The 72089-nt window shown below is 43.6% G+C and overlaps 3 protein-coding genes and 1 pseudogene across 4 annotated transcripts; 3 read left to right on the forward strand and 1 right to left on the reverse strand.

Annotated features, from left to right (window-relative positions):
• Nucleotides 1–16417: 16417 nt before the first annotated feature.
• LOC121844744 lies at nt 16418–33194 on the forward strand (annotated as a pseudogene).
• A 4818-nt stretch (nt 33195–38012) lies between these two features.
• On the forward strand, nt 38013–42984 carry LOC112232054 (mitochondrial uncoupling protein 2). Its single transcript, XM_024398864.2, has 7 exons — nt 38013–38176; nt 39170–39306; nt 39440–39647; nt 39793–39990; nt 40888–40989; nt 41632–41812; nt 42231–42984. Exons 2-7 carry the CDS (start codon nt 39181–39183, stop codon nt 42343–42345), a joined length of 930 nt encoding a protein of 309 aa, XP_024254632.1. The 5' UTR covers nt 38013–38176; nt 39170–39180; the 3' UTR covers nt 42346–42984.
• Nucleotides 42985–43070: 86 nt separating this feature from the next.
• Nucleotides 43071–48279, reverse strand: LOC112232055 (ELMO domain-containing protein 2). Of its 2 annotated transcripts, none has more exons than XM_024398865.2 (9): nt 48088–48279; nt 46733–46880; nt 46468–46496; nt 45424–45521; nt 45198–45327; nt 44904–45037; nt 44691–44759; nt 44262–44395; nt 43071–44111 (listed from the first exon to the last, which is right to left on the reverse strand). In XM_024398865.2, the coding sequence occupies exons 2-9, from the start codon at nt 46875–46877 to the stop codon at nt 43951–43953; spliced, it is 900 nt and encodes a 299-aa protein (XP_024254633.2). In that variant the 5' UTR covers nt 46878–46880; nt 48088–48279; the 3' UTR covers nt 43071–43950. The 2 variants fall into 2 exon arrangements, with proteins under 2 accessions (XP_024254633.2, XP_024254634.2); XM_024398866.2 differs by lacking the exon at nt 48088–48279 and adding an exon at nt 46969–47528.
• A 7391-nt stretch (nt 48280–55670) lies between these two features.
• Nucleotides 55671–66835, forward strand: LOC112232056 (G protein-regulated inducer of neurite outgrowth 3-like). Its single transcript, XM_024398867.2, has 2 exons — nt 55671–56203; nt 63324–66835. The coding sequence occupies exon 2, from the start codon at nt 63420–63422 to the stop codon at nt 66195–66197; it is 2778 nt and encodes a 925-aa protein (XP_024254635.2). The 5' UTR covers nt 55671–56203; nt 63324–63419; the 3' UTR covers nt 66198–66835.
• The last annotated feature ends 5254 nt before the right edge of the window (nt 66836–72089 follow it).

Genomic DNA, 72089 nt, shown 5'->3' on the forward strand with positions numbered 1-72089 from the left:
TAGTGGTCCATCAAGGCCCTGTCGTTCCACCCCGCCCGGTGGCCAAGGTCCGGAACTCTAGTGCAAAGTCCCTGCACGCTCCTCGTCTCCTGTCGCAGGTGAAACAGCTGTTCACCCTCCGCTCGGCCCTCTGGTGGTTGGTCGAACACGGCCCGGAACCGGCGGGTGAACTCTGGGTAGTGATCCCTCTCCGAGTCTGGGCTATTCCACACTGCGTTGGCCCACTCCAGGGTTCGACCTATCAGACAGGAGACAAGGACGCTCACACTCTCCTCCCCGAGGAGTCGGATGAACAGTAGCCAGGTACAGCTCCAGCTGCAGTAAGAACCCCTGGCACCAGCCGCCGTTCCATCGTACTCCCTGGGGAGCACCAGACGAGGGCACGGATCCGGACGCTGGAGGAGGGGTAGGTGGTCATGGCGGAAGCGGAGCTGGGGGTGAGGTAGGGAGGCCACTCCTCTCCCATCGGTCCATCCTCTCCATCATCTGGTCCATTGCCGCCCGATCCGGTGGAGAATGGACGTATGATGGAGTACTCGCTCCTCCATCGATGGGAGAGGAGGTGCAGCTGCTCCTGCTGACTCCATTTAAACGGTGCGTGATTCTGTCAGAGTCCTTTAAGAACAGTGGGTTTGGAGTCAGGCGCAGAGAGCAGAGGGTTCGAATACACAGGACCCAAAATGTCCAGAAAAATAAAATACAATCGAACATCCACAACTAACAGTAAAACAATCCCGCACAAACCTAGGCGGGCCTAACTGGCTCAAATAGACAAAAATCAAGAAACACAATAAGGAACAGGTGCAACTAATAAGACCAAACGAACAGAAAAGGAAAAAGGGATCAGTGGCGGCTGGTAGACTGGCGACGATGACCACTGAGCACCGCCCGAACAGGCAGGGGAGCCACCGGTAGGAGTCGTGACACTGACATTCATTATGTTGGTATCAGAGACATGGGGAACTTTAAGAAATGACTCAGAACACAGAATGACACAGAACACATCAACAACAGCACAGTTTCTGTTTGAGCCATCCCATGATACTTTGTGGTTGTTACAGCACCTACACAAAAATAACCCCATAATGTCAAAGGGGAATTATATTTGTCTTTTTCTACAAATCAATTAAATATGAAAAGCTGAAATGTCTTGAGTCAATAAGTATTCAACCCTTTGTTATGGTAAGCCTAAATAAGTTCAGGAATAAGAATGTGCTTAAAGTCACAGAAACAGTAGGTTGCATGGACTCACTATGTGAATAATAGTGTTTTAATACTGTAGTGGGCTAAATCAGGGTCACCGTGATTATTGGTAGTCTTAAACAAATCTACATTGACACAAGTATATACCTCACACACATGGTTATGAGTTTAAAAAAAGACACCTATACCATGTCAGATATAGAGTTGATGTATTACATTTTGATTTTGCATCCCAATATTACACTTTATATACATCACAGAATACTTTTTTTATTTTTTTATTTTAATTTTACCCCTTTTTCTCCCCAATTTCGTGGTATCCAATTGTTAGTAGCTACTATCTTGTCTCATTGCTTCAACTCCCATGGGCTTGGGAGAGATGAAGGTCGAAAGTCATGCGTCCTCCGATACACAACCCAACCAAGCCCGCACTGCTTCTTAACACAGCGCGTGTCGGAGGAAACACCTTGCACCTGGCAAGCTTGGTTAGCGTGCACTGCGCTCGGCCCGCCACAGAGTCGCTGGTGTGCGATAAGACAAGGATATCCCTGGGTGGGAGGCCCCGGTGCACAACTGAGCAAGAGAACAAGTACATTAGAGTGTCTAGTTAGAGAAACAGACAAGTCCTCAACTGGCAACTTCATTAAATAGTACCCGCAAAACACCAGTCTCAATCAACAGTGAAGAGGTGACCCGGGATGCTGGCCTCTAGGCAGAGTTCCTCTGTCCGGGGTCTGTGTTCTTTTGCCTATCTTAATCTTTTATTTTTATTGGCCAGTCTGCTTTTTCTTTGCAACTCTGCCAGGAATTTTAATTAGGAATTTTCTATTACTGTATCTTTACTTTTACAGAATTATGACAATTGGATACCTTTTCCACCACTGGTTATAGCTAATAATACAGAAAACAACTATAACACATCATCTTCAAACAGCCCGACTGTTCTCCTCTTCTTCAAGGCTTCACTATTCCACCCGTTTGATCTGCATATGGTCTTTTCCATTTCTCAAAAGCCCCCTTCATTCCTTGAATGTGGAACGAATCTGTCAATGACTAAAAATAAACTGCCCTTTTTGATGTAGGTTCCATACACCAGTGGTGGAAAAAGTAGCACTTGTCAGACTTAAGTAAAAGTTTAGATACCTTAATAGAAAGTTCCTCAATTCCTTGAAAGTCACCCAGTAAAAAACTACTTGAGTAAAAGTCTAAAACTATTTGGTTCTGAATATACTTAAGTATCAAAAGTAAATGTAATTGCTCAAATATACTTAAACATCAAAAGTCAAAGTATAAGTATAAATAGTTTCAAATTCATTGTATTACGCAAAACAGGTGGCACCATTTTCTTGTTTTGAAAATGTAATGATAGCCAGAGGCGGATGACCATGTGTTCTCTTGATAAGTGCGTGAATTGGACAATTTTTCTGTTCTGCTAAGCGGTCAAAATGTAAAGAGTACTTTTGGGTGTCAGGGAAAATTAATAGAGAAAAAAAGTACATTATTTTCTGTAGGAATGTAGTGAAGTAAAAGTGAAAGTTGTCAAAAATATAAATAGTTAAGTAAAGTACAGATACCCCAAAAACCTACTTAAGTAGTACTTTAAAGAATTTGTACTTAAGTACTTTACACCACTGCCTACACCCTAGAAATAGCCTAAATATGACATACCCTAACTATGCTATTCTGGGGTGCCCAGGTAGCCCAGCAGTTAAGAGTGTGGGGCCAGTAACTGAATGGTCTCTGGTTTGAATCCCGAGTCGGCAAGATGGAAAAAAATCTGGTCTTCTGCCCTTGAGCAAGGCAGTTAAACAACAACTGCGTCGATGACATGGGATAAGGCAGCTCCTTGCACCTCTCTGATTCAGAGGGGTTGGGTAAAATGCAGAAGACACATTTGGGTTGAATGCATTCAGTTGTGCAGCTGACTAGGTATCCTCCTTTCCTTATTCAGTTATATACTGAGGAAATCCTTACTTTAGGTGTTTTCTCCTTCAAGGAGTGTTTACCGTAGCACCACTGTCTTGATTTCGGGGTTTTGGCAGCTCACAACAGAACAAGGAGAGGAAAGGAACATTTCCTTAGAATGGGAACCCTTGTTTCAGTTCTGCTTCTGTTTTTTAAAGGGAAGGACTGCTTCTAAAATGGGGATATGAGGATGTGTTAGATGCAAAGCTATGGAACAGATAGTTCTGTTTTGGTTCTGTGATGGTAAGAGAAGGCAGGGAGGAAGGCCCTACTGCCAAGCAGAAAGCAGCTCTCCATGATCAACTCAACCATGAAGGTTTAACTCGACTGGGACTGAGAGTGAAGCTCAACAAGCTTGAAAGCCTCAATCCCTGATGTCTGCCTGACAGTAAAAAAACATTGAAGAAATCCCCATCTCTGTCAGGAGAGCTTGTCTCAGTAGGAGATGGAAGTCTAAGCCATTTAAACTGACAACTATTTCAGTAATGGGATGAAAAATCTAACTAACTGGTTGGATTAGTTTAGAAAAATGTGTTATTTATTTTTGTGCAGCATAACATTTAATCAACTCTACACATAAACCTAATCCAGTTCTGAATGAATTTGCCCCTCTGCCCACTAAATGGCAGAAAGGTAAGCCTCACTTGAATCCTGCCTAAATTTAAGGTGCTTTTGAGTGACATCAGAATAAAAGTTGAGGCTAGAAACACAAAAGTTTTGTAGATGAAACAGGGTCTTTAAGAGGGACTTTTCGATCTAGTGGAAGAGTATCTTTAGGAAAGAAAAGAGAACAGAGTAAACTTCAGTTGGAAATTGGATCTTGTGAACTCAATTACACGTATTTAGGGGGTCCCTTTGAGTCGGCATTATGTCAGTGGGTTTGTTTGTTAGTCCTAAATGTCAAGTTTCCATCCCCCAATTCTGTGGATGAAACTGTTCCTCCAGACTATGTACACAAACACTGACTGAACGGAGCCCCTGACATAGCCCCACTGTGGTTACTGGTGAATAGGTGGAGGGTAAAAACAAATAGTGCACTATGCACATCTGCTTGCCCCTACCTTCAGCCTCAGTCTAAACCGACAACAACAGAAAGTGTAGTGACATCGGTCTCGTCTCTGCAGCTCCGAATCCCTTTTACTTAATGTGGTCTGTCGAGAGAAAGTCGAGCAACCTCAGACAAGGTCTCCCACGCGTCGATGGAAGCTGTGAAACCTTAAAGTGCAGTCAGTTCAGCAAAGCTAAACCCACACACACACACACACACACACACACACACCCACACATATATATATATATATATATATATATATATATATATATATATATATATATATATATATATATATATATACATAAACAAGCACAGTTAAGTACAGGCCTTTAGCAGACCGTGGACCACATACTGTAGACAGAGAGACGTTGTGGAATATAAACCATTTCTATCTCCATCAACTCCCACATATTTACCACAACATGTTGAAACACAAGCATTTGTTGACTCATGTCTGACAGGTTTGTGGGTGTGTGGTGTTGAAGGAACTGATGTTTGAAACTGGATATTATTTTCGTGTACCTTTTCATGACTAACTGGGAATTTACAAATTGTAAAACTCCAAGTTTTTAAGAAACCCACTGGACATAGGTGTAAATTATGGCAATTGTATTTGTTTATAAAATTGCTTTGATGATATTTGCATTAAAGAAAAAAGTACAGATGAAAGAAACCATATAAACCATTACAATTGATTCACTAATTGGTAACAGGTGGCAAAAACAACAAATGCAAGAGAGAGAGAGAGCCGGCAGTGACAGCTTTGCTCCTGAAGACAGCTTCGACACCTGGTATTTGTAAACAGTAGCCAAGTCATATCGATGAACAACTTTAGTCATTTGAATTCATACTTTATTACCACGTAGGGCCTAGGCTATAATTATGCAACCACCTTTTATGCAACCACCTCCCACAAAGTTGACGTAACGATGTGGCCACTCTATGACGCGTGTTGTTGATACGGAGCTGTGCGGTAGCGGCGGTAGAGAGTGGGTTGCATTAAATGACATTGTTGTTCGATGAGGAGGCAGGCAGCATACATATATGTTGGATAGTATGTTGTAAATAGCCTATTGGATATAACGTGCTTGTGGGTACATTATTTAGCGTCCAACCATCGCTTATTCTGAAATATCTGGCGACCGATGAACGAGGACTCGTCGGCGGCATCCATATCTACCTGACAGCGGTTACAACACAGACAATAAACAACAAAGACCGAACCGAAGTGTCGCTCAGATCCATCCCTACAGAAATCTGTAAGATTCGGTTGTTTTAATGCGATACCCGCTTTATTGTGCCACCTAGTAATTGAGATCCACTGAGTGTATTGCACACAATTTTTGCATGATGTTTGGAGAGCGTATTTGATTTTTGCGTGTTTTTAGCGAATAAATAGGGTCTTTATGCTGTCATAGTTCTATACCTACACTGCAACCAAGTTGTCGTTGTCCAATTGTACGCGTTATTCGGTGGACCTGCATCGAGTCTCAGCCACTGGACAGACCGAATCAGCATTCCAGTTCATTTGACAGGCACCGCCTGAATCAACTGGATTTGATGTGCTTTTAGAATCAACTGGACGAGGATGTGGGTGCACCCTGAAGAGGTGTTGCAGGCGGGTGCTTTGTGGATAACCGAGCGAGCAAATCCCTATTTCATCCTCCAGAAACGCAAGGGCCACGGGGACGGCAGAGGAGGACTAGCGGGTGAGATACATATAACTGTCTCTGGTCTGCGTCTCTCTCCCAGTCTCCAAATCATAGATTATTGTAGCCAAGCATAGCTCAACTCCACGAATGTTCCATCGTCGAGTTCAGATATACGTGGCTAGGATTATTTAACGCTATTACAGCTGGTGTGCAAGCAGTGCCAAGACAAATTATTGTCCCCTGGCCGGGAGTCTCGCTTGGTTTGGGAGATTATTCATGCCTCACAGATGTTTAGTGATGGAGAGAAGATTGCATGCCGTAGTGAGGGATTGGGGTCGGGTCACTCGGGTATCAAAGGGGTGACAATGGCATGAGGGATGTAGACCTGTATGAATGAATAGACACGTGACCCTAATAGCCCTACTACTATATTTTATTTATTTAACTAGGCATGTCAGTTAATAACAAATTCTTATTTTTACAATGATGGCCAAACCCTCCCATAACCCGGATGACGCCCAATTGCTCGCCGCCCTATGGGGACTCCCGATCACAGACGATTGTGATACAGCCCGGGATCGAACCAGAGTCTGTAGTGACAGCGCTAGCATTGAGATGCAGTGCCTTAGGCCGCTGTGTCACTCGGGAGCTACTATAACTAGACACATGCCGGTGTGATTTTATCTGAATGAGGTTTTAGGCTCAGAATAGTCATAGGGCCATTGTTGTACGTTAATGGACCTCCTCCTATAGAACAACATACAATGGAGCTAGTGGGCATTCAGCAGCTAATGTACCCTATTGATCAGCATCCCAAGATCTGGGCTATTTATGTAGGCCTTGTACTTTAGGTGATCCTGGAAAATTGTAACTGATATTGTTTCAAAGAGTAAGCCTTCTATATACCCATTAAACCATTAATAAAACAAGGAAATAAATGCATAGATTTGTTAAATAGATAATCATTGACTGTGCTTAGTTCACTCCAATTGTAATCTTATTAGGCTACTAGCTAGCTAACATAAGGCTGGACACATCTCCCCTGACAGGGAAGACAAATTCCAGCACTTGGGACCGTTAAAAGGCTCCAATAAATGGAAATGAACCTGTGATTGATTAGAGCCCAGCACGCCCAGAGAATGTTAAAATGGCTGGTGATGTGTCATTCCCCGTACTGAATTTTGAATGCCACCGAGACAACCCATACACAAGGAGACATGCAGAGCAAAGGCACACTCTTTCTTCCCGGCAGGAGTAGTACATGCTGAATCATCTCTCCCTCTCCTTTCTCTACTCATCTCCTCCTCTTCTACTTCACTCACTCCATCCAAATTAGTCCACAGTCACTAGGAGGACTGCTACATCAGGGAGGAGCAATAATTTTAGGACCATAGGTGGTGGCGACTGTGTCTACATCTGAAATGGTGCACTATTTCCTATGTAGTGCACTACTTTTGACCGGGGATCTGGTCAAAGGTAGTGCATTATGTAGGGAATAGGGTGCCATCCCAATCAGGCTGACCTGGATTCAGTCTGTCTGTTGAATTCATCGCAACTGAGAATCCACAAAATATGAAAATGGGTTACGAATGATGCTACCTTGTTAAAAAAAAAGTTTAGAACATGATCAGTTGAATTTCAGTCAGGTTCACTATAGGTACAGTAGATTCAGTCCAAGTCTTTGACTCTGAGCCATAGATATGACTCTGTATGAATATATCTATAGCCCTCTCTATACAGTATCTATGTAGCCCTGCTTTGACTAGACTGGCCGTCGCAGTCATGGTGGGTCAAAGAGAGTTGAACTGTGTGCTGCTGTCCTCAGTGCCAGTCAGTCACTCCCTCTTCAGTGTCAGCCAGCCAGTAATGAATATGACAAGGGGAGCCAAAATGGCCTGCAAGTATCTCACTTCATTGGTCAGCAACAAGACATTTCTCTGACATTGTACTGAAGGACGGAGATATTATTTTTTCCCGCATGCCAGCGACTGAAAGTTAGCCCCCGAACCAACACTCTGCCTCTCTCTATTGTCTCGGGATAGCGACACAAAGCGTGCGGTGGTGATATGTGATGATGTCATTGTTATGTGAATACTGAGCGGACTGTGTGGTGTGCCAGTTGGCCTGCTGAGGAGAAGAGAGAGCCTGGGCACAATGACTGGCACTGCCCAGTAAACACCCCTTTTCAGCGGGCAGAGAAAGCCAAGCGAGCACCTGGGGCATATGGAAGGGCCCCAGGGCCAACGCTTTTTGATTTATAGCCATATTTATGAGGCTACTTGATATGAGGAAAAGTCAACTTTATTTTTATTTAATTGATTTATAGAGACTGAGAAACAGAAAATATTGTACAGTTTCATTATAGATGACTAGTTCACCTAAAATCAATCTTAAGTCCTAAGATTTGAAAAATGTCAAGCTTCAATTGTGAAGTGTTGACGATGGTAATTTGGTAGATGCTTATTATTGTTCTATTTCCCACTTGTACAATTGTGTATTAATTGGTGAATTGGAAATGTTGGTGAATTGGTGATGTTTGTTTTTGCATATCCCCACTCTCCTTGAGACCCCCTCGGAGAGTGGTGTCTCTGCCAGTGCCAGGGTCTGCCATTATCTACGGCGACACTGAAGCAATTTGGGCTAAATGCTTTGCTCAAGGGCACATGGGCAGATTGTTCACCTTGTCGGTTCGGGAGTTAGAACTAGCGACCTTTCGGGTGCTGGTCCAATGCTCTAACCGCTAGGCTACCTTCCACCACAAATGTTGGATTGGAGCTTATTCAGCATATGATACTTTCAATGCAGAAATAACACTATCCAAGGGACAATAAGCTAACCTATATTATCTAACATTTCACAATAGTGTGACATTTTGGAGTCGTTATGACCTGAAACTCTACTAGGCCTACATGTGTTGGGTGACTAACATCACGTATACATGATGACATCGCCCTCAATAGACATGGACTAGACTTCTAACCATCGACCTCTTTGACCATCGAACATAACCCACACAATCATCTGCTGCTTTACGTCACCTATCTATCTTATCTGGTGACCTCTGACCTGGAGGTACACATTGAGGCTTGGGAAAGAAGAAAAGGAATAACACTACAGCTGTGTTACAGGGGGTTAGGTTAGAGAAACATGACTTCAAATATCATGTATGGTGTTACTTCGCATCAGGTTCTTGTTATTTGAAACAATATTGATTCTCAGCCAGTGGGGTGATTAGGTGCTGTGTCAGTACTTGGGAGAATATAGACCAGTGTTTCCGCTGTAGTCATTTTGCTGTGGTGCTGCTCCACAGCAAAATCATTACTGCCACGTCCCAAAAAATATGGAACATGAGAAATATTTCTGCCAATGCTAGAACTGTCCACATTTACTTTTCCTCTGCAAACAAGTAATGAATATAAAAATTGGGTAACCCCATAATAGAATTGTTTCTTTTATAGTCGGCTTGTTTTTGTGTGTTCTATGCAAGATACATATTATTCTTGTGGCACATTCAAGTTACAAGTGCCATGAGGAGGGAAACATGCATTCTGACAAGCAGTCGATGCATGTGTATTTCTCAACTCCTAAATATGCATGAACTGCACCAGGCAGTTTTTAGTGCGTGGAGGATATTTGGGATATATGTAACACTGGTCAATTGTAGGATAGCTTTGAGGTAAAACACCACCCTACCTCAAGTACAGGCAGGGGGTGTGTTACCCTAACAGCCTACCAGGTAGCTATTACACTGTGTTTATGCATAATAACTAGTTAAACTCATTGGTTAATGATTAGCCCAATAGGGTAACTGCAGACAGGTAGTCCCATGCTTCAGCCTATTTATTTGCTCTTCTCTGCATCAGTTGGGCTACAAGTGATAATGCTTATTGCTAATAGCATACCTGATAATATGGACCATGCATAGACTATATGCATTGTCCAATATGTTAATCATTTTTTTCAAATAATTTTACAAATGTGTTATTGCGCTCATTTCTGGAGGTGGAAATAATATTTGAAATGGTGTCAGCATAATTGTATTTTTGTTCATTTTTGCAGTAGAAAGTCATTTTTTAATAAGTCACCAGTACTGAGCTTCTCAGTCTTTCTCCATAAAAAATTATCTGGCAGAGAACCCAGACCCCCAAAGCAAGGGTGGGACCCTTCCTTCAATCCCCATCGGAACTTCCCCTCCACTGCTATATATTTTTCCAGATGAAACACTGAAATAGACCCAACAGAAAGCAGGATGGAGACCGATGAAAAGGAGAGAGGAAAACCGATTGTTTTGCTCAAGATGGTGTTTTCCCACTCTTGGGTGGAAAGTAGGAACTAGCCGTCTCAACTGAACAAAGAATGGAGCTTTGCTAAGTAACAATAGGCAGCCCAGCTTCTGACCTTGTTTCCTGGCTTCTCAATCTATAAAAGTCCAAAACATCACATGATGCTGGTCTGTTCTCCAGTCTACTGTATGTACACACGGGCTCGTTTCTTTCCATCCTCACCCACAACAAAGGAAGCATTTCTCATCATTGGAGCTTAGTTTCTCTACATCTTGTTTTTCTTTGGTCGTGTGTGTTAGTTACGCGTGGGGTGTTGAAAGTACATTCAAATGTATAGGAACATATAGTCACAGACAATTGTGTGGTTTCCCAAAGTTCATGTTATGGATTAAAGGGTCAACACTAGGCTATAGGTCTGGGGTCCGCCTTCTCTTCACCATTACAAAACACCACAGTACAGTAGCTCATGTTAACTCTTGTTATTATAGCGTGGTGGAGGATCATGTGTTCTGAGGGGGAAAGCAGGGACAGTAGCCCTCTGATCAAAACAAGTAATATTGTCACGATGTAGGGTGCACTAATTCCTTCTTCATAAAATACTGTGCATACTAGCCCTCTGCACAAAACATATAATATTGTCACGATGATGTAGGGTGCACTAATTCCTTCTTCATAAAATACCGTGCATACTAATCCTCTCCATTGCTGTTGATATCTTAACTGTGCAACTTATTTGGAGTGAGAGGTTTGAGCTGTAGGTTGCATGCAGTCTCAGAAGTCACAGGATGTTGTGGGTCTCACTCGTCAGTGGTCTCTTTTGTTGTGCTTGACACCTGTGCTTCCTGTGTTAACCCCTAACACACATCCCTGCAACACCGCTGGGTTCAGGTCATGCCCTGCCTATCCAACAGAGGTGCTTCACAGATATTTGTTCAGTGTTCTGCAACTCCATGTCTTGAGGTAACCCCCATGGTTGCACATTTTGTTCCAGCCCAACTAATCAACTCATCATGTTCTTAGCTGAATGTGGTGCCAGTGCTGGGCTAGACCAAAGATATGCAACCCTGGGGGTGCAGAACTGGACTTAACACTGTTCAACAGAAACAACCGGTTGACGTTTGAAACTGAAAATGTCCTTTTATGCCCACAACATGTTTGTCAGAAAGGCCCAGATCCTGTATCCTTGCATTAGCCAGCCCCAAGTAACAACAACAGCTTCGGTGTCTGTGCTAACCCTTTGAAATGGAGGCTAACACACAAACCTTTTGCATATCGGCCAAGCTGTTCTGTTCTCTCCCATCTAGTTTATTTTCTGTTTCCGTGATTTCGTACTGTACCTCTGTTTTTGTTCTGCGTTGTCATTGCAGTTAACACTTAACAAATACATATAACTGTACAGTAACCTAATCAATGGTGACTAATGTGAAGATACAGTTGAAAGTGTGTCTGTTGGGTTTTGTTCACGGTGAGTGCAACTACAGGTATAGGCCTAGTTTAGATGGGAAATCTCAAGCCCTTACACCTGTCAGAACCGACGGCCATATTGTTTACGACCATCCAGTGTGAAACCTGAATTGTCCTTACTGCCTCTTAAAGGCCACACTGTGATATTACAGCCATTTTTGATCATATTCAATTAACATGTTAATGATATATTAATTATCTATTTGCCTTTAATCATTATTTAAGCACTTCTCATTGAATTCATCCTAACCTTTTGGTTGCGCCTGCATAGGATTAAAGAGAGAGAACAGGAGGGAAATGGAGCCCCATAGATGTAATTGTGTTCAGATGTCTTCATTAGAGCAGCTAGTGGAGATGAGTGGTGTCCCAGAAGTCCTCCAGCAGACATCATGTATGGAGGGAAGAATATGATCCAGAAGTCCTCCAGCAGACATTACTCAGAGTGCTCCCTTTCTGCACTGGCTGTTTAGTTTCTCTTGCTCCCCATGCATGTGCTCTTTCATCTATCTCTGTCTCTGTCCCCATAGAATTCTTTCGTCTATCTCGGTCTGTGTGACTGGCAAAAAGCTGTCATGGTAAAATTCCCAACCGGGAATAGTTTCAGGGCGACTGTGGAATATGACAGCAAAAAGCTTCTTTCTATCAAAGGTTGAGTTTGTTGGAGGAGTGTCATTTCCACTCAAACTTTGATGATAAACATGTTAGACCCCAAGACATAAAAAAAAAAACTAGACTTATCACTAACAACAAAAGCCTTTTAGCAAGACTAGCGTATTCATCACTTCAGATGTTTTTCCTCCACTTAAAAAAAATATTTTTTTTTTGGGGGAATCTGTGGTACCAGTTTCTTTTTGATTCTATGATCTTGTGGTTTACAATAGACAGTAGCTAGACACTAGTCATGTATTATTAGTGTATCGTATTAGAGTAATAAAACAACTCTTTAAAAGAGACGGAGTTATTGGCTTCTTTCAGCTGTCATGAGTCCATAATCTGTCCATCTTATCTCTCCACTTCCTCATTCATTAGATTATAGGGGATTCGTCCTTTTATTCCAGGTGACTTTACTCTCACCTTCTTCTCTCCGCATCGATCTGTCACATGGGAAATCTGAGCTCTGTGCCATCTGCCCATCCACCCCACTTCTCCATACAAGAACATTGATACCAGATTCACACATTAGTGCCAACCTGAACCGTACTGTGCTGGCTGGGATATTTCTTCATTGTGTCTTTTCCAGCACAGTTCCAGCAACTATGGTGGATGTGTAACCAGGCCAGCCCAGACCCCATCCACTAAATGTCTCAGAGTAGGAGTGCTGATTTAAGATCAGGTCCCCACCTGTCCATATAAACATATCTAATTATGATCTAAAAGGCTAAACTGATCTGAGTTCAGCACTCCTACTCTGAGATGCTTTGTAGATACGGGCACAGCCCTGGTTTGTGTGGCTCGGTTTGGTCCTATAATATAAATTGGGCATGAAGCAGTCAGGACAGGAAAGCCACAGCTGCCCGTCAGCCCTAAATACCCCTTCCTCTTCCCCTCTATTTCATAAGTGGTGATCTCATAGCCGGAGGGCTCCATCAAGGGCCTTTTGAGGAGAGCATAAGTGTTCTAACAAGGGTTAATGTCCCAGAACGGTCTGCTGTCTCACATGGTGGAGGGCTGCTTTGTTACATTTCCGAAAAGGGCTAAAACAGAAACTCTTTTGTTGGGTTTTTGCTTTGAAGTCATTTTTTAGGCGGAGGATTCATGACTTGTTTGTATTTGCTTTTAAGTTCTTGGATCACTTACAGGTTTTATTTTCCATCCTCAAGACAATCAATGCATTATCTATTCAACGTCCAAACAATGTTGTATAGACGATCATGATATTCCCACAGTGTCTCCTCCCTAACCCACTGTATTCCCTGCTCCTCCCACCGCAGGTCTGTTGGTGGGAACACTGGACGTGGTGCTGGACTCCAGTGCTCAGTGGCCCCTACAGAATCCTTTACCAGACACCTGACTCCTAATCTACTGGATCATTGCTCATGGTGTGTACTGTGTGTCTAGTTCTCTCTCGCTCTTTCTTTCTCCCCCTCCCCTTTGCACACAAGGCCCTCTCTTCCTGCACCATGTTCTCACTTCCTGCTAATGCCAAAGCATCACGTCATGGCCCACTGCTCTTAAAGGGCTAGACTGGGGAAACGGATACCAGGAATGGGAATCGATGTGGTGATTCGCTCAAAATACGAGGGGCTGTCATGCTTTTTTTTTTTAGTTAATTAGCTAACATGGTAAATCTTACATTACATCTGCTGACTTCATCTGTTAACACTGTCTCTTTGCATGTTAAAGGGTTAACCACCCTAATGTCCTATATGGAAAAGCTAAAAGGTTAACTCAGGGCTGTAAATGTAAGATACTGACACGATCTCAATCAAATGGGCTATCTCATCACACCTATTTTGGCTAGTTACAATGGTTTGTGACATCACAGAAACCCCAATCTTCACCTTCCTCTTTCCTTGAGCAGTTATGTCACAAATAATTTATTACTCTGGAGGAGCCATAATGCAATCCCACAGACCCATGACAAGCGGACAGGAAAGGAAGGATTTATTTTTAAAGAGGGATCATTGTGTAAAGGAGAGGCTTCAGAACTATACTCCCCAGACGTAATGAACAATGGCTCTTGTTTTTAAATGAACCGAGAGACGGAGGACAAACGGTTTTGACTATGACTCAGGTTTTTGACTTGACTCGTTTTAGTTAACCAGGTAGGTCAACCGGTAATGTTTTTGATTTCTCCTTTTTGTTTGTGAGTCAGTCTCATCTGTCAGACATATAGTCTAGACCAATACAAAGGACTGATGACAAAGTCGGTAAGAATATAAACTTTTCCTAAGTCCTATAACATTGATAGAAATAACTTTGTTATTTTACATTGTATGACCCAAAATGAAATGAACGGAAATAATAAGATCAAAACACAAAATTGCATCACAACAAGACGTAATGATACAAATAGGAAAGTCCTGCACACACACAGCTCATGATTAGAAAGGCCTTAGCTCAAATGGGGGGACTGAGATGGTGGATCGAAAAGGTCTGGGAGGACTTTGAATATGACTACGCGCGTGTGTATTTGCCTTAGTGAGTGCTCCCATATGGAAAAAAGGAGTAGGGGGAAAGAAACAGGAGAGAAGTTCTGAAATGGAAGCCCAGAGAAGAAGACTCCTGAGGGCTGGCCTTTGAAATGGCAAATCTTCACCTTCTCTCCCTATCCGCCCATCCTCCAGCACAGAAGGAGCGTGGAGCAGTCTGTCTGCCAGACATCATCACTAATGTAGCAGATGAGCAGCAGTGGGCTACTTATAGGGAGATGGATGACGGATGAGGCTCTAACGATAGTGGACACTGATGCAGGCTCTGCCTGACTGGCTCTCAGATTTCACTAGCACTAAGTAGCTGCTAACAAGTAGCCACAGATTTGGCCAATACTATTCAAAATTCTCCATGAGTTTAAGGTGCTGTATTGCAGGGCATTATTATTTCACCTTTTTAAGTAGGATCGTAACATATCCGAAGCTAATTAGCCAATAGCGCTCTAGCCATGAGCTTAGCATATGTGTGGCAGTAAATGTAGGCCGAGCAGAGGGGATGGCCAAGTAATGTCAGTGGCTGGGCTGTCTAGATTGAATCAAACTTTATTTATATAGCACATATCTTACATATGTGTTTCAAAGTGATTAACAAATAAAAAGGTGAGAAAGTTTTTGTATTTATCTAAGACAAAACATTTAAGAACTTAAAATAACAGTACACATGAGACTAATGCATTAAAATAAATGTGATTATATATGGGAATAAGATTAAAAGAACCCTAAGTAAAAGCATGTCTGAGGCTGTTCTAAATGCCAGGACCATAGTGGCTGAAGGCAGCCTCACCAAACGCTAGGTTCTGACCTTGGAACAGCTGAAAGGCCAGTGACAGATGATCTGAGGGACAACCCGGCACATATGCTTTAAGATATCAGACATGTATTTGGGTGCAAACCCACGAGTGCTTTAAAATCAATAAAGCAATTTTAAAAATCCACTCTAAAACTAACTGGCTTACCAATGCAGTGACTTTAAAATAGGTGTGTGTGCTCTCCTCCTGGCCTTTTGTAAGCACACGTGCTGCTGCATTCTGAATTCATTAAAGCTGGCCAATGTTTTTTTTGTTGAGGGGGAGACCAGACAGGAGTGCATTGCAAGAATCAAGCCTGTCAGTAATAAAAACATGCATTAGTCAGTGTGGGCTTGACAGAGGAATGGTCACACTTTGACAATATTTCTAAGGTAATTTAAAAAAGCTGGATTTGGGCACATTTAGAGTGTGGGCCAGTAAACGAAAGGTTGCTAGATTGAATCCCCGAGCTGACAGTTTAAAAATCTGTTCTGCCCCTGAACAAGGCAGTTAATCCACTGTTGTAGGCCGGCATTTTAAATAAGAATTTGTACTTAACTGACTTGCCTTGTTAAAAAATTTTTTTAGGTCAGTCTAAAATAACCCTTAGGTTTATAGCCTGGTGGGTTGTGTCTAGTAGTCTTGATTAGCCGTCTGAACAGCTTGTTACTGCTGTCCGTACTGTCTTTCTCCTCGTCTGTCACTGGTCCTGAATCATGTACCTCCATACTACTTAGTATCCAGAAGAGTAGGTTTGGATTCCAAGTATGCTAAACATGTTACATTTGCATACAATTGTAAGAATGATGAAGAGCGTCTCAGTCGACATGCTGTAATGTCTCAAAGAAAATGAATAATGGGTGAAACTCCATGCCTCCACATTCTCCTGGGAGCCTCTTGTAATCAAGTTCCCTGGTGCACCCCTGTCTCTTCTCCCCCTCCCTCGTTCCATAGGGTGTTCCCGTAAGGAGATCACAGAGCACTGGGAGTGGCTGGAGCAGAACCTCCTGCAGACACTGTCCATCTTTGAGAACGAGAATGACATCACTACCTTTGTCAAGGGCAAAGTTCAGGTACTGTTTAGTGTATATATGAGTCACTTAGCAGATGCTTGTCTCTAAAGAAACAGTATGGACTTCTCTGGGATTTGGAAGGTTGGTTGTGTTTTGTGTTTAAAGGGATTGCATGGTGGGGTTTGTGGAATTTCACAAATCTTTTGTAATGGTGTTTGTGACAATAGTAATGGTGGTTGTCAGCAATTCATTTTGACAGTTTGGATATTGAAACATATGACGTTTGCCTGTGAAATGTTCATCATGCCAGGTGTAATATTAGCCTAGCATGTAGTCAAACTAGTATTATCAAAATAACCTGCCAGGGGCAAAATAACGAAGCCCGGCTGTATTTACTATTATAACCTAAGAACAGGTCCAGCTCCTGACACAGCCTCTAAATCAGGTTCTGTATTTATCTGTATGGTGATGAAGTAGTTCTTACTCAATGAATAGATTACAAAAGCAAGCCAGATAAGATTTATTTAGTTCTCTCACTTTGTCTGCCACTCACTCTCTCACTTTCTAGCTATCTCTATTTGAAAATGAATTGTTTAACTTTTATTGATTGTCTCTCTCAAAGTCCTTCACTCCCTCTATTGGTCTCTTGCCCCAGGGTATTATCGCCGAGTACAACAAGAACCACGGCGTGAAGGAGGACGATGACACTGACAAATTCAAGGAGGCCATCTGTACGTTCCGTAAGCTGTTTGGCATGCCTGAAGAGGAGAAGCTGGTCAACTACTACTCCTGTAGCTACTGGAAGGGCCGTGTGCCCCGGCAGGGCTGGCTCTACCTCAGCATCAACCACATCTGCTTCTACTCTTACCTGCTGGGGAAAGAAGGTAGGGACCACTGGCATGCTGGCACAGGTACACACACCACTGCATACCTGGTTAGTTCTACATACTGATTATGCATAGCTTTTGAAGAGCCTTCATAAGTCCCAAAAATAAAGCCCCCTTGATATTTTCTGTGTGGATACAATGTATTTTTTTTAAGATGAGGTGATGTATATTTCAAACGATCAGCTTTTATGCAACCCAAAAATGTATAAATGCAACCATCTTCAATTTCTCTTTCTCAATCTCTCTCCGTCACCCTCTTCTCTCTCCGTCCTCTCTCCGTCTCTCTCTCCGTCTCTCTCCGTCTCTCTTTCTTCCCACCTCAGCCAAGCTGGTGATCCGCTGGGCCGACATCACCCAGCTGGAGAAAAGTGCACACTCCTCCTCCCTGATGCAGTCAAGGTGAGCCTTGTAAATCATATCAACTATACTGCATGTTACCATCACTTTAATGTCTCTTTATCCATCCATACACCCTCTAACCTTCATTCATGCTTCCATTCCTCGGGTCAAGGTGAGCACGCGGGTGGCTGAGCACGTCTTCTCGGTCTTCCTCAACATCAACGAGACCTTCAAGCTGATGGAGCAACTGGCCAACATCGCCATGAGACAGCCCTTGACAACAAGGGCTTTGAGCAGGACCGCTCTCTGCCCAAACTCAAGAGGAAGACACCCAAAAGGTGTCTGCCCTCAAGAGGTGAGGTTTGGAGGGGATTCTGGGAGGTTCTGGGAAGGTTTGGTGAGGCTGGATGTTGTAGTTGATAGATTTTTGTTGGTCTCCTCAATAGGTTCGGTTGATAGTTGAGGAGGATTGGTTTTTCTGGGGAGATGTAGTCATTTATAATGCTGCACTAAATTCTTTGCTGCGGGTGACCTATAACCATTCACAACCATTCCATGTGGTTGCATGACATTGTAAGTTTTACACAGTTCAATAAACAATATACCACGACTTAACTAAATGACTACATAAGACCACCAACAAACAACAAAAATGACTTCAGAGGAAAGGTATGTATAGTCTTGTTCCAACGTGCCTGGAGGAAAACCAGCTGAGGAGACATTAGTAGTATATTTAAACTGGGTTCCTTTCTAGTAGTTTGGCTCACAGACACTTGCATTCTTTAAATCTACAGCACGACTTTGTCATAATCCTTTCAGGTACAGCTGAACTTTTACTGGCGCTATTAACTTTGAACACCCAAGTTTGCTTCATTAGCCCAAGACTTTCAAATGTATTTCCCTCAAGTCAGATTCCAACTCTCTAACCACTACTCATACTGTTGCCCTTTTTATAGATGTCTATTGCAGTAGTAACTGTGCCCCATCCAGTTGGCTATTGCAGTAGCAACTGTTGCCCCATCCAGATGCTATTGTAGTAGTAACTGTTGCCCCATCCAGATGGCTATTTTATAGACTGTTGCCCCATCCAGATGGCTATTGCAGTAGTAGCTGTTGCCCCATCCAGATGGCTATTGCAGTACTGTTGCCCCATCCAGATGGCTATTGCAGTAGTAGCTGTTGCCCCATCCAGATGGCTATTGTAGTAGTAACTGTTGCCCCATCCAGATGGCTAATGTAGTAGTAACTGTTGCCCTATCCAGATGGCTATTGTAGTAGCAACTGTTGCCCCATCCAGATGTCTATTGTAGTAGCAACTGTTGCCCCATCCAGATGGCTATTGTAGTAGTAACTGCTGCCCCATCCAGATGGCTATTGTAGCAACTGTTGCCCCATCCAGATGGCTATTGCAGTAGCAACTGTTGCCCCATCCAGATGTAGCAACTGCCCCATCCAGATAGCTATTGCAGTAGCAACTGTTGCCCCATCCAGATGGCTATTGCAGTAGCAACTGTTGCCCCATCCAGATGGCTATTGCAGTAGCAACTGTTGCCCCATCCAGATGTCTGTTGTAGTAGTAACTGTTGCCCCATCCAGATGGCTATTGTAGTAGCAACTGTTGCCCCATCCAGATGGCTATTGTAGCAACTGTCATACTTGGTTGCAAATTGCTCTTTCACTCCATTGACCTGATTTTATTTTATTTTTCATCCAAAGAAAAAAAAACATTTGAAATTGTTTTGGGATGCATTTTTAGGATACATGGGAAATATAAAACATTTGCCAAATGTATTTTAATGTGTGACATATACAGTTTGTAAAGTATTTGGAATAATACTTTGTAGCGCAAATACACTGCGATTACAGCTGTAAGTCATTAAGTATGCTCTTATCAGTTTTGCACCGAGAGACTGAAATTTTATTCCTCCTTGCAAACAGCTCGAGCTCACTGAGGTTGGATGGAGGCAGAACAGCAGTTTTCAAAGAAGGATTGGATTCAGGTCTGGACTTTGACTTGTGTCATTCTAACAGATATGTTTATTTTTGAACCATTCCATTGTAGATTTTGCTTTTATGTTTTGGATCATTGTCTTGTTGGAAGCCCCAGTCTCACAGACTCCATCAGGTTTTCTTGAATGGTCCTGTATTTGGCTCCATCCATCTTCCCATCAATTTTAACCATCTTCCCTGTCCCTGCTGAAGAAAAGCAGGCCCAAACCATGATGCTGCCACCACCATGTTTGACAGTGGGGATGGGGTGTTCAGGTGATGAGCTGTGTTGCTTTTACGCCAAACATAATGTTTTGCATTGTTGCCAAAAAGTTCAATTTTGGTTTCATCTGCACCTTCTTCCACATGTTTGGTGTGTCTCCCAGGTGGCTTGTGGCAAACTTTAAATGCTTTTTATGGATATCTTTAAGAAATGGCTTTCTTCTTGCCACTCTTCCATAAAGGCCAGATTTGTGCAATATACGACTGATTGTTGTCCTATGGACAGAGTCTCCCACCTCAGCTGTAGATCTCTGCAGTTCATCCAGAGTGATCTTTGGCCTCTTGGCTGCATCTCTGATCAGTCTTCTCCTTGTATGAGCTGAAAGTTTAGAGGGACGGCCAGGTCTTGGTAGATTTGCAGTGATCTGATACTCCTTCCATTTCAATATTATCGCTTGCACAGTGCTCCTTGGGATGTTTAAAGCTTGGGAAATCTTTTTTGTATCCAAATGGCTTTAAACTTCTTCACAACAGTATGACCTGCCTGTGTTCCTTGTTCTTCATGATGCTCTCTGCGCTTTTAACGGACCTCTGAGACTATCACAGTGCAGGTGCATTTACACAGAGACTTGATTACACGCAGGTGGATTGTATTTATCATCATTAGTCATTTAGGTCAACATTGGATCATTCAGAGATCCTCACTGAACTTCTGGAGAGAGTTTGCTGCACTGAAAGTGGCTGAATAATTTTGCACGCCCAATTTTTCAGTTTTTGATTTGTTAAAAAAGTTTGAAATATCCAATAAATGTTGTCTCCACTTCATGATTGTGTCCCACTTGTTGTTGATTCTTCACAAAAAAATACAGTTTTATATCTTTATGTTTGAAGCCTGAAATGTGGCAAAAGGTCGCAGTTCAAGGGGGGAATACTTTGCAAGGCACTGTATTTGTAAAGGTATTTGGAATATATACATTTGTATGGAAATACACTGCGTACAAAACATTAAGAATGCCTGCTCTTTCCATGATATGACTGAAGTGGAGGAGAAAGGTTAAAGAAGGATTTTCAAGCCTTGAGACAGTTGAGTCATGGATTGTGTGTGTGTGTGTGCTATTCTCAGGGTGAATGGGCAAGACAATAGATTTAAGTGCCTTTTTAACAGGTTATGGTAGTAGGTGCCAGGTGCACCGGTTTGTGTCAAGAACTGCACCGACAGTTAGTCTCAATTTACTGCTGCTATTTAAAGACAACAGATTGTTCCGTATTAGATTCTTGACCGTCTCTAGACTAGACAATCTCTTGAACCTTGTCTCACCCAGGGACCTGGATGCCAGGGCTAAGAGCAGCGTTACCGGGCCTTGTTCCGTCTGCCCAAGGATGAGAAGCTGGACGGACACGGGCTGCACCCTTTGGACCCCCCTTCAACAAGATGCACATCCTGGGCCAGATGTTTGTCTCCACTAACTACATCTGCTTCACTTCCAAGGAGGAGACCCTGTGCAGCCTCATCATCCCCTAAGAGAGGTGAGTCTGGCTGGGTACAGACTCTGGTGATTGACCATAGTCCTGGAGCTTAGTGTTGGCCCGGAGCAGTAGTCTGCACTGACTGGAGCTCTCTGGGATTTCGGGTTGGTGACCGTTGAACTAGACTTTGTGACAATGTTGGATGATGCCAAGACATAAGTCAATGTGGGACCACTATAGATTTGAGATTTTCCATCAGTAAAGAAAGGTTACCTTAGACAAGTTGTGCTGTGTGCTGCTGTAGGGGTTACTAGCAGGGCAGTTAGAAAGAGCAGCAGCCGGCTTAACACTCTGGTAGGGGCTGTCACTCCCAATCTGCTTTAGTCAGTGGCTGCTTCGCCCCAGCCATTGCCATGTCGATCTTAAACTACCAATCGCTGGCAGGGCAGAATGTGGATCGACTACTAATGTCTAGTGTTATGATGTGTGGCACTGAATCAATTCAGTCACCTAGTATGTGGGTTGAAGTGTTGATATGGTGAAACCTATTGTGTGCTTGGTATGGTATGTTGGCCTTAGGTCAATATTCTCATGTGCAATGACAATGTGGTTAGATGGTGAAATAAATCAATACACACGTGATGGGTTACTGTAATTGTGTTCTACATCGAACACTTTCTCATATCAAATAGATGTGTATCTTATGTTGCATCCTCATATCTTATGACTGACATGTGACTGGCGTATCTGTTGTCTACTCAACCCTGCACCTTAGAGGCTGCTGCCCATCACTATACATGGAATCACTGGTCACTTTAATAATGTTTACTTACTGCGTTACTCATCTCATATAATATATTTTATACTGTGTTCAATTTACTAGTATTTTAGTCAATGCCACTCTGACATTGCTCGTCCTAATATTTATATATTTTCTTAACTCCATTCTTTTACTTTAGATTTGTGTGTATTGTTGTGAATTGTTAGATACTACTGCACCGTTGGAGCTAGGAACACAAGCATTACGCTACACCTGTAATAACATCTGCTAAATATGTGTATGTGTATTTGATTTGTTGTGACTGGCATATCTGTTGTCTGACATATGGACTGACATCTATTGTGACTGACATATCTGTTGTGACTGATACATGAATTACATATCTGTTGTGACAGACCTCTGTGTGTCTGTCCCTCCCAGGTGACGATAGTGGAGAAGGCAGACAGCTCCAACTTTTTCCCCAGCCCAGTGTCCATCAGCACCAAGAACAGGATGACCTTCCTGTTCGCCAACCTCAAGGACCGGGACTTCCTGGTCCAGAGGATCTCTGACTTCCTGCAGCAGACCACCTCCAAGATCTACTTCGAGAGGGAGACCACCGGGAGTGTGAACAGCTCCGACGATGAGGTGAGGGCACATCTATGTCATTGTATATCTAGGATGTTGTACATCATTTAGGTCTATACTCTTCCACAACTGCTCCCCAGGTTTGCTGATAAGTCTCCCTCTACTCCAGGTCTTCAGTAAATACTTAGCATGATTATTATCACAGGTCTCTGATCAGCTCTTATCATAAAGCACACTGCATTAACTATCCTTACCCTGATCCTGGACTTGTTCTGCTCTCCACCAGGTCTATTCTCAGTAATATTAGTTTGGCATCTCATCACAGGTCTCAGAACAGTTGTAAACTCATGATAATTGACTGCATTAACAATCTCCTAATTCTGATCCTGAATCTGTGTCTCTCTCTCCTCTAGGTGTACTCCCAGCAGGGCTCTCTCCTCTCCAGCAGTCCCCAACGCAGCAGTCTGGGCTCAGAGGGCTCCTCCGAGGGTGAGCGCCAGTTTAACCTCAATGACAACAGCGTGCCCACTGCCACCCAGGCCCTCATGACCATGTACCGCCGCCGCTCGCCGGAGGAGTTCAACCCCAAACTGGTACGGTCAATGAATGTTCTGTTGGGGGCTCCCGAGTGGCGCAGCGGTCTAAGGCACTGCATCTCAGTGCTAGAGGCGTCACTACAGACCCTGGTTCGAATCCAGGCTGTATCACAACCGGCTGTGATTGGGAGTCTCATAGGACAGCGCACAATTGGCCCAGCGTCATCCGGGTTTGGTTGGGGTAGGAATGTCATTGTAAATTAGAATTTGTCCTTAACTGACATGCCTAGTTAAATAAACATGTGGTCGAACACAAGAAGATGCTATAGTAGAGAATTGAAATGATTGCACATGATTGATGGAACTGAACTTGGACTAAATTAATTGAGTTGAATACATTTATTTACAGTGACAAAATATTGTAACAAACTGTAATTGCTTGTATATACCTGCATGCTGAATAAGCCATTGGGAATCCAATATCTGCATGTAATAATCTGAGGCTTTTCCCAAGCCTCAAATCAAATTGTATTGCTTGTGTACAACTATTTAGCAGATGTGATTGCGGGTATAGCGAAGCGCTTGTGTTCCGAGCTCCAACAGTGCGGTAATATCTAACAATACACAACAAAGCAAAGTTGCTTAGGAGCCAGAAACAGAGCGGCCATGTCTGTCGGTGCCATCAATGTCTCAACCTTGATCTAAAACAAAGCTTGGCTTACAGTCAGTGTGTTCTGTTCCTGTGCTAACCTCCAGCTGGCTTTGCATTGCACAGTTCAAAGGCCTGTAGGGAAGTTGCAGATGTAGACCAAGGAAGGGGAAGTGTGTGTAAATTAAATCCGAGTTAATTGAAGTAAATAAAGCCTTAATGAAATTCTTCAGAGACCTCTAGGGGAGTATTTGTGCTGCATACGTCTGTGTTGAAAGTTAGAAATATTGTTTAGGCTTTGAAGGCTCTCTGGCTCGTTATTTAATGAGGTGGTAATGAGTTTTTTGCCTCCTACGAACCATCCTGATCTCTCTCGCTATTGAAACTATGTATTGAAAGAACATTCTGCTTTTTTTTTTGTGCTATTGAAACAATGTAAGCATGTCTACTTTCTTTCTCTCGCTCTCTCTGTCCTTGAACATCATTCTGTAGTTCTCTCTAAGGGGAGCTTTACTGGCATGAAATGTCTCATGACATTTTCTTTTTTTCTCTTTCCAACACATGCAAGATTATTAACTGTCAATTTTAATTTTTCCCCAGGCCAAGGAGTTCCTGAAGGAACAGGCGTGGAAGAACCACATCACTGAGTACGGCCAGGGGGTGTGTATGTACCGTACAGAGAAGACCAAGGACCTGGTGCTTAAAGGCATCCCAGAGAACATGAGGGGAGAGCTGTGGCTGCTCTTCTCCGGTGAGGCCAAACATTAGTCGCACATTCAAATGCGTTCTCACAAACAGTCCGGGCGTGGGCATGATCTCACATTCACTGTACATAGTCATTTGTATATTACATTATGCCCCCGGTTCTTGATGCACTCTCACATTCATATACGTACTCTCACATTCTTGACTTTCACTCATTCTGTATCTCCACAAGCCGTGCTGATACACACACTCAAAGACCACAGATAGACAGTACTACGTGCTCATACACCAACTCCTAACCTGCATTCGGCATCGTGTGGTGGGACCACACATCTCATTACTATAGTTATTGTTATCACAGGAGGAAAAACAACAGGACAAAACACATCAGATTTTAGTTTTTGGTTTTCCCAAACCCCTTTTGTGGTATGAGCACAGAATGGTTCATCATCCAGGTGTATTAGAATTATTGATAGTCAAATATTAGCTTTTCTTTCAGTGTACATATGGATTTGGGTAGCCTCATTAAACATTCATTAGCTTGGCCTTGGCAACGCATTCCATTCCCATCTCCTGCCGGAGCAGCAGTATCGTACTGTATCTAACCTGTAACTGGGCTGCATGCTTCACGTCCACTGCTACAGCATATTACAGTGAGAGCACACATTCTATAGTCTGCTTACTGTACGCCAAACTGAACACTGTCAGTCTGGTTAACCAGGCTTTACAAACACAGCAGCTTATGTAGGGGTTGTGTTAGAGACGTAGGCCTACATTGTGACCACCGTAGCTGTGAAAAGCTGACCTATATAAATAAACCTGAAGAACCAGTTGGCCTACAGGGAGAGTCACTGCTGAGATCACCAAACAATGTTTTATACTTCAGCCTCTTCTTCCTGGAAGAAATTCCTTGCACCCACGCGACAGCACTAACAGTTAGCGACTATCTACCTGCTCTTTCCGTCCCCTAGTGACCTACTTGTGGTACCTTCCGCAGTCGCCATGGCAGCCATACATCTGCACTTCCTGGAGGGACTGGTGTGTTTACATGTTAGCCTAGCGTCTCTGTTGGCGAAGCTCTCGCTAGCTGTGTTTTTATGTGGAAGAAGATGCAGAATTTGAATGCATCCTCTATACTTTTCCCTCTACTCACACTCACTGTCACAGTGGGAACTGTTGATAAGCCTGAGTTTGACTGCGCTAGAAGAGTGAGTTTGAGGGTGTTATGATTCAACAGACTTTTACCCGACCATTTTTTTTAAAACGGCAATTGGCTGACGGTCTGGTGCCAATGGGCCTCGTTTAATGCTATACTAACTGTGGTCCCTATATCCCGCCCCCAGGGCGATCAACGAGATGGCGACCCACCCTGGCTACTATGAGGACCTGGTAGAGAAGTCTATGGGGAAGTACAACCTGGCCACGGAGGAGATCGAGAGAGACCTGCACCGCTCCCTCCCTGAACACCCAGCCTTCCAGAACGAGATGGGGATCGCTGCCCTACGAAGGGTCCTTACTGCCTACGCCTTCAGAAACCCCAACATAGGCTGCCAGGTACACACATAGTATTTAGTATACACGCATGGTATAGTATACACACATAGTATTTAGTATACACGCATGGTATATAGTACACACGCATGGTATATAGTATACACGCATGGTATATAGTATACACACAGACGCACCAGTCCTGTCGCTCAAGATCCACTGCCAAAGCAGAACGTCACGAGATTACTTCAAAACCGGCCTCTAGGGGCAATGTTGGCGCTATTACCTTTAAGTCCTGTGGACAGGGATGGCGTAAGCTGCGAGCTCCGGCTCTGAAAGTCACGTGTTCAATCCCAGCGCTAAGCACTATTTTTGTCTATCCCAAACCTTAACCCTTAACCATTCAGAATGAATGCCTAATCTTCAAAATGTTATGTTTGTGGACAAACATCTGTTTCTGCAGTGAGATCGTGAGAGCTTGTTACACACACACTTATTTTACAACACAAACATTCACACTGCTCTTCAGTTTATAAATGGTCAAGTCACATAGTAGTTTGCCACTTCTATAGCTGTCCTGACTCCCAGCGGGTCCCTAATCTTGGTTCCCCTGCGGGTCGAAGCCATGTGGTTCCCTCTGACTGCCAGTCCATCTGTTGGCAGCTTGAAACTCTGAAGACGTTTAACCCAGGCTGAAAACTGTAGTCCAGACCTACTGTCACATAGTTGTTTTAATTTGATTTTTGTTTTGCTTTTGAAGGGCTTTGAGATTCTGTAAAGAAAAGCGCTATAGAAGTTGAATGTATTATTCTGAATAATCTTGGTGGTTCTTCCTAGGCCATGAACATTGTGACGTCGGTGCTGCTGCTGTATGCTAAAGAGGAGGAGGCCTTCTGGCTGCTGGTGGCTCTGTGTGAGCGAATGCTGCCTGACTACTACAACACCAGGGTCGTAGGTCAGTTGGAAGCTTCTGGAATGAGGCTGTAGTAGGGCAATGGGTGGCTTTGTGGTCTACTAGTGTGTTAGCCTCTGCATTTTTAACTTGGTCTCAGTGTCTCTATTTTATGTTCAGATGTGTGTATGTGTCCCTCAGTCTTTGTGCATATCTGTTGGCATCGTTCTCCCTCTTACTGTATCAGTGTCCGCATAGGCCTATTTTTTTTTTCTGTCTTGCTAACCTCCCACTTCTCTTTCTCCAGGAGCTCTGGTAGACCAGGGTGTTTTTGAGGAGCTGGCCAGGGAGTACGTCCCTGAACTCTACGACTGCATGCAGGACCTGGGAGTCATCTCTACCATTTCCCTCTCCTGGTTCCTCACCCTGTTCCTCAGTGTCATGCCCTTCGAGAGTGCCGTGGTGGTGGTCGACTGCTTCTTCTACGAGGGCATCAAGGTCATCTTCCAGCTGGCGCTCAGCGTGCTGCACGCCAACATCCACCAACTGCTGGGGGCCAAGGACGATGGAGAGGCCATGACCGTGCTGGGAAGGTGAGGACGGATGGGGGTGGAAGACCGACAAGGGGCCAAAGATACTAAAACAGGGCTTTTCATTTCGGTCCTGGAGGGCAGAAACACTTCTTGATTTGTTTCTACCTGGTAGTTAATTGTATTCACCTGGTGCACCAGGTCTGATGAAAACCAGAAGGGTTTTTAGCCCTGCAGTACCAGAATTCGAACAGCCCTGGACTAAAGGGACATGATTGGTAGGCCAACTCATGACTGGAACCCTGAACCTAACCTGAACTAAAACTAAAACCCTAACCTTGCCCTGACCTTAATCCTAACCATAACCAATTAGGTCATTCAACATGGGTTTGCTGGTCAGTCATGGTACTTTAGTTTTTCACTCAAAGAGCAGACTCCATGAGTCGGGTCAAAGGTCAAATTGTGTTGTGAAGTGACACGAGAGATCATCTTGTTTTGAAACACTGCAGTAAGAACACTTCTTAATTCAATTAAAGCTTGATATTGATAAGCTGTCAATATGAAGGATTTGGTTGTGTGACACGTTTGTGTGTAGGTACCTGGACAGCGTGTCCAATAAGGACAGCACCCTGCCTCCCATCCCCACCTGCACTCCCTGCTGACAGACGATGGGGATCCCCACCCGGAGGTGGACATCTTCAAGCTGGTCCGCAGCTCCTACGAGGTGAGTCTTCTCAACATGACCAGGGCACCGTCATTCAATCACTCCTTCAATCTGTCAGAGATGGGGTCAATTCAGTCAATTAAGTTTAAATGGAATTCAGCCCAACCATGCTTCCTAGACCCAAGTGTATTCACTGGTAGAACTGTCACTCTGTTTTGACCTTTACTCTGGCTGGTGATTATGCAATCTCAGTGAATATCCCAGCTGTAGGATAGCAGCAGTGTTGACCTCTCTCTCTCGGTCCCGTGTGGCTGTTTGTAGAAGTTTGGCTCCATCCGGGCAGACGTGATCGAGCAGATGCGCTTCAAACAGAGGCTAAGGGTCATCCAGACCATCGAGGACACCACCAAACGCAACGTGGTAACGACCCCTGCTATTACACACACTGTATGGTACACCCGATGTTGGGTGTGGAGGATTTCAAGTCATTTTAAGCCATTGTTTCTGATTGTATTCAATGCTGGTTAGTTCTGATCTCCTCACACAGCTCCTAAATCCACTGTTCTCTTTCAGGTCAGAACCATTGTCACGGAGACTGCCTTCAGCATCGACGAACTGGAGGAGCTCTATGTTCTGTTCAAGGTGAGTGACAGCCATGCTGTAGCCAATATGAACTAAATGGAACTGCCCTCTAACCAATAGGAACTTAAAGGAACTAATCTCTTCCTGAATTGCTTTTCCTCAGCCTCCCTTTCGCTTTGGCAGGGCGTCTCATTTCTCCTAGCTCTCACATAGTGCCTTGCTGCCATGGCAACGCTGAATTATGGGCTATAGTTGGAGCCGGTACTTAATATCCATAGAGACAGACCTAAAACCCTGGCAACAGCATTTTACTCTTCATCCATTAACACAACGGACGCTCACTGCTCAGTCCTGTTAGAGGACATGGAGAAAGACTGATGAGTCTTCAGCACAGTTCTAATGGTCAGGGTTGCTGGTATAAGATGTTAGAAGTAGAGAACTTTAATACCCAATGTTGTGCAATGTTCACATTGTTCTCTGATATCATGTACTTATCCATTAGAAACATTGTGCAAAGCAATTCAGCGGTATCTATATGCATTTTCCTCACTATGGGCTTACCACATTTTCCCCACATTTAGCATAGGTATCACCATTTGGTCTCATTCCACCTCGCTTCTTTATACTTCAACATTTTCTAGAAAACTGCTACATAAATGTAATATATTTCTTTCATTCACATTAAAACCCTGTTGAATCTATCAAATCTATTTCTACCATCTTCATTCTCCAGGCGGAACACCTGACCAGCTGCTATTGGGGCGGAACGGGTGGCAGCAACCCCACGGAGCGCCACGACCCCAGCCTGCCCTACCTGGAGCAGTACCGCATCGACCTGGAGCAGTTCAGGGGCTGTTCTCCTGCTCTTCCCCTGGGCCCCTGTCAACGGGCCCACGCAGACCCCCTGGCCCTGCGCTTCTTCAGGCTCCTGGACCATAACGGAGACTCTCTGATTAATTTCCGGGAGTTTATTAGTGGACTGAGTGAGTATTGGTGGAGGTGGGTGAGGGGTGTATCAAATAGAAGTTGACTAATGATTGTAGCAACTGGTCAAAATGGATATTAAGTCTATATAGACATAATGAAATGTTATGACAAATTATCGCATCTATGGTGTATTTCAGGTGTTTTATGCCATGGGGATCTGACTGAGAAACTGAAGCTCCTGTACAAGATGCATGTGATTCCTGGTAAGTGTGTGTGTGTGTACTGTTCACAGAGAGGGAAAGAAGTCCAGAGGGAAATCTATACTCCTTATATGCTGTCATAACTGAGTGAGGGGAGGATGTTTTAAGGATAGGGGATTGGATTTATTTACTGTAAAGGAGCAAAGATGAATTATTTTGTTCTCTCCCTCGCTTGGTTGAGCATATGTAGAAGGGAAGCTGCGGTTGGATGGTGCTCAAGACTCACACAGCAGTATTTTCACTCTGCTGAAATCTACCTCTCAATCAGAAGAGCTTTCATGGCTCTCTGGCTCAGCTCGTGTTAATTCCCTGTATAACAGCAAAGCCTGAAGCAGCTATTGTTTTGGTTCTCAGAATGATGGGGTTAGCTTTTTCCTTTGCCAGCCACAAGGAAACATTGTCTCTGGCAGAATGAAAAATGTTGAGAACTAACAGATGTTTAGCGAGAAGAGGATACAGAAATTACTTCAAACTTATGATCAAACATTGGGATGTGTGAGGCCTCGATGGAAAGATAATGATAAATGGATACAATTTATATTGCACTTTTTCAACTGCAGTGTTTGAGGCGTTATGATAACGCCCCTTACAGCACTTGGAAAGGCGCTATATAAATGCTATCAATTATAATAACAATGGTAAGACCCAAAATGTTGTATCTTCCTGTCCTTCCCAGAGGTGACCCATGAGCAGGAACCAGACTCTGCCTTCGAGGCCACCCAGTACTTCTTTGAGGACATCACCCCGAAACTTCCAATGGTAGGCCATGTCCTCATCAACACGCCAGAGGTTACACAATGTTTGCACCCTTTTCCCTGTATAGTCCACTAATGTTGACCAGAGCCTTATGTGCTCTCAATCAGTCACACTCCACTCATGGCATGCATCAACCTATTTCAACCTCCCACTTTTTTGTCTTCTTCAGATAACTTCCTAATGTGTCCTTTGACCTTTGCACTCTTGACCTTTCCCTTCCTCCAGGCCTTGACCCCAAGTGCAAGAGCGAGAAGGATGATGGCTTTGTCAGGGTCACGTTCAAGACTGAGAAAGGTACGCACTGCTATGAAACAGTTATGAGACATGCATATCTATCGCTAGTTTGTAAATGCTCCAATCTAAATGATAATACCTTAAGCCACAAAGTCTACCATTCATGTTCCTTTTTTTTTTTTTTGTTGCAAAGGCCTTTATTTACTGTACCTCAAGAACACTCATCTCACTGTAAGGAACTTAGCTGTAGCTCTCTAATCTCCCTCCTATTTGAAATGATTTCAAACCATCTGACTCCATACACACACATCCCAAAAGTCTGGGATGAAAAGGGGAAGCACTGTTACTTTTCTATGTATCATGTTTTCTTGGAGCAAAATTGTCTACGGTCGCTGATTAGGGACGATATACTTACTGATTTTTCCAGACAATAAAATTCCCATTAAAGCAATAGATTCCTAATAGAATTGAACAGTCTCAAAGTGCAACTGGGAGTGTTGCATGTTAAATGGTCCCCAAGCTAGGCCTGCATGCCACTTCAGTTTATTGAGGGCATTATTGGTGCATGTTCTCTTATTCATTCAACACTTTCTACTTGACAACAGCACATACATTAGTTGTTGTTATGGCCTCCTATAAATAGTCAGTGTGCCAGGCTGCTAGCTTTTAACTCTTAACAGCCACCTCTGTTTCTACAGTGAAGAAACTGCACACCCCTGACTACCGCCACTACCTGAGGCTGTGGAACCAGGGCACCAAGAACAAACTGGACAACATGAAGGATCTGCCCAAACTCAACCAGGTAAGAGCATTAAGAACCACTCCACCTCCCCAGGGGGAGTCAGTGGAGTCCACTTGATCAATGTGGCTGTGTGAGGCTATGAAATTGTGTGTGTCGTGCCAATGAATCTACCTCGTCTTCCTTCCCAGGCTAACCTGTATGTCTTCCTCCTCTCTCTCTCTCCTTCAGAGCCAGTTCATAGAGCTGTGCAAGACACTGTACAACATGTTCAGCGAGGACGCCCAGGAGCAGGAGCTGTACCACGCCACGGCCACCGTCACCAGCCTGCTGCTGGAGATGGGTGAGGTGGGCAAGCTCTTCTGCCATTCCAAGGACCAGGAGGAGCAGGACCAGGATGATCCAGAGGAGGCCAAAACCAGTGGGCCAGCCCGAGATGGAGGGACTAAGCCTGAGGGTGTCTTCCAGCAGAGGGGCCAGGGAGAGGGGAAGGAGGAGAGCCGGGCCAGGCCGTGTGGCCCTGCGAAGAGGGATGGCAGGGGCGAGCAGCTGTCTGCCATGGAGGACATTAAGCTGGAGGACTCGTCCCCGAAGGACACAGGGACATCGTCCTCCATGCTCATCTCAGATGACGAGACCAAAGACGACACGTCCATGTCGTCCTACTCGGTGCTCAGCGGCGGCTCCCATGAGCTCGACGACAAGCTTCACTGCGAGGACATTAATGACGACACGGTCCTGGTGCGCAGCGAGAACAGGCCCCATGGGGGAGGGAACGGGCCTCACGGTGAAGGTGGGCCCCATGGTAGAAATGGGGGGCTGCCTCACAGCACCAGCATAGATAAAGACTGGGCCATCACCTTTGAGCAGTTCCTGGCATCGGTGCTCACTGAGCAGGCCCTGGTGCTTTACTTCGAGAAGCCAGTGGAGGTGGCCGCACGTATCACCAATGCCAAGAATGTGAGGAAAGTGGGGTGCTCCCTACTGTCCGCTAGCGACTATGAGATCTCCCTGTCTGGGTAATAATGCCTCAATGAAAAAGAGAATTTACAGAGACAGACTCTTGCTCGGTAGGTTGACTGCTTCGGAAAACAGGTCATGTAAATGTACAACGTGAAAAACCCAGTCTTCTCCTCTTTGTTGGGTGACAAGAATGACAGTCTGCTAGAACTGATAAGTCTAACATTTGTGTGCAATACTAGAAGAGTAAAAAAATCAAATAAATACCTGCTCTTAGCAATGTATTTTACCAGATGTCAACAACCTGTTTTATCTTTAGGGTTAGATTCTGTTCAGCAGAGGGACCAGGGAAGGACAAAAAGGGCTTTATTGACCTTTGACCTCAAAAGGAATTCAGGCAGAGCTGTGGTGTGTGTACTGTACATGTATTAGCTGTGCTTGCTGTACTTATATGAAGTCATGTATACACATGTTACTACTAATAATAGCTAAACCAGTTAGACTACTACGTATCATGATGTTTAAGTCTTACAGACCACCAGCCCAGTCCAGGAGTGGTCTGTCACAGTCCCAGAGGAACACTGCTCAGTCGTTGTAGAGTTCTGTCACCCGCTAACTCATTAGCCGCTAGGCTAATTGACTAACAGCAACTTGTGGGGGCAGTTGTACTCACTGCTAATCTATTAGCTGCTAATTTACACTAGAAACAATGGTTAAGACTGGTAGCATCCTTTAGCTACAATGAAGAAGTGACTGTACTTCTAGAGTTGGGAAGATTAGTTGCTGCCACTTCAGGATAACCCACTTGCACTGGAATGAAATATGAATGGTGGTGAAAGCTTTATCTGGCTAGATGTACTAATTCACTAAGGAAAACACTGTTTAGATTTAATTCGTGTGGTAGCTTAGCCTGCATACTGAACTGTAGAGCACACGCACTTTGTTTTATCAGGAAAGAAATGACATTTACAACATCTTTCCTTTTAATTCCATAAGCATGTTTTCTGCCTTTTTCTGTGCCACTCCTGCACTCGTCGTCAGCACACTCCAAAAGCTTTTTTTTTTTTAAACAATGTTTTTGAACTTTTTGCTCTGTATATTTTACGCTGTTTTATATATTTTTTTGTTCCAATGTGAATGATTTTGTCATGTACAAAGGTCATGATTTTAAGTGTACCACTTCAACTAATTAAAAAGTGTAGAATGAACGGTCTTACGCTACATATTAAAAATGTCTCATGTCTCTTTATGGGATTTATTCATTAGGGTTGCTCATACTGTAGCCTGGGATAAATATTGATAAGCTCTGTTTCGACATTGAGAGGGGAAGACGGATCTATACAGAGATGGAGACGGAGCACCCTCTGCTGGAGAAGAGAATGTTCCAGAATCAGACCCAAAATTCTGCAATGCCACCAAAGATCAGGATAAATGAGGATGCTTTCATCAGGCTGTTTATCAGTGAAAGAATGGTCAGTTCCTGTCTACTTAAGGGGGTGGCTCTCCCATAGACACCAATGCGATAGCAGTTGGGTCTAGTCTACTCGGCTCCATTTGAAACAAGAAAAATGAGGAGTAGAATATCTCTGATGCCACCACTGCAAATACTTTTCTCTTTTCTAACTAAGCGAAGGGTTAATGGCTAACATTTTTGCAGTTCTCTAGCTTCGACGATGGTGCGCAGTGTCAGCGTGGGAGACATGCTGAAATAGAGACTTTGTCACATACAGGTTGTTTGTGAAATCTCTCGCTTTCTTCTCATCTGCTGCTCTGCAGATGCTTGGGGGTGTGGTTCAGGTTGACCAATAAGAGCTTGCCATTGTAATGCATATGGGAACATTCTCTAGCAATGATTAATCCATTAACGTAGTAATGGATTGGGTTGAAGTGTTTACTGGTCTGCTAATACGTCATTCTCTGTCCTCCTTTGACTGCAGTTATGTAATAATTGTTCATCCCAGGACCTGAGCAAAAGCATCATGTCCCTAAATTATGGATTCAAAGGTCATTAGAATGTAGAACAGGGTTTCCCAAACTCGGTCCTGGGGCCCCCCTGGGTACACGTGTTTGCCCTTGCACTACACAGCTGATTCAGGACCGACTTTGGGAAACTGATGTAGAACACTGGATTTTAATTCATGTTCTGTGTTGTTAGGCTAAAGAATTTGATTTATTAAATTATTAACATCTAATTAATCATGTGTGATGCTGAATGATAGCGTTTATTTTTTTTACCATTCATCCCAGAGCCTTCACGGTAAAGAGCCTACACGGTCTTATGTGTGGTAGCAAACAATGTCCCCAATTCCCTCTTGCTTTTAGGATTATTTTCTGTTTATACTCCAATCACTGTTTTTTCCTCTTTGTCCACAGGGGTAATATGTTAACCAATAATGTTCTGTTTATCAAGTTCTCATTCCTGTGTGTTTACCATGAACCTGGGTGGTCAGCCTAACCGCGCTTCTTAACACCCGGAAGCTAGCCGCACCAATGTGCCTGAGGAAGCACTGTTCAACTGACGACCGAGGTCGGCATGCAGGTTGCCCGGCGCACCACAAGGAGTCGCTAGGGTGCGATGAGCCAAGTAAAGCGCCCCCCGGCCAAACCTCCCCCAACCCGGATGATGCTGGCCCAATTGTGTGCTGCCCTATGGGACTCCCGGTTGTGATACAGCCTGGGATCGGACCCGGGTCTGTAGTGACGCCTCTAGCACTGCCTTAGACCTCTGCGCCACTCGGGAGGCCCAGGGTCTGTTTTTAGTCTTTACATAAGAAGGTGGCGTTTCTAGGTAGCTGAGCTGAAGAGGGAGAGAGGGAAAACACCCTGCTGTAAGGCAATACTCTTATCAGCCCATTTGACCTTAGTCCCTAGTTCACGTCACAACCCTCCCACTTCTGTCACCTCTGTATATTGACCGAGAGGCAAACTCTTCACTCTACATGTGCCAGCATTACGATTTGAACGGTTCTGGGACATCAGTCCATTCCAACATGTGCTCAAACATTTTGTCCCCCTAAAAACACAATTTTTCATAGTGACATGTATCTTATTGTAGAGAATTAAGGTAGCTGCTAGCATGGTTAAACCAGACTGAACACTACAGCCTGGTATGTTTAAACATATCTATCAATAGGCAGCCAATCGAAATGAAGCCAACTATCTCACCTGGTCTGTCACAATTTCATCAGGAACACCAGTTACCTTTTGACAGACTGTCATGAATCTGGCTGTTAGCCAATTAAACTCTCCCACCTTAAGCCCCTGTCCTCCACACCCTAACTCCTATTGGCTGAGAGCTTAGACAAGCCTCGACAGCTGGTACGATGGGTCCCCTGCACGTTACTGATGTTATTGCTAAAAATGTTGTAGATAAGCAACATATTGTTGTAATGAAGTGAATGATTACATTCAGTAAACCCATCTTTGTGTTACTGATCATTCTGATATTCATATAGGTCTGCTGGTAGCTGTGGGGTGAACAGAGTAAAAGAGCCCCAGTGGTTCCAAAGACTCTGTGGTAGATAGCTATGTAAACTCAGCAAAAAAAAAGAAATTTCAGGACCCTGTCTTTCAAAGATAATTCGTAAAATCCAAATAACTTCACAGATCTTCACTGTAAAGGGTTTAACCACAGCTTCCCATGCTTGTTCAATGAACCATAAACAATTAATGAACATGCACCTGTGGAACGGTCGTTAAGACACTAACAGCTTACAGACGGTAGGCAATTAAGGTCACAGTTGTGAAAACGTAGGGACACTAAAGAGGTATTTATACTGACTCTGAAAAACACCAAAATAAAGATGCCCAGGGTCCCTGCTCATCTGCGTGAACGTGCCTTAGGCTTGCTGCAAGGAGGCATGAGGACTGCAGATGTGGCCAGGGCACTAAATTGCAATGTCCGTACTGTGAGACGCCTAAGACAGCTACAGGGAGATGGGACACACAGCTGATCGTCCTCACAGTGGCGGAGCACGTGCAACAACACCTGCACAGGATCGGTACATCTGAACATCACACCTGCGGGACAGGTACAGGATGGCAACAACTGCCCGAGTTACACCAGGAACGCACAATCCCTCCATCAGTGCTCAGACTGTCCGCAATAGGCTGAGAAAGGCTGGACTGAGGGCTTGTAGGCCTGTTGTAGTAAGGCAGGTCCTCACCAGACATCACCGGGAACAACGTCGCCTATGGGCACAAACCCACCGTCACTGGACCAGACAGGACTAACAAAAAGTGCTCTTCACTGCCGAGGTGCAGTTTTGTCTCACCAGGGGTGATGGTCTGATTCGAGATTATAGTCGAAGGAATGCGCATTACACCGAGGCCTGTACTCTGGAGCGGGAGCGATTTGGAAGTGGATGGTCCGTCATGGTCTCCGGCGGTGTGTCACAGCATCATCGGACTGAGCTTGTTGTCATTGCAGGCAATCTCAAAGCTGTGTGTTACAGGGAAGACATCCTCCTCCCTCATGTGGTACCCTTCCTGCAGGCTCATCCTGACATGACCCTCCAGCATGACAATGCCACCAGCCATACTGCTCAGTCTGTGCGTGATTTCCTGCAAGACAGGAATGTCAGGGTTCTGCCATGGCCAGCGAAGAACCCAGATCTCAATCCCATTGAGCATGTCTGGGACCTATTGGATCCGAGGGTGAGGGCTAGGGCCATTCCCCACAGAAATGTCCAGGAATTTGCAGGTGCCTTGGTGGAAGAGTGGGGTAACATCTCACAGCAAGAACTGGCAAATCTGGTGCAGTCCATGAGGAGGAGATGTACTGCAGTAATTAATGCAGCTGGTGGCCACACCAGATACTGACTGTTACTTTTGACCCCCCCTCCCCCTTTGTTCAGGGACAAATGATTCCATTCATGTTAGTCACATGTCTGTGGAACTTGTTCAGTTTATGTCTCAGTTGTTGAATCTTGTTATGTTCATACAAATATTTACACATGTTAAGTTTGCTGAATATAAACGCAGTTGACAGTGAGAGGATGTTTCTTTTTTTGCTGAGTTTATGACAAAAGGTACCAAAAGGTACCATTACACAATGAGTGGTGAATGTTGCCACATTGCACTGAGATTAATGAAATATTCCCATTAAATGTTGCATTGTAGTTTCAAAGTAATGTACCGGTAAATGTGTTGTTTTTCACGAATGTTAGAAGCTGTGCGCTGCTGTAGTGTTGATTTGGACATTGACTTTCTTGACAGTGAGTGGACTTTGGTTTGGCCTGTGCTCCTGCACACAGTAACACCTCTCTCTGTGGCAAGTCAGTAAAAAATTGAATAAATATGAGGATGCAAAACTCCTTGTTTCAGGGTTAGCGCTGGCTCCCTGGGACTGTAGTTTGGGCTCTCACGTCCTGCAGTAAACCAATAGCTAGTCAAACGGATTTTAAACCACAGGATTAATAACAATGTAAGTACTCTCAGATATTACCTGTTAGATTTCGCTACACTCGCAAAACAATTTGATTTGATTTGACCAACATGGTTTAATTTTTTGTTGTTGTTGGTTAGACCTAATATAGGTTTTGTAAATCTTGGTTTCTTTTTGAGATGTGTTGCACCATTTAATTTTAAACCTGGATTAGTTCATCTAAGGTTCGATCTTTAAACTATGATTAGTTACACATGTCATAATGGATTCACCATAGCAACATGTTCTCATTCTATTTCTATGGAAACAAATTAGCACTGGTCATTGCTAGCTTGTGTCCTTTCTACAGGCTATTAAAACTATACTTTTGGTCAAATTAGTTAGCTGGCTAGTTGACTTTTACAATCATGGTATCCACAAGAGTGTTAATCACACTGAAAATGAAGCACATACACTGACATTTGATCAATTTAAACCTCCTGCAGGAGCAGTTCAGAATAATCCCTTATCTACATTTTCATTTCATTTTAAAACAATAGAGCAAGAAGATTTAAACTTAGTTTAGAAGAAGGTTTACATTTAACAAAGATGAATTTAAAACTAGGTTTAAAATGTGGTGCAACAAGATGAATACTTGAACCTTGATTTAACCCAGTTTAAACCTTGATTAAACCCAGTTATTGACCTTGATTTAACCCAGTTTGAGTTAATCCATGTTGGTGCAACCCACCCCTATATATAACTGATGCTTATTTGAGCTGGTTGATTGTATAGATTATTGTAATCAATGCTGTTCAGTTGTTATTATGATGTAATGTGTTTTCAAATATCACAAAATCCCTCCTGCCACAACAATAGGCTGCACACTGCACAGGCTATTGTACTTTTGAAACCGAATCAACAAATTGACCGGCATATTTACTCAACAATTTCCTAAGTATGCACAGCATTTTTCTAAGTTCCAAGGATGGTAAGAGAGAAAAGATGCGGCAGTGTTGACATCCTTCCCTCTTCCTCCTTCACTGTCTGCAGTACCAGGGACCATGGTGGGAATGAAGCCCTCCGATACACCCCCTACCCTGGGGGTGAAGCTGCTGAGTGCTGGCTCAGCCGCCTGCATCGCTGACCTGGTCACCTTTCCCCTGGATACAGCCAAAGTCAGACTCCAGGTAATCGTTCACTGTCCACCTCCAGCCCTGAAGACTTGAGTCTGACCTCCTGTAACTCTGAATTTTACTGGCACCTCCTGTAACACTGATTCTTGTGGGGACCTCCGTTAACACTGACACTTGTGTACCCCAGATTCAGGGAGAGAAGGTGGCGTCGGAAGCTACCAAGGGCATCCGCTACAGGGGGGTGTTTGGGACAATCAGTACCATGATCCGGACGGAGGGGCCCAGGTCGCTGTATAACGGTCTGGTGGCGGGCTTACAGAGACAGATGTGCTTTGCCTCCATCAGGATCGGCTTCTATGACAACGTCAAAAACTTCTACTCTGGCGGAGCAGACAGTAAATTAGGATAATTCATCGGAGATAATAATCTGTGATGTTACATATTTTGTACCAAGAGAAGAAGCATCATATAGTACCTCAATCATCATCCTTTCAGTACTTAACAAACCCTCGTACCCCGTCTGCCCCTGTCCTATCCCAGCTGCAAATATTGGTATCCGTATCTTGGCCGGCTGCACCACAGGGGCCATGGCTGTGTCTTTCGCCCAGCCCACTGACGTGGTGAAGGTCCGCTTCCAGGCCCAGGTCAACCTGACCGGGGTGGCTCGTCGCTACACGGGCACCATGCAGGCCTACAAACACATTTTCAACCACGAGGGCATCCGCGGGCTCTGGAAAGGTTAGTCAGTACAACCCTGGGCCCAATCGGTTGATTTGCAAGTAACACCAATATCTCCATTGGTTGTGTTGCTGCTAACCTTGAGCCCCATTGATTGTGTTTGTCCATAGTAAAACTGTTTGCATAGAAAAGACCAACGATTGTTGTCTATGTCACTGTCATTCAATGTCAGGGATGTACAGATATTGATTGGAGCAGATGCTGCAAAGTTGATGATTCCATAGGACAGAACTTGAGTGCACCTGAAAATAAAACTTGGCTTTGCAGGTTGTTGTTGAGTTTTCTTGGGCCTTTTACTAATGATAGACTAGTGGTTTAATTCTGGTATAACTATTGGGGTTGTTGTGTTGCTGCTAACCTTGAGCCCCATTGATTGTGTTTGTCCATAGTGAAACTGTTTGCATAGAAAAGACCAATGATTGTTGTCTATGTCACTGTCATTCAATGTCAGGGATGTACAGATATTGATTGGAGCAGATGCTGCAAAGTTGATGATCCCATAGGACAGAACTTGAGTGCACCTGAAAATAAAACTTGGCTTTGCAGGTTGTTGTTGAGTTTTCTTGGGCCTTTTACTAATGATAGACTAGTGGTTTAATTCTGGTATAACTATTGGGGTTGTTGTGTTGCTGCTAACCTTGAGCCCCATTGATTGTGTTTGTCCTTAGTGAAACTGTTTGCATAGAAAAGACCAACGATTGTTGTCTATGTCACTGTCATTCAATGTCAGGGATGTACAGATATTGATTGGAGCAGATGCTGCAAAGTTGATGATCCCATAGGACAGAACTTGAGTGCACCTGATCTTGAGCCTTTTACTAATGATAGACTAGTGGTTTAATTCTGGTATAACTATTGGGGTTATTAACCAACCGACCTGCTTCTTGTTCACTCCAGGCTGTCTACCCAACATCACTAGGAACGCTCTGGTCAACTGCACAGAGCTTGTGACCTATGACCTCATCAAGGAGGCCATTCTTAGGCACAACCTGTTGTCAGGTGAGTGGGTGCTATTGGTGCATACAGTCACAGCGAGACAGCTGACTGGGCAGAAATCCACATGCCCTCTCGCTATTTTGTCCTTCATGTGTCTTGAAAGCCTGATAACAGTATACATATTGGTACATAATATTCTGTCCAGCTATGGAATAACACGGAGCTAACATTTATCTCATGGATTTTTATTGCACCTTTCACAACAAAGCGGTATAAAACAGAGATAATGATTTCCTGTAGGCCTCGAGACAGAGGCCTTATACAGTACAATGTATCTGCATGGCACTACTTGAACATTAACTTTAGTGTCAGCATTTCTGTTACACATCTGTGTTAATCCACTAGTTCATCTAAGGTTCAATCTTTAAACTATGATTAGTTACACGTGTCATAATGGATTCACCATAACAATATGTTCTCATTCTATTTCTATGGAAACAAATTAGCTAGCTAGCAAATTGAGTTTGAAATACAGGCCATTAAAATGAATTGCACTTTTTGGTCGAATTAGTTAGCTGGCTAGTTGACTTTTACAAACATGGTATCCACAAAATCTAAAATTGTTAATCATACTGAAAATAGGTGCCCATTGATATCTTTGTGACAGTGTTTCAAAAGGGCTTATGATGACCGTTTTTCCCACAGATAACCTCCCGTGCCATTTTGCTTCTGCGTTCGGCGCCGGCTTCGTTACCACCTGCATTGCCTCTCCGGTGGACGTGGTGAAGACACGATACATGAACTCTCCCCCGGGCCAGTATAAGAGTGCCATCAACTGTGCCTGGACCATGGCCACCAAAGAGGGACCCACGGCCTTCTACAAAGGGTGAGCTCACAGACAGTCACACACACTGTACAAACAGACCGGTGTCCTTCAGTCTGTTGATAGAACAAGGCAGTCGGATGTAGTTGTACATTTTAGAGTCCTCAATGATATATAATTGATTTTGCTGTTTTGGGTGGTTACCTTGACACAGTAACTCTTCCAGAGGAGGTTGGTGGGAGGAGATATAGGAGGACTGGCTCATTGTAATGGCTGGAATGGAATCAAACATATTTAAACCACGTTTGACTATGTTCCATTTATAACATTCTAGCCGTTGCAATGAGCCTGTCCTCCTATAGCTCCTCCCAGCAGCCACCTCTGAACTCTACTAAGCAAAACTTTGGAGCATTCGCAGGGATCTTTAGTTGAAAGTCTCTCCCAAACTAATGTTTAATTTGTCCTCTCTTGTTCCCTGTAGATTTGTGCCCTCATTTCTAAGGCTGGGCTCATGGAACGTTGTGATGTTTGTGTCGTTTGAGCAGCTCAAGAGAGTCATGATGGTAGGAAAGCAGAAGATGGAGGACAAAAGTTAACTTCATTCCTACGTGCAAAGAGCCCTTTGCAATGATGACAAGCGCACAAACCCTCACCATATTGAGTTGGACCCACAATGTAGTGTAGACTACAGGAACACTATGGACCACGATCCATAACGTTAAGATTCCTGTGTTCGACTGTCAGCATGTTGTATGAATAATGAGGAATCCTTTGTTAAAAAAGGAGTTATGAAAGTGCATTTGAAGTGAATCTACCTTGGAGAACAGTTTTATTTTCTCTATTGTTATTTATTTTGACCTATACTTCTCCTAGTCTCAAACCAGTCCTTGTGGACCTCTAGCCATTCTCTATAGTGTATTTAGCACACCTGCCAAATGTGAACTAATCAGCAAGCTGCTGTTACTTTAAATCAGGTGTACTAGGGTTAGGATACAGAGTACTCTAGGAACGACTAGAGTTAAGGCAGCCCCCTCCGCAACGCTCTGATTTAGAGGGGTTGGGTTAAATGCAGAGGACACATTTCAGTTGAATGCATTCAGTTGTGCAACTGACTAGGTCTCCCCCTTTCTCTTAATTCCCACAAAAAAACTTTTAATTAGTTATAGTTTAATAATTAGTATTTAGACGTTGGTAATTTGCAATATATTGAACTTTATAAATATACTTATTTTGTTTGTCTGTGTTCATTGTATTGTTCATTACACGCTCCATTTAATCTCGGCCTGACAGCTGACAGTCATCACACACACATCCAAAAACATCACATCAGAAGTTTAATTTATTAACACTGGGCATGTGTCAGTCGTTACAAAGATCCATACTGTGTCTACAAAATGTCAAATCATCTTCAAAAAACAAAATCAGGGCCCACGGCCTATAAATAACAGACAAAATACCATACAAAGTCAGCTTTCAGCAAAGACAATATTGTACGAATGTGTGGAATAGGCAGCGGCGTAATAACCAGTAATCTCAGCACCACCTATTGAAATGTATTGACAACAATGACGGTATCAATTCAAACGCATTAAAACATGCACAGAGCTCTCCGTGTCTGAGTAAGTAGTACAACCATTGAGCATTAGGTAAACAAAGGATTCCTTAGTTTTAAGTCTACTACGATATAAATTCCCTCTCTGGACACATATTTGATTCCTGAGCAAGAAGGAAAAATACGAGAATGAGTAGGCAAAGTTATTATGAATACGTGCGAGACGGCACTTGTTGACTTTGTTAAATAAATAAAAACCTAGTTACCAGCTAGTTAATATTATTCACCAATCTCCATTTCCTCAAACTATTGTGTAATTCCTTTCCATGTCCGCTGAAACGTACACAGCCAATCAACTACATAGAACTAGTGCCCTACTATTTTATTTCCCCTTTTGTAATATTTGAAGCATTGGAATGGTCATTATTTGAGGCAGAGGATTGAATTCGTCACCTGGTCTTACTTATTTCTAAAAACTAGTCACTAATTTATACAAATAAAAAAAAAGTGTGTAGATTGGGTCTAAACTAAGATCGAAGGGAAAGCTAGCTCTAAATGTCCCTTATAGATTTGGAAGTACGCTGTAGTGTATCGAGGCTCTGGTGGTCCCAATTAGGTCCAAGCGAGAGCCGTTCAGTCGGTTGGTCGGTCAGTTACTTCTTGGACTATCCGTCATGGTGAGGGCGACGGCGGGGTCCCGTAGTTGAATCTTGATATTGTCGTGGAACTTTTCCCTGTAGTGGTTGAACTCCATGATGCTCTCGGGCTCCTCCTCCACCCAGAACTTATCAAACTTGTACACCAGGTAACCTGAAGCAGGGAGGCCAAGACAGAGTTAGGGGTTTAGGTAACCTGAAGCAGGGAGGCCAAGACAGACTTAGGGGTTTAGGTAACCTGAAGCAGGGAGTTATCCCCTATGCTACTGACAAACAGAGTTGAGCGCGATTATCATACACTTACAGAACAGCTGATGGAGGTGCTGCAGTTGGGGTCTCCCAGACACTGTGTTGTAGAAGTGGGGTTTGAGAGCACCACTCTTCAGTAAACTGTACGCCATCTCCGTCAGGTTGATACCCACTATGGCATAGGAGTACCTGAAACATGACACACATATGATAATCATTAAAAGGCTATAAATGTTGTCAAAGTAGGTTTACTTTGGGTGTGCTTGTTTGGGGCCCAGGTGGGCAGAGATTTCACTTTAGGACTAATGGAAAAGTCTCAAATGTGGAAACTCTACCCACCCAGTACATTGGGCAAGCTAAAACAAACACAACTATTGACAGACGAGTGAATATACTGAAATGTGCAACAGAACAGCTGACATATAAAGAACAGAGTTCAACAGGCCAGTCAACTTCTAAAATGAGGTCATTACGTAATCCTTACCCCAGTTTGGGATGGTTTGCATGGGACAGCACTTGCCGAGCCTCTTCAGTGTAGTTCTCACTAAAGAACCTGTAATAAACAAGATATCGAATTTTAAAAAGTTAAGAAATCTAGCTTAAACTTGAGAAAAAAATATACAACAACTTTTCAGAATACTAATGAGCAAGGTTAGATTGTTAAGGACTGGACAGTCATTCAGACAACATAACTCACACAAGGTTGGTTAGGCCCAACATGCCCATTCCTCGGAAGTCAGTCTTGGGGTCATCGCCTTGGAAACCAATGTCGCCCCACTGTTTGGTAACTCTGGACTCCAGTTTGACCCCGGGCATCAACAGGTCCCATAACTGTAGAGTCAGACAAGTCCATCCCTGTTAATGCTTTACACTTACCTTTAAACAGAGATGATATTAAAAAGTTTGAAACAGTCATGTTGAATCATCTCATCCAGAAACATTCCACTGCTCCATGCTAGTCATTGACATAAAAAAATAACGGCCACAGTACCTTCAAAAGCATTTCCTCGTGTTGGACTTTATCCGAGTCAAAATTCTCCTTCCTCAACTCTTCCACGGACGTGAATAAGTTCCTGTATCCCGTTATTTGTAAGAGACACAGCTTCAGATTCACCTTAAACCTAGGACCAAAGAGACACACATTAGTCATCAATACATACCATATAAAATAATCTATATAAAATATGAATAAAACTGTAAAGGGTAACAAGACTGACGTGGGATCCCTCTGCGTTTTGACATTCTTTTCCCTCATGACAAGATCCAGATGCTTCTCCAAACCATCCTCCTCCACATCCACAGCAGCTCTTAATAGCTGAGAGAGGGGGAGGGGGAGAGAGAGGGAGAGAGAGGGAGAGAGAGGGAGAGAGAGGGAGAGAGAGGGGAGAGAGAGGGAGAGAGAGAGAGAGAGAGAGAGGGAGAGAGAGAGAGAGAGAGAGAGAGAGAGAGAGAGAGAGAGAGAGGGAGAGAGAAGAGAGAGGAGAGAGGAAGAGAGAGGAAGAGAGAGGAAGAGAGAGGAAGAGAGGAAGAGAGAGGAAGAGGAAAAGGATGGAGGGACAGAGGAGAGAGATGGTGTGATTAGTTATCTCATCCATGGTAATAGCTCAGAGTTTGTGTTAGTACTTCTCCTACAGACTATGATGTAACACGCACGATGATCACTGAGGTCAGATGATGGAACAACCAACTATGTATTACCTACTGCCTTAACTTTGTATGGGGGAAATGCCATAGTAACAGAGTGATGCTGAGACTCAGAATTGTTCCCTTTAAAATGTATGCCAAACAAAAACGAATATTTGCAAAGTTAAGCAAACCATACAACTATGCACGACGACTTCCAACAGTGCAGATGCAAACGTTTGGTAAGTGAATGACAACACCAACAGCACAAACCCTCATTTTATTACCAAACTTTGCATCTGCACTGTTCAACTAAATGTGTTTTTGTAAAATATTCTATGGAAATTGTTAAAGTAGTCGTGTGCATAGTATGTTTTGTTTAACTTTGCAATCATTGGTATTTGTTTCCCATTCATTTTAAAAGTGAAACATCAGAGTCTCCACATCTCTCTATTACCATGGAAATGCCCATGAACTGTTGATAAGAATGTGAATAGCAACCATCGAGGTACTGATCAATGGATTTGTTAAGTGGGTTAAATGTAACAGTTGATTGTGGTTGTCTGTATGATAACTAGTCAACCATGCATTCCTGCTTCAGTAAAAATCAAGTGAAAGAAATGATTTCCAACATTTACCTTAGATTTGGAGTTCTTGAGTGAGTATTCTGAATGAAGAAAAGTCAAATGACAGGTTAAAAACAGTTCAAAATGATAATGAATAGCACAACTGACAACTTGTTTTTCGTAAGGGCTGGGTAGTGTTCATTGGGCATCGAATGGAGGAAAAACGGGGAGGACTATCTGGACTTGTCCAATTAGAGACTCCAATTGTTGTTTTTCCGTAACAAAACATGTTCTGTTACCCTAATGAACACTATTTAGCTCTAGAATGTAACCTCACCTGCTTTCGTTGTCCTGGGCGCCCCAGGCTTGTAGCCGGCACAAATCCTTTGCAGCTCGCATTTCCCTGTCACCTGTCTGATGAACCACTTCAGCCAGTATCTAAGGAAGGACGTGTAGAAGTATCCCCAGATGCTGCCGAACATGGTCTACAACATAAACATGTCAGCAAGAGTTCCAAATACAACAAGGCAAGTGAATGACACCATAATCATACGAGTCATCCAAGACACATACTGGTAGGACAGCAATGGCGAGCCGTGCCTCTTCTTCGAGACATTGACAAATGAGCACCCAGAAAGATTCCCCGTGTACTCCAGACAAGTCTATCGATGTATCCTTTAGTTGTACGCCGTGCAATGGTATTAATGGCAGTTTTTTTTTATCCAGCAATGGTAATGTCTCTGTAGTAGGAGCTAGCTATTGATACCTTCAAGCTATCAGTCTTTAAAGTACTGCAGGACCTCCCCAAAAACAATCATTGGCTACTCTGTACAAAACCCCATATTCAATGGGAACGGTTGATACGTAGCTAATCTTAAAATGGCATGTCATCAGATAGGCCTAGGTGGTCATGTCAGGTCAATCACTGGAACGTTACCGTAGCAGTAACTTTCCACGGTGTCTCCCTCCCAAATTATCTAAATCTAACTGCAACTATTTCACCATCTGTTGAATGCTGTTCCAGGACAGTCATTTACTTAGCTAGGACACCAGGCGTGATTCATTTTGCCAATTAGTGAGTCGTACAGCCTAGAAACCAGGTGCATGCTGTGGCACTGCTGAACCAGGCTTGCCAGTGAGTAGAAGTGAAATGAGAGAACACGTTGCAACATGAACAGAAAGGCTCTATTGTAATTTGAGCTCCTACTTTAGCAGGTATCTTTACACAAATGGCTTTTGCTTGGCAAAATAACTGCTTTTGTTAGCCGACTGGCAGCTTGTCTTTTGTTTAGCAGCTAACGTTAGTTATCACCTAACTAACAGCTAGCTAGTCAGCTCGCAGTAGATCGTCTCATTTCAGCCACTGTGCCTCCACCGTAAAGCTTCAGCACAGTAGCTTGAGGTTTCTAAGTTGTTGGGGTACTAAAAATGTACAGTAATTTCATTGACCGGTACAACACTAACTAGCCTAGCTATAACAAACTGACTGTTCTGGAACAGTCTTCAACTGATAGCTTGCTAGCAAATCAATGACTGTGAAATACTTGCAGTTAGAGACCTAGATAATTAACCCCAGAAAGAAAGTCAACATGTTAATAAACACAGTTAGCTATACCTGGCTTTTAAGCGTTAGCTAGCTACCTAACGTTAGCTAGCTTAGCCACACATTCACAACAGGTTGTCAATATTTACCTTGAGTAATCAGGTGGATTATGTCAGCAATTACGCCTTGACTTGAGTGAAGATAGCAACAAATAGACCTAGTGGGGAGCGTTATTTACTTTAGCAATGACAAATTCCTCAGATTAAACTAAAAGAGATGTGTCCACTGAGGTAGTGATGTTGACAAGTATTTTGGCTAACCTCTTCTTTGATTAATAGAATCTCGACCTACAAGTGTACCACTTTACCTTTAGCGCCACCTGTTGGGTTGGGGTATGGTGAGTTGATGGAATCCTGGGGTGTATTCAATACGCAGATTCTGTGTCAAAACGTTTTGCAACAGAACAGAAACCGTGGATTCCAAACGCTCTTCAACGTGACATACAAGTTGTTGGGTTCTTAAACGGACGTTGTAGTTCCTTTTAATTGTATGGTTTCCACGTGTTGCCATTCCAATCTGAATAGTCTGCTAAGGGTTTGGCACAAGCTGCTATAAATGATCAATTCTGCTCTAAAGTGAAGTTTGTGGGGTTCCTTCCAACTTCTTCTACCCGCTTATTTAAATTTTAAGAGAGACACAACTCAACTACAACTTCTATTTAAGAACAAAACGGGACTCAACAACATTTGGAGTAAACTTTTTTACCTGCTAATTAATTGCACTCATCTGGTGCCCCAGGTCTAAATCAGTCCCCGATTAGATGGGAACAATGAAAAAAAACAGTGGAACAGGCTTCGAGGTCCAGAGTTTAAATAGAGGGCACTAACCTATTATAATAGCTGCATTTCCTATACTTGCCACATGAAGGTGCGGATGTTGCATAGGATGTATGGTGAAAATACTTCTCTAAAGAAACCATGGTCACTGGTCATAGGGATTAAGTTTAACAGCTCGACAAATTCCTTGAATTAGTAGTGTGTTCATATTTGATTGAAGTATGGAATCAGACATGTCAATCTCCCATTTTTAAACACTAATGTTTTGGCAACAAAAAAAACATTGCATGTATGGATACTTTACTTTACTTTATCTATGATATAGCTTTATCAATCTAGGTATCTTCAACTATTTATCTATATATTTTAATCAATAACGTATTATATATTTTTATATATTTATCTATGTGGTATCTATATGTCAATAGATTCCGATAGCACATTTGACCACATCAATCAAATCAAACTTTATTTTTCACTTGCGCTGAATACAACAAGTGTAGACCTTCCTATGAAATGCTTTTTTGCTTACAAGCCCTTAACCAACAGTGCAGTTCAAGAAGATTTAAGAAAATATTTACCAAATAGACTAAAGTAAAAAATAATAATAAAAAGTAACACAATAAGGCCTCCTGGGTGGCGCAGTGTTTAAGGACGCTGTACTGCAGCGCCAGCTGTGCCACCAGAGACTCTGGGTTCGTGCCCAGGCTCTGTCGTAATTGGCCGCGACCGGGAGGTCCGTGGGGCGACACACAATTGGCCCAGTCTGGGTTAGGGAGGGTTTGGCCTGTAGGGATATCCTTGTCTCATCGCGCACCAGCGACTCCTGTGGCGGCCCGGGCACAGTGCACGCCAGCCAAGGTTGCCAGGTGCACGGTGTTTCCTCCGACACATTGGTGCAGCTGGCTTCCGGGTTGGATGCGCGCTGTGTTAAGAAGCAGTGCCGCTTGGTTGGGTTGTGTATCGGAGGACGCATGACCTTCAACCTTCGTCTCTCCCGAGCCCGTACGGGAGTTGTAGCGATGAGACAAGATAGTAACTACTAACAATTGGATACCATGAAATTGGGGAGAAAAAGGGGTAAAAATTAAACAAAAAACAAAACAAAAAAAGTAACACAATAAGAATAACAATAAAGAGGTACCCCCTGTATATAGCCTCGTTGTCGGGGATCAGGCCTACCACTGTTGTGTCGTAAGCAAACTTAATGATGGTGTTGGAGTCATGTTTGGCCACGCAGTTGATGGTGAACAGGGAGTACAGGAGGGGACTAAGTACACACCCCTGAGGGGCCCCAGTGTTAAGGATCAGCGTGGCAGACGTGTTGTTGCCTACTCTTACCACCTGGGGGCGGCCCGTCAGGAAGTCCAGGATCCAGTTGCAGAGGGAGGTGTTTAGTTCCAGAGTCCTTAGCTTAGTGATGAGCTTCATGGGCACTATGGTGTTGAACGCTGAGCTGTAATCAATGAACAGCATTCTCACAAAGGTGTTCCTTTTGTCCAGGTGGGAAAAGGCAGTGTGGAGTGCGATTGAGATTGCACATATGGAATCATGTAGTAACCACACAAGTGTTAAACAAAGCAAAATATATTTTATATTTGAGATTCTTCAAATAGCCACCCTTTGCCTTGATGACAGCTTTGCACACTCTTGGCATTCTCTCAATTAGCTTCATGAGGTAGTCACCTGGAAAGCATTTCAGGTGTGCCTTGTTAAAGTTAATTTGTGGAATTTCTTTCCTTCTTAATGCATTTGAGCCAATCAGTTGTGTTGTGACAAGGTAGCGGTGGTTTACAGAAGATAGCCCTATTTGGTAAAACACCAAGTCCATATTATGGCAAAACAGCTCAAATAAGCAAAGAGAAACGACAGTCCATCATTACTTTAAGACATGAAGGTCAGTAAATACGGACAATTTCAATAAATATTTAAGTTTCTTCAAGTGAAGTTGCAAACTCCATCAAGCACTATGATGAAACTGGCTCTCGTGAGGACTGCCACAGGAAAGGAAGACCCAGAGTTACCTCTGCTGCAGAGGATACGTTTATTAGAGTTAATGGCACCTCAGATTGCAGCCCAAATAAATGCTTCACAGAGTTCAAGTAACAGACACATCTCAATATCAACTGTTCAGAGGAGACTGTGTGAATCAGGCCTTCATGGTCGAATAGCTATATAGAAACAACTACTAAAGTCACCAAAAAGAAGAAGAGACGTGCATGGGTCAAGAAACATGAGCAATGGACATTAGACCAGTGGAAATCTGTCCTTTGGTCTGATGAGTCCAAATTTGAGATTTTTGGTTCCAACCGCTGTGTCTTTGTGAGACGCGGAGTAGGTGAACGGTTGATCTCCGCATGTGTATTTCCCACCGAGAAGCATGAATAAGGAGTTGTGATGGTGTGGGGGTGCTTTGATGGTGACAGTCTGTGATTTATTTAGAATTCCAGGCACACTTAACCAGCATGGCTACCACAGCATTCTGCAGCGATACGCCATCCCATCTGGTTTGCGCTTAGTGGGACTATCATTTGTTTTTCAACAGGATAATAACCAGGTTGTGTAAGAAGGAGAGTGATGGAGTGCTGCATCAGATGACCTGGCCTCCACAATCACCCGAACTCAACCCAACTGAGATGGTTTGGGATGAGTTGGATTGCAGAGGGAAGGGAAAGCAGCCAACAAGTGCTCAGCATATGTGGGAACTCCTTCAAGACTGTTGGAAAATAATTCCTCATGAAGCTTGCCAAAAGTGTGCAAATCTGTCATTAAGGCAAAGGGTGGCTACTTTTTAAGAATTTGTTCAACACTTTTTTGTTACTACATGATGCCATATGTGTTATATCATAGTTTTGATATCTTCACTATCATTCTACAATATAGAAAATAGTTTTAAAAAATAAAGAAAAAACCTGCAATGTGTAGGTGTGTCCAAACGTTTGACCGGTACTGTATATAAGACTGCGCTCGGCCTTTAAGGTTTGTATCACAGGCCTCAGTGGCTGCTGTCTCATCTAATCATCTTCCCTGGGCTTCTTAGGGCCAGAGGTCAACCCTACACTATTACTGAGTCCAATAGGAATGGTGAGCTATTCTGTGTGTGTGTGTGTGTGTGTGTTATCAGAGCCACACACTGAAATACAGTAGGATGACATTACCATCCATGTCTTAATGTTATAATCCCTTCAGACGGTTGTTTACAATGCTACACTCACTATGTGCCTCACATTGACCCAGTACCCCCTGTATATAGCCTCGTTATTGTTATCTTATTGTGTTACTTTAAATGGTTTATTTTGTCAATATTTTCTTAACTCTATTTCTTGAACTGCATTGTTGGTTAAGGGCTTGTAAGTAAGCATTTCACAGGTAAGGTTGTATTCAGCGCATGTGACTAATACAATTTGATTTGATTTGAAATTGTAAGTATTCCAACTATTTTGTTTATTGACAGAAATGAAGAAAACATTGACATTCAATACTACAATACCAGTAATTCCTACCATGATTTACAAAACGTGTCATAATACAATCATAACACAGTGTTGGTGCTATCTGGTATTCTTGGGATGTCCCTACCCAAACCATAACCTTAACCATCACCATAACTGTAACGTCTGCTCTCAACTCACACCCTCAAACACCTAGATCCCCTGAACGCAGCTCACTTTCCAGCCCACACCCTCAAACACCTAGATCCCCTGAACGCAGCTCACTTTCCAGCCCACACCCTCAAACACCTAGATCCCCTGAATGCAGCTCACTTTCCAGCCCACTCAAACACCTAGATCCCCTGAACGCAGCTCACTTTCCAGCCCACACCCTCAAACACCTAGATCCCCTGAACGCAGCTCACTTTCCAGCCCACATCCTCAAACACCTAGATCCCCTGAACGCAGCTCACTTTCCAGCCCACACCCTCAAACACCTAGATCCCCTGAACGCAGCTCACTTTCCAGCCCACACCCTCAAACACCTAGATCCCCTGAACGCAGCTCACTTTCCAGCCCACACCCTCAAACACCTAGATCCCCTGAACGCAGCTCACTTTCCAGCCCACTCAAACACCTAGATCCCTGAACGCAGCTCACTTACCAGCCCACACCCTCAAACACCTAGATCCCCTGAACGCAGTTCACTTTCCAGCCCACACCCTCAAACACCTAGATCCCCTGAACGCAGCTCACTTTCCAGCCCACACCCTCAAACACCTAGATCCCCTGAACGCAGCTCACTTTCCAGCCCACACCCTCAAACACCTAGATCCCCTGAACGCAGCTCACTTTCCAGCCCACTCAAACACCTAGATCCCCTGAACGCAGCTCACTTTCCAGCACACACTCTCAAACACCTAGATCCCCTGAACGCAGCTCACCTTCCAGCCCACACACAAACACCTAGATCCCCTGAACGCAGCTCACTTTCCAGCCCACACCCTCAAACACCTAGATCCCCTGAACGCAGCTCACTTTCCAGATCCTAATCACCTGAATTCTATTCACTTGTTCACACACCTGTATGTCATTATCACACACTATTTAGTTCAGTTCTTTGCACCCCATCACTGTGAGGTATTTGTGTTTGTTTTGTGACACACGTCTTTCGGAGCACTGGGCTTCCCTGTGATTTAATCCTCCTGTGTTGGATAGTTTTTGCCTGCCTCACTAACGACGCCTTTTGCCTATTCTCTGCCTGTACTTTAGCCTATCGGATTTCCTGTTACCTACCTATTGCCCGATCTCCCGGACTACGTTACTAGCCTTTTCCCTGCCTGTACTGTTTCCCTTTTGGACCCCCTGTGTATGACCTTCTGCCTGCCCCTGGACCCAGCTACCTGCCTCCTCCTGTGGTCCTTTGCAATAAACACCTGCTGCACCCTGCGCTTGAAACCAGCTCTCTGTCTCCCCTCATGTTCATTACAATAACCCTTACCTTAACCATTTTACATTTCAACTTCAACGGGGTGATGTCATCGTTGGACTTCCCAAGGATCCCAGGGAGCAATGATCCATAACACAGTGTCTTGGCGGTGAGGATTGGGGACATGACAGGGAGGACAACACATGGAGGAGATACTGAATCAGATTCATTTGACCTGGAAATCTAGACTAAAGCCATTGTCCCCCTGAGTGCACTGATGTCGAACAGCACCACATGTACTGTACTGTCACAGTGAAACATCACATCTCCACTGCATACAGTACAGGCAGTGGCGGATTTAGGCATAGGCGACATGGGAAGCCACCCGGTGCAGCGTCTTGCCGGTGGCAGCATGGGGTGCCCGCACCAGACAATATATGTAATAATATTCCAAATGGTGACATTTGCGTGAACTGTTTTCTATCGCTCATTTGCACGTCACGTCAATGATATCATGTCACCGTGTGGGACTGTGGGTCAATTAACCTTGTCGGAGTGGGCGTCCTGATTCTAGTTTATGAGCTAGGCATGCTACTGCCTGGGAAGGTCTCCAACTCAAAAGTACAAGATGGGGAGGAAGCGGGGGTAGGTTGACCTCAGGTCTCCCCACTGGAAGCCCGGGGTTGGGGGAGCTGGGGGAATCTATCAAATAGCGCACCTCTGACAGTGTACAGTACTAATGCAATTAGTTGTGCAATTTAGTTGGTGTGTTTCTTGTTTGAAGTGCAGTAGTGTAATAATCAGGTTCCCTTCTTTATAAGTGTGTTGTTCTATTTGTGTATTTGTGTGATTTACGGATTTGTGCAGTTTCATGTTTTTTTTTTTGTGTGTGTTAGGAATAGGGTAATAGTGTAATTCGATTATCTTTTTTATTCTATTTATATATTACAATTTGTTTCTATTTGTCTTTGTTACTTCTTTTTGATATTTAGGAGTCCTATTTTTGTATATAAATTTATATTTATATAGTTTTAAATGTTATGATTATTTATTTGTGTTTCCAAATGTCTGAATAAAAATTACAGTTAGCGCAGAATGGTGCTTTTTTGTTGTTGGGGGAACAAGCTAGAACCGCCACTGAGTACAGGGTATAATTATGATGCTTTTCCCCTTCAGTGCAAGTGCATGCATAGTCACATCCATATCCAGTGATGGAAATGGATCGTGTATAGCCACTGCCTCAACACAACACTAGACAGTGTTGTGGTTCCCACTAGATATATAGTGCCCAATGCTCCAAATGCTTAACATCATTTCTTTTTTATGTGGAACATAGATGATACCACAGCAGGAAATAACTAGCCTATCATATGTAATTAAATGCGGCTTTCTCTATGTTTGATGTCTGATGTCCCTGCAATTCTGTGTCCTCCTGTCTGTCATACCATTCTGTGTCCTCCTCTCCTTCATACCATTCTGTGTCCTCCTCTCCTTCATACCATTCTGTGTCCTCCTCTCCTTCATACCATTCTGTGTCCTCCTCTCCTTCATACCATTCTGTGTCCTCCTCTCCTTCATACCATTCTGTGTCCTCCTCTCCTTCATACCATTCTGTGTCCTCCTCTCTTTCATACCATTCTGTGTCCTCCTCTCCTTCATACCATTCTGTGTCCTCCTCTCTTTCATACCATTCTGTGTCCTCCTCTCTTTCATACCATTCTGTGTCCTCCTCTCCTTCATACCATTCTGTGTCCTCCTCTCCTTCATACCATTCTGTGTCCTCCTCTCCTTCATACCATTCTGTGTCCTCCTCTCTTTCATACCATTCTGTGTCCTCCTCTCCTTCATACTATTCTGTGTCCTCCTCTCCTTCATACCATTCTGTGTCCTCCTCTCCTTCATACCATTCTGTGTCCTCCTCTCTTTCATACCATTCTGTGTCCTCCTCTCCTTCATACCATTCTGTGTCCTCCTCTCCTTCATACCATTCTGTGTCCTCCTCTCCTTCATACCATTCTGTGTCCTCCTCTCCTTCATACCATTCTGTGTCCTCCTCTCTTTCATACCATTTTTTCCCCCATTCTTTTTTCTTTTTCTCTTTTACAGTCATTGAGCATCCCGAAAACAATGCAGTGTGGACATCCCCTGGGACACCACGATCTCGCAGAAAGAGAGAGGTGACACCGCGATTTGTTAGCTCCAATGACAATGTAGCCTATTGCTCAGTGAAGAGTAAAGCAAGTTTGATATGATAACTGTTTGTATAGGAGGAGGACCCAACCGAACAAGCATGAGTCATAGCGCACAGCCACATCTTCTCTAGACCCTCGCAAGAAAATCGATATTACATGCTTTGACCCAATTATCATTTAGGCTACCTCCTCTGATCAGTCCTGTATCCCGAACCGCTCCGATCGAAGGCGCGGCTTTATGTCAAGGAGACCTGCTTGGAATTATTTCATTGATATTCAGCCGGGTGCTTCAGCCGCACCGTGGAAACAAACAGGGACTAAATAGCGCAGTAATCAACCCCCGAATATGATATGATACGGGGACTACACCGCACCAGGTAAGCTGTCTCCTCTTTGTCTGAATAAAGTGTCGTTAAGATAATAAGTGTACAGATAATGAATTCCTCCGCAAGGTCAAATATGAATGTAAAGCCGCAAGGGGGGTCCTGAAATTCCTAAGTGTTGATGTGTTGGTTATTAGGAGTGGGGTTCGGATGTGCATCGTCAATTGACATGGTTGTGATGTTGTTTCTCTCACCTGACTGTATCTTTTCATCGCATTCATCCGCACACCCCTTTGTTTTGTCATGGCTACGATAATGTTGTATTTTCTATATCAATTCACTTGTAGGCTATATCATAAGATACTTGTCTGGGGTTGAAACTGTAATTGCAGTGGGGATATTTTTGTTCGAGAGAGGAGACCCTAATATGACGAATGCATAGACACGTTCACAGCTACAGACGGATTGGGTAGCCTATAGGCCTACTAAATGTGTAGTAGAAGTGAAACGTGAAATAGATGAGAAAGAAGGATATTCTCTACTATGTGATGCTTCTAAAGGAATTCATGTCATAATGGTAAAGTTGATGTATGACTAGGCTACATTATCTCCATCGCTAAGTCCATGCATTCTAGTCAGCCGGTCACTGACTGCATAAAATTGTATTTTAAATATATGGTATCTCCAGGGAAACCCACAGACCTACGAATTACTATTTCAGAATGAGATATGATATGACCATTCAATTGTCAGGGTCTATTCCCCCAACTCACCTATTGTATCATGTGATTCGTTGTGATATGTATAGTGGGGCAAAAAAGTATTTAGTCAGCCACCAATTGTGCAAGTTCTCCCACTTAAAAAGATGAGAGAGGCCTGTAATGTTCATCATAGGTACACTTCAACTATGACAGACAAAATAAGAAGGAAAAAAATCCAGAAAATCACATTGTAGGATTTTTTATGAATTTATTTGCAAATTATGGTGGAAAATAAGTATTTGGTCAATAACAAAAGTTTATCTCAATACTTTGTTATATACCCTTTGTTGGCAATGACAGAGGTCAAACGTTTTCTGTAAGTCTTCACAAGGTTCTCACACACTGTTGCTAGTATTTTGGCCCATTCCTCCATGCAGATCTCCTCTAGAGCAGTGATGTTTTGGGGCTGTTGCTGGGCAACACGGACCTTCAACTCCCTCCAAAGATTTTCTATGGGGTTGAGATCTGGAGACTGGCTAGGCCACTCCAGGACCTTGAAATGCTTCTTACGAAGCCACTCCTTCGTTGCCCGGGTGGTGTGTTTGGGATCATTGTCATGCTGAAAGACCCAGCCACGTTTCATCTTCAATGCCCTTGCTGATGGAAGGAGGTTTTCACTCAAAATCTCACAATACATGGCCCCATTCGTTCTTTCTTTTACACGGATCAGTCGTCCTGGTCCCTTTGCAGAAAAACAGCACCAAAGCATGATGTTTCTACCCCCATGCTTCACGGTAAAGAATGGTGTTCTTTGGATGCAACTCAGCATTCTTTGTCCTCCAAACATGACGAGTTGAGTTTTTACCAAAAAGTTCTATTTTGGTTTCATCTGACCATATGACATTCTCCCAATCTTCTTCTGGATCATCCAAATGCTCTCTAGCAAACTTCAGACGGGCCTGAACATGTACTGGCTTAAGCAGGGGGACACGTCTGGCACTGTAGGATTTGAGTCCCTGGCGGCGTAGTGTGTTACTGATGGTAGGCTTTGTTACTTTGGTCCCAGCTCTCTGCAGGTCATTCACTAGGTCCCCCCGTGTGGTTCTGGGATTTTTGCTCACCGTTCTTGTGATCATTTTGACCCCACTGGGTGAGATCTTGCGTGGAGCCCCAGATCGAGGGAGATTATCAGTGGTCTTGTATGTCTTCCATTTCCTAATAATTGCTCCCACAGTTGATTTCTTCAAACCAAGCTGCTTACCTATTGCAGATTCAGTCTTCCCAGCCTGGTGCAGGTCTACAATTTAGTTTCTGGTGTCCTTTGACAGCTCTTTGGTCTTGGCCATAGTGGAGTTTGGAGTGTGACTGTTTGAGGTTGTGGACAGGTGTCTTTTATACTGATAACAAGTTCAAACAGGTGCCATTAATACAGGTAACGAGTGGAGGACAGAGGAGCCTCTTAAAGAAGAAGTTACAGGTCTGTGAGAGCCAGAAATCTTGCTTGTTTGTAGATGACCAAATACTTATTTCCCCCCATAATTTGCAAATAAATTCATTACAAATCCTACAATGTGATTTTCTGAATTTTTTTTCTCATTTTGTCTGTCATAGTTGAAGTGTACCTATGATGAAAATTACAGGCCTCTCTCATCTTTTTAAGTGGGAAAACTTGCACAATTGGTGGCTGACTAAATACTTTTTTGCCCCACTGTATGTAATATTTCAGTCAATTCAAGAGGGGATAAACCTCAGTAGTCCTAGATATATTTAATGCGACTGTATTGTACGATAAACTTTTTGAAAATGGTTTTCAAAATATTTTATGTATTTATTTTTGCAAATGTAGAATGTGCAATTATTTTGTGATAAACTTCCAAATGCAGTTTTTATTTAATTATCAAATAATTTCTGGGTAACAATTTAAGTACATCACTGTGATTATTTTCAATTCTAATTGTAAAAAATAAACAAAATATTGCTTCTTCGCAAGGATACATTTCTAAAGCAATAATTTTGTTAGGACTGTCTGGGAGTGGTCTGAGTTGGGATGGGAAAATTTAAATCAAGCTATTATTGGCAGAGAGGTTTGGAACTCTCTTTCTTATTGGTCTATTAACTCATTTACCCATGGTGATGTCACCAGGCAGGCAGAAATTTCAGGCGGACTTTTCAAACACCTCTTACTGGCATTATCACTGGCATTATCATAATGTTCGCAATTTCACAGTATTATTCCAACCTCATAGTGTGAAAATATATATAAAACACAGGAACGTCACTTTTCTTTACTGCGTTGGGCTTTTAAAGCAGTATTCTTCCTTTTTTATCAGTAATGTCAGTATTAGCCTAATTTATTACCAATGAATGATGCTGTTGGGTGTTCACACAATCTATGTCCTGTTTGGACCGCTATATTGTATTGATTAGCAATAATATACACTATATACAAAAGTATTTGGACACCCCTTCAAATGAATGGATTTGCCTATTTCAGCCTCAGCCGTTGCTGACAGATGTATAAAATCGAACATACAGCCATGCAATTTCCATACACAAACATTGGCAGTAGAATGGCCTTACTCAAGAGCTCAGTGACTTTCAACAAGGCACCATCATAGGATGCCACCTTTCCAACAAATTTCTGCCCTGCTAGAGCTGCCCCGGTCAGCTGAAAGTGCAGTTATTGTGAAGTGGAAACATCTAGGAGCAACAATGGCTCAGCCGTGAAGTGATAGGCAACACAAGCTCACAGAACGGGACCGCTGAGTGCTGAAGTGCGAAGTGCATAAAAATGGTCTATCCTCTATCCCCTTTCCTGTTTCAGCACGACAATACCCCCGTGCATACCCCCGTGCACAAAGCGAGGTCCACACAGAAATGGTTTGTCGAGATCAGTGTGGAAGAACTTGACTGGCCTGCACAGAGACCTGACCTCAACCCCATCGAACACCTTTGGGATGAATTGGAGCCAGACCTAATCGCCAAACATCAGAGCTCAACCTCACTAATGCTCTTGTGGCTAAATGGAAGCAAGACCCCGCAGCAATGTTCCAACATCTAGTGGAAATCCTTCCTAGAAGAGTGGAGGCTGTTATAGCAGCAAAGGGGGGGACCAATTCCATATTAATACCTATGATTTTGGAATGAGATGTTTGACGAGCAGGTGTCCTCATATAGTGTACCTCGCTGGATCTTATTTACCACCTTGTTGATTCATCTGCTTGGTTTAATCCACTGAATTCCCATCGAAGTAAGAAACAAGACAAATCTAATTACAATGCTCCCGTGTCTCAAATGAACAGCTTGGGGGCCTCTCGCTCATCTTCGATATTAGCATGGGGTGATGGAACTCCTGATGGGAGACCCCACATCTACTCTATATGAGGCAGAGGACACACTGACCCCTTCCTGTAGGATACAGTCACCTCCTGCTTCAAGGAACCAAGGCCCTTATTCACAAAGAGTATGCGTGATAGTTAAACTGATCTAGGATCAGTTTAGTATTATAGATCATAATGAATAAGATTACATGGACAGAGGGGACCTGATCCTAGATCAGCACTCCTATTCTGAGGGGCGTTATGAATCATTACGGGCCCTGAATAAAGGAGTGACTTGTCTATCCCTCTGCCTCTCCCCTCAAAATGTACTCGGACAGAGTAACTTAAACCCACAGTTCTATTATATGGAATATTGATCCTAAACTGATCCTAGGTCAGCATTCTTACTCTCCCACTTACTCTTTATGAATACGGGCCTATTCATTGTTTTGTGCAGAAAATAAAATGTCACAGGTTCTGGCTATTTGGACATGCCCAAAAAGAAGACTAACCTTTCCTTGGCTGAGAACAAACTTAATGATGAGGATGATTAATAGTGAGGCCCAAAAACAACACCCTAGGACACAAAATTCCAGAACAACAGATGCTTGAAGTCAGCATCTAATTTTGATTGAGATAAACTACATAGGAAATCACTTCATAGGATGTGAACGTCCTCGGATGACAGTTCAAGGAGTCACACACAGTGTGTCTGCATGAGTGCTGAGTTGCTCTGATTCCTTTTCTTCATTTCGCCCCTGTACACCTGGTTCAATTATTGCGGGAGAGTTGATTGCTGAATGCTCGGTTGGCCATTGAAGAACAATTTCATAGGGAACCATCATTTCACTTCACACTTCCAAGGGGTTGGATGTGATCTTGTCCGATAGCCAGAGAGTGGTGCAGTAGTAATAGGTCACTTTCGTATAGTGTGAATATACTGTGCACGTTTGCCAACTGTGTGGCATGGAAAATCCAATCTGACAAATCACAACTCAAGCACTCAGGACTATACAAGCCATCCTATTTTCCTTCTGTACTAAAAATACCATGGCAAAGCCATTTAGTTTGTACCTTTCAGAAATCAGATTTCTTTTTGAGTGGGCCCCTGCTCACTCACTCTTTCTATTTCTCTCTGTCTGGAGTCTGCAGCTGCAGGCTTAGACACTGCTTGAGATTTATTTTCGGATGGGTGTGTGCGTTTGGCCTACATATAAGCCAATACACTCTGATGTATTTGAGCCTACAATTCTAAATGGAATATTTAGTAGCCTGGCTAGGACATTCAGTAACTAGAAGTGTCTGATTTAGAAGGATAAGGATAACCCGTTGAGACATTTACTTTGTTATTAATGACAACAGGCCTGCTTTTTAATTGCCATAACCTGTAGAATGATGACGAGGAACATAAGATCACAGAGTCGAAAATGAACAGACTCTATGATGAATGAAGCCTGTTGGAAAAATCCAATGGGCTAATTGAAGTGCATTTGAAATCTCCCCGAAATGGTTCAGTGTCTTATCTATGTCCACAATAAACAGCTCTGTTGCTGTAGCTTCAGGGGAGATTTTGCAACAGATGAGACCAACAAACACACAGAGGTCTGTGTTTGAGGCCAGCAGATGGCTCATTTCAGACCTTTTTAAAAGGACTTCTGTCATAGATATAGGATCGTAATTTGATCACTCTTTTGTTGCTGAGAAAATTGATCAACTCCTACAAAACTGTCCATTTATTATAGTCCACATAATAATTCACATTTCCTGTTGCTGCAGGATTATATTCTTACTTTAGGAAACAAATTAAGATCCTACATCTGTAGGCTGCAGTGTCTGATAGCTCTTTATTTTACCCTTATTTTACCAGGTCAGTTAACTGAGAACACATTCTCATTTACAGCAACGACCTGGGGAGTAGTTACAGGGGAGAGGAGGGGGGATGAATGAGACCATTGTAAACTGGGGATGATTAGGTGGCCATGATGGTATGAGGGCCAGATTGGGAATTTAGCCAGGACACCAGGGTTAACACCCCTACTCTTGCAATATGTGCCATGGGATCTTTAGTGACCACAGAGTCTGGACACCCATTTAACGTCCCATCTGAAAGACGGCACCCTACACAGGGCAATGTCCCCAATCACTGCCCTGGGTCATTGGGATATATGTTTTTTCTAATGGTAAAATCAAACATGGAACTAAGGCTACACTATTGCTTTCACTTGTTGCGATTGCAAAGTCAATGCCTCTGTCCCCACTTAAGGATAATTCAATAGATTTCCTCCTGGGTTAAGAGGAATTATTTAATTCACTCAAGCTTGTTGAAGTGTGTGGTAAGTGTTTGTGATTCTTAGTCTTTCAAATTCCATCAGTTTTTGAGCAAAAATCATTTGTGGCATAGTTAATCTTAGTTTTGGCATTGCTTTATCTTCTCTGCTCCAAAGGGACTCGGAGTGCTCATGGTCCATCATTTCAAATCAGTTTGCAGTCATCAGAGACACATTAAAATGAAATGTACTTACTGGAATGAGAAGAGGAAAGGCCAACCATCTCTGAGCAGCAAAACAGTTTAGGTCAGTTTTGAAGCATCATTGTCTTGGGCTTATTCTTAGTCATTTGGAGTTATTGCTATTATCTGTTGCTTTGTTTACAGATTCAGTTAATTCATTCAGTTCTGATGCGATAGTTGGCACACGGTCTTTATTGTGACGGATACTAGGAGTCAGAAATAAGCGAAGGTGTCAACTCCCATTGTTTTAATATATTGCCTCATTGGTCACTTCTCCATCAGATGTCTGGTCTCGAGGATGAATATCCATAAATGTTTTTTGGAGTGCACTACACTGCGGTACAACTGTTCCTCATCACTCATCCTGTTAGTTTTCTAATTTCAAGTTAAAATGTCTTTCTGTTTAAAAAAAATTGTAATAAAGTCTCACGTCTTTTTTGGTGTTTCGAAATCACCTTTGAGGTCAGGATGTAATATGCAAGAGTGAGAAAGACATGACCAAGATCATCATTCTCCACTATATTATAGGATATTATACTATATAAGGTGTATAATATAGTATCGTTATCTACATGGAAGGATCTAATGTGTTGTTCATACTTCTTCTCTGAATCTAAAACTATTCTATTTTTCCTACTTTATAGGGAATTACACAAATAGACAGGGACAGGATTGTGGACACCTGGTTCGACTTTGGATCCCTACAGTAGAAGTGGCTCAGAGGACTGTCTCAATACAGGATGGGAACCAACCCAAAAAGGACAGTGAAAGTCCAAATGGTCCCTCAGCTGGCTGGAGTGGAAGCTCTGGGAAACCAGGAGTCTAACGCCAACTGGGCTAAAGAACCAAACCTGAACCTCACCCAGGGTTGCCCTGCCCCCACCACTACTACTACCCCTGTCCTTACAGAACACACACAGGATAACCTGTGTCTGACAACCCCCAACACAACCTCCAGGATCCAATCAACTGGCCATGAACAACCGGTTGGCGGCGGAGTGGGGTCCAACACCAACACAACTTTCTCGACCAATGGCGACGGAGGGAAATCGCCATCGGAGCATGTGATTGGAATAGAGCAGCAGATGGTATTGACATGCCGAGGAGGTGTGAGTGTAACCGAGGCGACGGCAGAGGGCCGTAGGGACGGCAACGCCAATTTGACAGCATTAACCCCCACAGCCGCCGCCGAGGAGAAGGAGAAGCATATCTGTAAGGCTAGCCTGTCGTCCGCCATTACATCATCAAAGGTTGACGTGCATACAAATTACTGCAGAGAGAAAGAGCCTGGTGGAGCAGGGGCGGGGGAGGGGTGTGCAGCCAAGCCATCGCCAGAGCCCACAGCAGTACAGAGTGCTACAGTCAGAGTTTCTGCAGTAGCTAAAGCGGAGTCACTACTAGAAGGGGACAACAAAAACGCAACCACACCAAATCAACATCCCCCTCAGACCTGTGATCCAAAGCATACCTCGGCCTCTGAAGTGCTGACGTCTCTGACGACTCCCAAACAAGGTAAGGCAGAGGGAGCTGCAGTGACTTCAAACAAGGTTGCTCCAACTCTTTACAAATCAAAAGAGGCTGATAATAGTACTACAACACAGAGTCTCTCACCTTTACCTAGCCCTGCCACCACCACCAACCCTACTCCACCAGAATGTCCTCTAAAGGCCTCTAAAGAAAATACGCCCAAGACAAACTCTCAGAACCCTCCTTCCCAAATGGAATATAATAAAACGACAGCTACATCGCAGCCGGAACAGACCAAGGAGACTACAGTAGCTCCTGTCAATGCTGCCATCACCATCACACCTCCATCATCAGACAGCAAGGAGAACGTAGGGCTTAGGAATAAGGCCTCAAGTCCGGTACCCCCCGAGAAGAAGGATTTAAAACCTACTCCAGTAGCAAAGACGGAGATCTGCTTAGATAAACACCTGCAGGCGGCATCGTCAGAGTCTTTATCACAGAAGGATTCTCCCTCGTCACCCAACGAGGCCCAACAGAACCAACAGCCGGAGGCCCAACAGAGCCAGAACCAACAGCCTGAGGCCCAACAGGGCCAGAACCAACAGCCTGAGGCCCAACAGGGCCAGAACCAGCAGCCTGCCCACCATGCAGCACAGGTGACAGACGAAGCCGTCCAGACTGCCTCGGTCTCTGAGGAGATGCAACAGAAAGCCCACTGCAAACTATACCGGGAGGCCTCCACCATGACCCGCACCCCCATTGCCACCCCCACCGCCACCCCCACCCATAGCAAGCAGGGCCAAGACGTGGAGGTCCAGGCAGTGGCTGACGTGTGCAGCCGGGCGGTCTCCACCAGCCCCAGCCTGTTTCCTCTGCCCCCGCCCTACAGGTCCACTGACAGAGGTGCTGCCCTGAGGGAGGAAGCAGCAGCTGAGAGCCTGTCTGTGGTCTACCAGGTGCCCCTCCACCAGATTCACATGGGCAGCAGTCCATCCTGTCCCCCGCCACCTAACTACACCGCAGGTCTCAGGTCCGGGTCAGAGCGATTGACCCTGGAGGCGGGGTCATGCTCTAGTCAGAGTGCCGGGGTGGTGCTCCATGCAGAGGAGGCGGTGGCGGCCCTCCATGCAGAGGTCGCCAGGCTGGGGGCCAAGCCTAAAGATCTGGCAGTCGGGGGGGCAGCAGCGCTATGCAACATCCAGCAGAGAGGAGCACTCCCGCCTCTGCAGCCCGTCTACCAGATCAACATCGAGTCGTGCGGCAGCCAAAACAAGCCGGTAGCTAAAGGGAATCATCACCAGCATCGAGGCGAGAAGGCAGTGGCAGACTCCCAATCCAAGCCCAATGCAGCAGAGAAACCAAAGGTGTCTAATGAAGCGCAGACCGTGCCAACGCAGCCTGCCAAGCCTCCCTCTGCTAAAGCTCCATCCCCCTTGTCGCCAACTCCCGCAAGCAAGACCAAATCCTCCGACAATAAGGCTGCTCCTCCTCCTTCGCAGTCAACTCCTTCCGTTACCAAGCCCAGCCAGGCCTCAACGACAACCTCCAAAAAAACAGAGGACACTAAACCCAAGACGGCAGTGAAAGCAGCGAAGCAGAGCATTGTTAAGGGGGTTGGGGGCGTTAAGGCTTTGTTGGGCAAGAAGAAGCAGGAGCAGCTGGAGCCGGAGAGGAAGGAAAAGGAGGACGAAGACGAGGAGGGGAAACAGAAAGGAGAGAAGAGCGTGCACGATGTGCTGTGGGACGAGCAGGGGATGACCTGGGAGGTGTACGGAGCATCCGTTGACCCCGAGTCCCTTGGCTTTGCCATCCAGAGCCACCTGCAGTGTAAGATCAAAGAACAAGAGAAGAAGGTCGTGACCCAGTCATCACTCAGGAAGTCCATCTCAGTGCCGCCGGTGGTGCCCGACTCGCCCGCCACCGTTGCCGTGGACGACGCCAACAGCAGGAAAAACAAGAGGAGGCAGCAGAACGTTTTCAGGTCCATGCTGAAAAATGTCAGACGGCCCAAGTGCTGCGCGCACCCTCCCCCTACCGCCGTGCTGGAGTGAGAAGGAGAAGCAGCAGGCTGTATGCAGCCCACACCATCAGCTGAGTCCCCTATAAAGCAGGCTGGTTCACCCCTTGTTATGGTTCCTCCGATGCCAAGCCATGTGTGGATATTGGGATCTCTCCCTAACCCTACTGGTCAGATGTTGTGGTATGCAATGTTACCTTAGATAGGGTTGATGATTATCAACAGAAGAGGGCAAAACAAAAAGCTAAAATAGGTTCTTGTTATGGACAACTTATTTTTTAGATGAGAGATTCTAACAGTATTTAATGAAAAATGGCAATAATATTATCTTAGTGAAACGCATGTGTGTTAGTACTTATGGCAGTCATAACTAATTTTACCACTATGAAGTCCTGGTGTATACAGTACATGCCTTTGATCTTTGGGCGTACATACATATTACTCTCAGTATCATACCTTTTACAGATGTGCAACTAAATATCACTACTTCTCAGTGCAGTGGGTGCATTTTGGTATATATACAGTACGATTACGTTCCGGGTGTATTGAACAACCTCTATTTATAAGATGAATATATTATTATTTGTTTTTTTGTTGCAGATTTTATTTTGAATTGGGTAACTACTTATTTTGTCTTGATAAAGAAGAAGAATAAAACCTCTGCTGTGCTCATTTCCGTACGTCTTATATACAATATAACACTGGGCCTGTGTGCATTTAGGTGCTCTATATTTAGTCTCTGTTCTCTCCGTTTTGGATTTTTAAAAACTCAAGGTCGAAAACTGATCTACAGCCGAGCAGTTTTTGTCTGGATTCATTGACAGGTGTTTCAAGAGAGTGTTAGCAGCATGTATCCCCACAGTGTGAGTTCCTCAGTTACAATGTGTTATCAGATATTGCTTGAGGATGGGTAAAGGGTCTGTTTGAAGCAATATTGCAGCTGATAGCTGATCTATGGGGACCGGAAACTATTGAGAACGTGAGTAATGTCAAGTAGTAGAGACATTGCTAATCCGAGGAGCTCTGAGGTCTCTATTTTTAAATTCCTCTTCCAATTGGTCTGTGAACCATCCTCATGAAACACCCAGCTTGTCATGTCCTTTATGGAATCATATTACTCTTCTTTTTCTAAACTATTGGTTAGACTCTGTTCGTATATAATATGAAATGTCAGCTTTTTGATTTGCTCTGATTCAAAACATAAATATTATGATGTTGTATATGCTTAGTTGTACACACTGTATCATCAAGTACAGTGTTTTGTTTCAATAAGTGCATCTGAAAACTGCTATAGAAGGCTGTTTGAAACCACAGGGGACGTTGTTCTGGATGTTTCAGCAGGCAGTAGTAGAGAAGTGGAGGTGTGTACTCCTTGTGGATTAGTTGTCAATGGGCTTTTACAGCCCTTTCCCAAAAGAATGTCTTTGAGACAGTGGTGAAATTGACCCAAAGCACACATTAGTGTGTGTATACAGTACTCCACACTATTCAAGCCCTTTTCCTCTCGCTATAATCTCTCATTAAAATTAGATTAAATTAAAATTAAAATACTTATCAAAGCTAGGACAAAAGAACCACTTTTGAAATTAGATGGTTGAATATTTGCGGAGAAGGAGAAATATAGTCTCTTCAAAGACTTAAAAACAGTTTATTTTCAAAATAATTTAAATTTAGAATCGTTCACTTGCTGGGTTAGTTTAATTCTGGGTTTTACATCTTTGATTGGATTAGGCACAGTTAAAGTAAAAATGACTAAATCTGTGAATTACTGTGGGCTTCTATTAGAGGACTTTTAGAGAATTGTTTTTTTTCAAAATGCATGTTTTTATGTGTAAATCCATTAGTATCCAATCAAATCAAATCAAATGTATTTATAAAGCCCTTCTTACATCAGCTGATATCTCAAAGTGCTGTACAGAAACCCAGCCTAAAACCCCAAACAGCAAGCAATGCAGGTGTAGAAGCACTGTGGCTAGGAAAAACTCCCTAGAAAGGCCAGAACCTAGGAAGAAACCTAGAGAGGAACCAGGCTATGAGGGATGGCCAGTCCTCTTCTGGCTGTACCCGGTGGAGATTATAACAGAATATGGCCAAGATGTTCAAATGTTCATAGATAACCAGCAGGGTCAAATAATAATAATCACATTAATTGTCGAGGGTGCAGCACCTCAGGAGTATATGTCAGTTGGCTTTTCATAGCCGATCATTAAGAGTATCTCTACCACTCCTGCTGTCTCTAGAGAGTTGAAAACAGCAGGTCTGGGACAGGTAGCACGTCCGGTGAACAGGTCAGGGTTCCATAGCCGCAGGCAGAACAGTTGAAACTGGAGCAGCAGCACAGCCAGGTGGACTGGGGACAGCAAGGAGTCATCAGGCCAGGTAGTCCTGAGGCATGGTCCTAGGGCTCAGGTCCTCCGAGAGTACATAAGTACATAGTACATAAGTACATAGTACATAAGACAGATGTTCAAAATGTAAGTCACCATTTGTTTTTTTATGACGCATCTATACTCCAAAGCCAGTCATTGTGAGAGGTAGGTAGGTCTACATTCCAAAGCCAGTCATTGTAAGAGGTAGGTAGGTCTACATTCCAAAGCCAGTCATTGTAAGAGGTAGGTAGGTCTACATTCCAAACCAGTCATTGTAAGAGGTAGGTAGGTCTACATTCCAAATCCAGTCATTGTAAGAGGTAGGTAGGTCTACATTCCAAAGCCAGTCATTGTAAGAGGTAGGTAGGTCTACATTCCAAAGCCAGTCATTATAAGAGGTAGGTAGGTCTACATTCCAAAGCCCGTCATTGTAAGACGTAGGTAGGTCTACATTCCAAAGCCAGTCATTGTAAGAGGTAGGTAGGTCTACATTCCAAAGCCAGTCATTGTAAGAGGTAGGTAGGTCTACATTCCAAAGCCAGTCATTATGAGAGGTAGGTAGGTCTACATTCCAAAGCCAGTCATTGTGAGAGGTAGGTAGGTCTACATTCCAAACCAGTCATTCTAAGAGGTAGGTAGGTCTACATTCCAAAGCCAGTCATTGTAAGAGGTAGGTAGATCTACATTCCAAAGCCAGTCATTGTAAGAGGTAGGTAGGTCTACATTCCAAAGCCAGTCATTGTGAGAGGTAGGTAGGTCTACATTCCAAAGCCAGTCATTGTGAGAGGTAGGTAGGTCTACATTCCAAAGCCAGTCATTGTGAGAGGTAGGTAGGTCTACATTCCAACTCCAGTGATGTGAAATGTATGGGTTAAGCAGAGTAAATTAAACTATGAGTCTGCTTACTTAAAGTTAATTAAAACTTTCAATTCATCTAGTCTCTTTTAGAATCATCTTAAACATACTTTTTTTCCTCAGGAGAAAATATCTGCTTAAAAATATTACATAAACCTTGTTTCCTCCACATTGTTATTAAGAGTAATGAAGTTATTAAATGATAAAACATTGAAAACGTAGTCTCAACGTGTTCATATAGGCTTACCATCACATCCTACTGTGGAATGGGGAATATTCACAGCCAATCTACTTTGTTTGGGAATTACAACTAACTGTCTGTTTGAATACACCCTCTGTCTCAGTGTGATACACTGATTTCACAGGACTGTGCTGTCACTTCCTGTGTGTCTGGGTGTATGTGTGTGTCACCACTCATCACTGCACTCGTCACAGTGGGCTGTTAGGTTAGGTGTCCTGGGCTATTCTGTTCCCTGTCAAAAGAACACACACACACACAAAAGTCCATCCCCCTGGTATTCAAGGTGTTAAGACGAGAATCACACTCACAACCAGACAGTCATCTCAGTTGCTGATTAAAGGGGCTGCCACAGTGAAGTGCATCACCAACCTATTTTGTTGTGCTGCTACCTTTGGGAGATGTATTGGATTTGTACTGACACCTTTTCTACATGTGTAGAGCTACAAGCATCCCCTGATCCTCTCCCTCCCATCTTCCTTCAATGTTCCCCAATCTCTCTCTCTCTCTGTCTCTTCGCGCTCTCTCTCTCCGTCTCTCTGTCCATAGATCACGACCAGCAGCAGTCGGCTCACCAGCCTTAATGCTGACTCCCTCACCCCGGCCTTAATTAGCTGGTGTTTCAATATTTAATGTCCCCTTCGCCCCCCGTGTCCCTGCGACTGGTTCCCATTTGAAAGTGGCCATAGGCGGTGGATGTTTTAAACACAAGAGGAGATTCATTGTGATGAAAAGACTGTAAGATAGAGAGACTGAGACAGAGAGAAACAGACATGGGAGGTAGGGGATCTCAAAAAAGTGAGAAAAAATACCTCTCACTCTGCCATAGTAACTTGCAGCCTGTATTATTCAATATTAAAATCACACTCTGCACTGTATGTCCTGTCTAATATCACTACCCAGAATCCAATCTGGTCATGACCGCAGTCTTTTGGTTCCAGGTAGAACCCCCCTCAGACGGTTGGGGGTGGGGCTGTTTTGAATGCACCTGTTTGAAATAGAAAGGTTGTTTTGTAATGTTGTACAATGAGTGCTGCTGTTCTCCTCTCTGGCAGGATAAGAAATCTAGGGAGTGGAATTGAAACTGAGTTTTATTTTAGAGTTATAAATCATAGGGTTTGGAAAATGAAATCCCTGCCTTAAAAATAGATATAGGCTATTTGACTTGCAGATGATCATTGATTTAGATGAAAATAAATTGTGCGGGGCCCAGAAACTTAATTAAACTGAGAGCCCGTGTTCATCAACAGTTGGCCAGTCTATCATCATCTAACATTAATGTGTCAGTGCGCTTTAAGAAATCAAATTATGCTCTAGCGTTGGAAAAGATTAGTAGAGTCTACATTCTATCTGGGTGAGGGAATTTCTCTGCATGTCACTGTTGTGTCGTCTCATACGATTCTGTTATATTCTCACGGGGCATTTTCCCCCTCTCTATGGAAATTCCTCTACAGTCACCACTACATAACCGTTCTTTGAGCTTCACTGAATATCAGGTTTCGGCGTGGTGCTTCGACTGCATGTTAGTTAGAGTCTATATCAAGACTGCCTCTAGCCCTCCAGATAAAATGTCCACCTCAGAAACATAGTTAAACTGTGTTAAACCTCCTGCTATGACCCAGTTAGCTCCACACACACACACACACACACACACACACACACACACACACACACACACACACACAGAGAGAGACTCATCTCAGCTACACAGAAAATCCGTAGAGGACTCGTGTAGCCTAGACGCAGCTTGAGCACAAGCCATTACAATTACCAATACAAATCACAAATAAGTCCCTGTCGGATCTTTAGACGCACATCAGACACACTCAGACTCCATCTTATCATGGGGATCAGTATCTGTGTTAATTGCTGTTTACTGATTGTATTTAGAGATTGGTAAGTATGTGATTATAAGTCTCTTTAAGGGTCTGGTGATCTTAGCGATGCTTAGCTATTCTCCATAGATGAACCACTGGGGTTGATTCTGGAGCACTGGGTGATGTAATGAATCATGTCAAGTTTTATGTTCTCCCTCTATGATGATGTCATATAAAAGCACTATATCTCTCACTCTCTTTCTCTCCCTCTTTCTCTCTCTTTCTTTTTCTCCCCCTCTTTTTATCTCTCTCTCTCTTTCTCTCTATCATTAAAGCGCCATATCAGTCAGCAACAGCAGGACGGCTAAAGCCCCTGCCTCCCCTCTGAAGCGTCTCTTTATCCCTGACCTCTGAACAGCTCTTATAGTGCCTTCCCAGTACTGCTTCAGTCCTTTTGTTTCTCTCCCTGACCCCAGAACAGCTCTTATAGCGCCTCCCCAGTACTGCTCCAGTTGTTTTGTTTACTCACTGTTGTCTTGAATCACCGGCAGCGCTACAGTAAGGAACTTCCTCCGATGTCGTCTGCTGCTCAGGCCCCTGTGGACTATATGGCCTACATTACTTTGCATTGTTGGGAAGCGTTGTGG

Source organism: Oncorhynchus tshawytscha, unplaced genomic scaffold (assembly GCF_018296145.1).
Source record: "Oncorhynchus tshawytscha isolate Ot180627B unplaced genomic scaffold, Otsh_v2.0 Un_contig_19528_pilon_pilon, whole genome shotgun sequence".
NCBI lineage: Eukaryota > Metazoa > Chordata > Actinopteri > Salmoniformes > Salmonidae > Oncorhynchus > Oncorhynchus tshawytscha.

Bases quoted from the DNA above. Each gene is read 5' to 3' on its own strand.
- LOC112232054 (XM_024398864.2), top strand. From the start codon at position 39,181: ATGGTGGGAATGAAGCCCTCCGATACACCCCCTACCCTGGGGGTGAAG. The intron at 39,991-40,887 runs GTTAGTCAGTAC...TGTTCACTCCAG, and splicing joins CATCCGCGGGCTCTGGAAAG to GCTGTCTACCCAACATCACT. The intron at 40,990-41,631 runs GTGAGTGGGTGC...TTTTTCCCACAG, and splicing joins TAGGCACAACCTGTTGTCAG to ATAACCTCCCGTGCCATTTT.
- LOC112232055 (XM_024398865.2), bottom strand. From the start codon at position 46,877: ATGTTCGGCAGCATCTGGGGATACTTCTACACGTCCTTCCTTAGATAC. The intron at 46,497-46,732 runs GTGAGGTTACAT...TTCTTCATTCAG, and splicing joins GCCCAGGACAACGAAAGCAG to AATACTCACTCAAGAACTCC. The intron at 45,522-46,467 runs GTAAATGTTGGA...CCCCTCTCTCAG, and splicing joins TCAAGAACTCCAAATCTAAG to CTATTAAGAGCTGCTGTGGA.
- LOC112232056 (XM_024398867.2), top strand. From the start codon at position 63,420: ATGGGAACCAACCCAAAAAGGACAGTGAAAGTCCAAATGGTCCCTCAG.